The sequence below is a fragment of the Salvelinus namaycush genome, chromosome 5, assembly GCF_016432855.1.
Source record: "Salvelinus namaycush isolate Seneca chromosome 5, SaNama_1.0, whole genome shotgun sequence".
NCBI classification, from domain to species: domain Eukaryota; kingdom Metazoa; phylum Chordata; class Actinopteri; order Salmoniformes; family Salmonidae; genus Salvelinus; species Salvelinus namaycush.
In genome coordinates, this window is record NC_052311.1 from 47,938,024 (window position 1) to 48,009,937 (window position 71,914).

General features: G+C 43.8%; 3 protein-coding genes across 5 annotated transcripts; 1 reads left to right on the top strand and 2 right to left on the bottom strand.

The window, feature by feature from the left end:
* Positions 1–11,210: 11,210 nt before the first annotated feature.
* LOC120047148 (von Willebrand factor D and EGF domain-containing protein-like) lies at positions 11,211–37,503 on the top strand. The gene is made up of 31 exons (XM_038992682.1): positions 11,211–11,265; positions 12,537–12,727; positions 19,814–20,045; positions 20,501–20,566; positions 21,299–21,531; positions 21,957–22,046; positions 22,225–22,375; positions 22,585–22,802; positions 23,536–23,609; positions 23,754–24,027; positions 24,361–24,563; positions 24,922–25,790; positions 26,018–26,154; positions 26,288–26,452; positions 26,806–26,910; positions 27,764–27,878; positions 28,429–28,691; positions 29,091–29,310; positions 29,629–29,763; positions 29,895–30,149; positions 30,427–30,858; positions 34,232–34,327; positions 34,491–34,586; positions 34,834–34,929; positions 35,083–35,178; positions 35,292–35,387; positions 35,559–35,654; positions 35,850–35,945; positions 36,068–36,163; positions 36,284–36,381; positions 36,457–37,503. The coding sequence occupies exons 1-31, from the start codon at positions 11,211–11,213 to the stop codon at positions 36,469–36,471; spliced, it is 5,364 nt and encodes a 1,787-aa protein (XP_038848610.1). The 3' UTR covers positions 36,472–37,503.
* A 204-nt stretch (positions 37,504–37,707) lies between these two features.
* Positions 37,708–39,996, bottom strand: LOC120047591 (von Willebrand factor D and EGF domain-containing protein-like). The gene is made up of 5 exons (XM_038993130.1): positions 39,717–39,996; positions 39,428–39,523; positions 39,064–39,168; positions 38,681–38,776; positions 37,708–38,039 (listed from the first exon to the last, which is right to left on the bottom strand). Exons 1-5 carry the CDS (start codon positions 39,955–39,957, stop codon positions 37,930–37,932), a joined length of 648 nt encoding a protein of 215 aa, XP_038849058.1. The 5' UTR covers positions 39,958–39,996; the 3' UTR covers positions 37,708–37,929.
* Positions 39,997–51,564: 11,568 nt separating this feature from the next.
* LOC120048370 (transmembrane protein 106B-like) lies at positions 51,565–60,007 on the bottom strand. 3 transcript variants are annotated; one of them, XM_038994289.1, is made up of 8 exons: positions 59,821–60,007; positions 57,936–58,146; positions 57,639–57,702; positions 57,343–57,502; positions 55,376–55,516; positions 54,933–54,982; positions 54,793–54,846; positions 51,565–53,118 (listed from the first exon to the last, which is right to left on the bottom strand). In XM_038994289.1, the coding sequence occupies exons 2-8, from the start codon at positions 58,138–58,140 to the stop codon at positions 52,998–53,000; spliced, it is 795 nt and encodes a 264-aa protein (XP_038850217.1). In that variant the 5' UTR covers positions 58,141–58,146; positions 59,821–60,007; the 3' UTR covers positions 51,565–52,997. The 3 variants fall into 3 exon arrangements, with proteins under 3 accessions (XP_038850217.1, XP_038850216.1, XP_038850218.1); XM_038994288.1 differs by lacking the exon at positions 59,821–60,007 and adding an exon at positions 58,950–59,094; XM_038994290.1 differs by lacking the exons at positions 54,933–54,982; positions 59,821–60,007 and adding an exon at positions 58,950–59,097.
* Between the last annotated feature and the right edge of the window lie 11,907 nt (positions 60,008–71,914).

Genomic DNA, 71,914 nt, shown 5'->3' on the forward strand with positions numbered 1-71,914 from the left:
AGGCTTGTGTGTGGCTGCTCGGCCATGGAAACCCATTTCATGAAGCTCCCGATGAACAGTTATTGTGCTGACATTGCTTCCAGGGGAAGTTTGGAACTCGGTAGTGAGTGTTGCAACTGAGGACAGACGATTTTTAGCAACTCGCTTCAGCAGTCAGCAGTCCCGTTCTGTGAGCTTGTGTGACCTAACACTTAACGGCTGAGCCGTTGTTGCTCCTAGACGTTTCCACTTCACAATAACAGCACTTACAGTTGACCGGGGCAACTCTAGCAGGGCAGAAATTTGACGAACTGACTTGTTGGAAAGGTGGCATCCTATGACGGTGCAACGTTGAAAGTCACTGAGCTTTTCAGTAAGGTGTTTATACTGCCAATGTTTGTCTATGGAGATTGCATGGCGGTGTGCTCAATTTTATACACCTGTCAGCAACGGGTGTGGCTAAAATAGTCTAATTCACTAGTTTGAAAGGATGTCCACATAGTGTATCATATGATTTGCAAATTCGTAACATATTGCACGAATTGTAATTCGTAACATATCATACAAAATGAATGATGGACATCCACAAATGAATACATACCAATACAAAACCTAACATATCATACTAATTGGAGTGTCCCTGATTTACCTTTACTATGTTACGTCTACCCTTGAGTCCAGGTTGACAGGGAATTTCTAATTATTTCTGAATTATTAATTTGGTCTCCAATAGTTTACCTCTTGTCAGGTGGGGTGAGGAAAATAAGAAACCACTAGATGGCACTACATACTCTAAGTGAAAAGTATGTAGTATGTGTTGATAACATCAGTTGAGGAGGCTCTACAGTGTGTGTGTGAGAGAGAAAGAGGAGTCTGCATAGGTGTAGAGAGGGAATGTCTCTTGTTATACGTAATGTATGTAAAAAAAAAGGGAAACGTCCCTTTTTCAGGACCCTGTCAAAGATAATTTGTAAAAATCCAAATAACTTAACAGATCTTCATTGTAAAGGGTTTAAACCCTGTTTCCTATGCTTGTTCAATGAACCATAAACAATTAATGAACATGCACCTGTGGAACGGTCGTTAAGACACTAACAGCTTACAGACGGTAGGCAATTAAGGTCACAGTTATGAAAACTTAGGACACTAAAGAGGCCTTTCTACTGACTGAAAAACACCAAAAGAAAGATGCCTGGGGTCCCTGCTCATCTGCGTGAACATCCCTTAGGCATGCTGCAAGGAGGCATGAGGACTGCAGATGTGTCCAGGGCAAAAAATTGCAATGTCCGTACTGTGAGACGCCTAAGACAGCGGTACAGGGAGACAGGACAGACAGCTGATCATCCTCGCAGTGGCAGATCACGTGTAATGACACCTGCACAAGATCGGTACATCCAAACATCACACCTGCGGGACAGGTAAATGATGGCAACAACAACTGCCCGAGTTACACCAGGAACGCACAATCCCTCCATCAGTGCTCAGACTGTCCGCAATAGGCTGAGAGAGGCTGGACTGAGGGTTTGTAGGCATGTTGTAAGGCAGGTCCTCACCAGACATCACTGGCAACAACGTCGCCTATGGGCACAAACCCACCGTCGCTGGACCAGACAGGTCTGGCAAAATGTGCTCTTCTCTGACGAGTCACGTTTTTGTCTCACCAGGGGTGATGGTCAGATTCGTGTTTATCGTCAAAGGAATGATCGTTACACCGAGCGAGGCATGTACTCTGGAGCGGGATCGATTTGGAGGTGAAGGGTCCGTCATGGTCTGGGGCGGTGTGTCACAGCATCATCGGACTGAGCTTGTTGTCATTGCAGGCGATCAAAAACGCTCATCCTGACATGACCCTCCAGCATGACAATGCCACCAGCCATACTGCTTGTTCTGTGCGTGATTTCCTGCAAGACAGGAATGTCCGTGTTCTACCATGGCCAGCGAAGAACCCGGATCTCAATCCCATTGAGCACATCTGGGACCTGTTGGATCGGAGGGTGAGGGCTAGGGCCATTCCTCACAGAAATGTCCGGGAACTTGCAGGTGCCTTGGTGGAAGAGTGGGGTAACATTTCACAGCAAGAACTGGCAAATCTGGTGCAGTCCACGAGGAGGAGATGCACTGCAGGACTTAATGCAGCTGGTGGCCACACCAGATACTGTCTGTTACTTTTGAATTTGACCCCCCCTTTGTTCAGGGACACATTATTCCATTTTTGTCAGTCAAATGTCTGTGGAACTTGTTCAGTGTATGTCTCAGTTGTTGAATCTTGTGTAAATATTTGTATGAACATAACATGTTAAGTTTGCTGAAAATAAACACAGTTGACAATGAGAGGACGTTTCTTTTTTTGCTGAGTTTATTTCAGCAGTTCTCTCACTATTTCAGTTAAATTCTGAGGCATATTTCCATCAGCAAGACACAGTGTAGCCTACCTGGTAAGCAAACAGTTTATAATGAATGCTTCATCAGAAACCCTCTAGAGACATGCCATGCAGAGATTATGCCTCTTCCAGACCCTGACTTGCTATCATTTTCTGAATCAGTCTACTATAGCTACATGGAGATACTTTTACAGACTAAACCTCCCAGACAAATCAGACTGTCAGCAGCAAGTTCTGTCCTGCACAATACATTTCCATCTTTAATTATGTCTTTGTAACAACTGTCCCAATAGTAAAATGAGTAGCCCCCTCATCAATATTTTGTGGTCATTGTGAAATGGATCTAGTCACATCTCAGTGTTTTTTGTCAGCTTTATCCCCAAGCAACAATGAAGTTGTTGGACATTACGTTGTATAGAATAGTATGATGAGTTATCTTCAAGACTGTTTCCTCCTTTCAGGTCAGCGTTCTCAAGGCAACTAAGAGAAACATGCACAAACCATAACTGCATTCATTGTATTCAGTTGCCATTGTGCTATGCTAAGTCAGCCATCTATAATGGTCAATTGTGCTATGAGTAAAACTATTTTGGACATGCTGAAAGAAACCTTTGTCTATTTTTTTCATGATAGATTCCCAATATCCTGTGGTCGAATGAGGATGGAACCTCAGGTCTAGACACAGACAGAGGAGGTCAGAGGTCACAGCTGCAATATATTGGGGTCAGACATAAAGCGGAGGGTATCCCCTTACACAAATACATATCTGCATGTGGGAGAGTTTACCCACGCAGTTGTTGTGGTGGCCTTTTTATTTGGGCCCATCATGGCAGCTGAACAGAGAGGCTAAAGGCAACAGGAAACCTGATACAGGCCATACAGCCCCTGTAAAGGAGTTGACCCTAATGCCCCTATAAAGCTGAGATAGAGCGCTGGGTTCAACCTTTGCCTTTTCAGCTGTGTCTTAGAATAGTTATTGCCATTGTATCCGGTGCCATTTACAGCTACCAAGCCCTCAAGGTTCGGTTGTACCAATTATTGTGGGTTTTTGTCAAAGCTGTCAACCTGGCCACTGATGACCCTCTGTATAAGTGCACTTAAACACATCCCACTTAACCCCACAGTAAGTGTAGTGGAGAGTGCCAAAGCAGAGAACTGTCAGCGGTGCCTAATTGCTATATTGTCTGAACACAAACAAGTGAATAGCCCAGACAAATCACACTGTGAAACAGAGAGATATCTCTGGTAGCTGTAGGTGTATTGAAAGAAAGAAACACACAAAGCTAAATACAGATGGAGAATACAAAGAACAAATGGCAGCCAATAGTATATGTGTGGACTGTGGAGGTGGGCTGTGGAAATGGTTCTTCCATTAACTGCTTGGGTTCATTACTATGCTGCATGTCTCCTATTTCCTCCCCAGCCATTCTCCTTCAGCTCAACGCCCCCGTCTGCCTGGGCCACAGCCCATCTCTGACCACGTTCCAGGACCCAACGTCTGTTTTTACCGTTGTTTAAGCTCGGTCACGAAAGCGACTGTGGGTCCTAGATCCAGCCATTCCCCCCCATCCTGTCAACTGTCTACCCTTTCACCCCTCCTCCCTTAGGTAGGCCTACTTTTATCTTTGTCTGGAAACAGGATGTTTGGTTTTAGAAAGAAAAAAGTGAACCGATTGCAGTGTAAATCAGGGTGCTGGGTCAATGTCATATTTAGATGTCATGTCAGAAAGGGTGGAACACTGAATGCATATCTAAAAAGGTCGGAGGTCAGCAACTGACTCGAGACTTGATGAAGACCTCATATTTTAGGTTGTTTCTGGAGCACAACAAGCAGTGTGTGGGTTATTTTTTATTTCCTGTACAGCTAGGCCACCAGAAGCAAGGTCATGTATACCGACAGCTTTAATACTGCATGTTACCATGTTATCTAATAGCCTCCCATCCTTTCGTCTGTGTAACAATTGACCATGTCAATATGCCAATCTGCTCAGCAGTACCTCCTCCTTGGCAACTGATTATAATGAACATCACTTTCTCCATAGTGCCATCTTTCTATCAATAAGCAGAAGTGGGCTGGGCATGTGAGCACATGTCTGGACACTTGTATGGCTTTGGCCTCTGGAGTGGTTCCCTGTTGCAACGCCACTGGGCTACATGGACAAGGTCAGTCCGGTAATGGCCCTGTAAGGCCTGTCACTAGAGCTATCAATTACTTTTCCTACTGACATAAATCATGTAGCCTGTTCTGTCTTTATCTTTTGTATTTTGCTTCTTTTGTTTTGTTATGTTGGTGATTATAGTTAAAACTGTGTGTGCTTTAGTGGTAGGCTTTACACTGTTTTGTAAATATTGTTTGTGAGAGGGCCGCGTTTTGTGTTGTACAAATTAGGGGCTAAAAGTATAAATACCAAACCATGTTGTGTGTACATGAAGTTGTGCAGTTAGGGTTTGTAAATGGAGGTCAAAGTAATTACACACCAGTATTCCATTAGCTGATATTAGATTTCCCACAGGAGGTATAGGAAGTAGTATTTTCTCCTCACTCCATCCATGCATAACTGATTGTAATAGGGAAAATTGCACAAAATGAGGTCAATTGTTTAGATTAAACTATGAAATTGTCAATTACCTGTATTTGTTAATGGGTCAGATCACTTATTCTTTCCCAAGAATAGATTTATACATGATTGTATATAGTGTTTACATGGTTGAAAAACTAAGTGATTAGGAATGCACGATCGAGATTTGACCTAATTACTTGTTATGGGAAAGAAACTGCATGAGGGGAATATCTGTGTTTTACCTGATAGATTTTCCAGACTCTCACAGGTTGATGGTCCAGGAGATTTACGAGCGAGAGGTTGTGCCTCCCTCTGCCTGAGAGTCAAAAGGAGAAAGTCTTGGACAAGATGGTTAGGGAACCTTTATCCAGCAGAATATAAAGGTCATCATGTGAAAACCATTCTATGACTTTCAGAAAAAATGATCACTCATCTGATTGGTTTGTTAGTTTTTCAAGAGCTCTTTGAGCCCACTGAAAATCATCCCCATTAAGATATCAGTCCTGTCTTTATAGCGTAATTCTGTGTTATGTAATTCTAACAGGATGTCAATGTGTTATTGAATGATGTCCACAGCTATAGTAAAATTTCAGTCTTTATAAACACAATTCAACAGCTGGTTTCTGGTGATCTGACTGCTTTTTATATCTCACACACATCACTGAACAGATTTGCCTTTATATCATAGGTTAAACTGCGGCTCAGCAATGAATAGCATTTCACATTTTTCCCTATGTAGGATCTTATTTTGATCACTATTGTTGATGAGAATTTCCCCATACATCAGGAAAAGCAAACGTAGTGTATTCGAAGGTTTAAAAAAATCTTCTAACATCATAATAAACATAGTAATTTCCACTTTAAAATGTCAGACTTGATTTGCCATAACAAATGTATCAGCCCCTACAAAACATTTCCATATTACAATCAACATGTTGCTGCAGGATTATTTTCCTGCTGTAGCAAACTGGCTCAAATTAAGATCCTACATCTGTGTATAAACAATTCAAACTGAGCGATCATTTTCGGTTCAAATCCAAACCATGAAAGAGATCTTGGAATGCAGTAAGCAAGGTATACGGTTGCACAATACACTTTCAAATTAAATGACGGTATCTGTTTAGACGGTATCTATCCATTCTCATTTAATTTGAAAGTGTATTGTGCAACCGTATAGTGTTTGGATTTGAACCGACAATGATCGCTCAGTTTGAATTGTTTGGCCTACGTGATATCTGGCCTATCCAAAATCTCACTCTTTGGCTGAGTCATTTTCCTGAAAGATACAGTATGACCATCTGGTTTAGTGGATTGGAGTAGTGACTAAACCATGACTGCATAGTGAATGGAAATCATTATCGCCTAGATTGTCGCTGGATAAATAGAGAGAAATCAACACATTTTTAAGATGACTAGGGAGAGAGAGAAAAAATCATAGACTGTACACATCTTTGCCTGTGGTAAATTCAGTTTAACCTTACTGTTCTGGTCCTGCATGGGTGTATGGAATGTATAATTATTGTATACTGCAGAATAATTAGAAGGCGAATAACCTGCCAAGCTCGGTCAATGATAGTCAGGTTCAATCAACTAATGGTATTGTCATACATTTTAGTGTGAATATTAATTTCCATAGTTGTTTTTGTTTATTATGCATTTGTAAATATGATAGTATTCAACGTCATCCACTCAGCAGCAACAACGGTGACAAAATTATGATGTGTTTTGGGTAGAGTTCACAGTTTGTTGGGTGGCAATTATAGTCCAGAGGAAAAATCAATCATGACTAATAACATTGTACCAAGAACAAACATTGTAATAACAGTCCATTATTTTTAAACAACAAAAAAACATAAATTCTACCTTTATTTCATAATTGATTTAGGCCTACCATTTTTACATTTGCTCAAAATTGAAAGCTGCATCAGTTCTAAGCGAATGAATGACCACAATCATGATGACGACCACTTTCCTGTTGATGCAACTGGATGGTCCCCGACTTTAATCCTTTTGTCACTTGTCCTTGTCCAAACAGTCGTCGCTGTAGATTCGGTCGAGATAAGGTTCGTGGACGCTCCTCCTAATATGTTGCTGCTTTTGCTTTTGGAGTTTGTGGTCACGCGCCGCAGTCCGGTGTGCCGGGGAAGTGCTTTTATCAGCTCTTGCGAACCTCTTAGAAACGGACTTTCTTTGACTCTCGGCGGTGTCGTTGATTGTCGTTTATTTCTGCCTATCCCTACTCTTTTTTTAGGCTACTGGAAAACCGAAGGCAGCTGAACTGAGCGTACCTTTTGAGGAGCCAAGGACCTTTGTAAAACCGTGGTCTGTCAGTGGTCATTTTGGAAGGCTTCACATTGGCTCGTGAACGATGAAACGTAACATAGTTTTGGAGCATTTGTATTTCCTCATTTTACTCCCTAATACAATGTTTTGTCAAACAGGTAAGTGATATGCCAATGTTATTAATTGATAATGCCAAATTGGGACTAAATTGTATGTAGACCGTAAAATGATGTGCGAAAATTACCTGTAGCCTACTAATGGGTTTCAACCGTCTTTTTTCAACGGACATGGTTTACGATGAATATTATGAACACAGTAAGCCTACTATTATGAACTGGGGGATAAATGTAGCATAGCTATGGAAGAAAAGGTGACAATACCGTTTTTAATGCTGAAAATATATAATTTATTAGAGCCAGATAAACATTTTGTATCTGCTCTCTCCGTTAGTCCTGTCCATCTGGTAAGAATGGTGTAAATCTGTGGCGTGCATACTGATAGTAAAGTTCATCAATCAAGGTGCTGTCATCCAAGGGCACATACCTACGACTCTCATTGCTATGGCAGTCTGTTGACCTGTCATTGGAGACAGTAGGGGCCAAGCCTGTCTCTGTGTCTTCTCCAACCACACAAGCATTTGACCCCTGCGGCCAAGTTGGGAAGAGACGCGTGTCCATGAGGGCCGCCCACTCGGACAGAGATATGGTGCTGAAGGGTATCTCAGGACATTGACTATGAGAGTTCCCGTCTTGGCGGAAGAGAGATGGACTGACCAGGTGCTGCTGAGAGTGAACGATGATAGGGTAGCTCTGAAAGATCCTGTCGTCACCTGCAACAACTTGTCCGACTGTCGTCACTGTGTCATAGTTAGTTGGGCTATGACTTTTCACTTGGCTGTGAAACCTCTGCCTCATGCTCATCTCATGTTGGCTTTTAAGTCCCACAGCTCTCACTTTTGGAGTTTTCTCTCCATCTTTCTCTCTATTCATCTTGTCTTCGTCTTTATTTTCCCTCATGCTGTTCTGCTCTTCATTAACCATTAGCATATATAAGTCTCTGTCAGAGGTACCCACCTCTTCTGTTTTGGCCTCAGTTGCCTGACTTGGAAGATTCAACATATCAGTAGCGTTCCATCTCTGACAGTTTGTATAAGAGGTGTCGTCAATTTTGGTTCCAGTCTTGCCCATCACCGTCATCAGTCTCCTATATTTCTGAGTGAAACTGTTAGGGTCTCTTTTTGCCCTCGACCTAACAGCTCGTTGCCTTTTATCCTTCTCTCCTTTCATCACCGTAGAGGGGATGCTGGCATCAACCACTGACACGGGAGGTATAGCAGCACCCACCATGGTTGGAACACAGTGGTATGGCTGTGAGGGCCAGGCTGGTCCAATAGGCATCATCGGAAGGTGCTGAAGGTGTGGAGTGTAGACATAATCAATCAATGGAGTAGATGGCTGGATGATACCTCCAGAGGTGTAGGCCTCTGTGGAAAGGTTTGCAAGAACAGCAAAATCTAGGCCCATTTTTGAATGGTGTCCTGAATATAGAAGACAATCAAATTAGTTTTATATTAAATATTTGATAAATCATGACCATCTATTTTTGTTAGGCTTGCAATTAATAGTAATCATATTTGATGCTAGTACAACCTAAGTACACTTTTTCTTTGTGAAGCAATTTCTGATTGTTTCAACATTTTTGGTTTTGTGGTTATGCTATTAAAAGATGTTCAAACAACACACTTACCATGATCTTGTTGTAATAAGTGTTGTTGGTAATTGTACTGAAAGTTCATTTTCATCCTCTGCTCTTATGCCAGATACATTATAACGGACACACCTACATAAAATCAAGAGCATCAGTAGCACATTTTAGAATGTTTTTAGAATGTTGCTCCACCATTACCTGACTGTGATGTCAGAATTGTTACTCAGGTGAACACAGCTGGTGTTACTGTGGCAACTACCAAACATTCCTGCTTCAGAACAGCTGTATTTGCAGTAGGCCTACTTTCCCTCTCAGCAAAGTTTCAAGAGGATGTCTTTCATTTAGATTCTGTCCAACACCCGAGGGTCTTGCTTCGGTATGCTCCAAATAAATACTTTCCCTCCTGTTTCAATTACACATTTCACCCTAAACTGAGAAGTCGGACTGTCTTTGAAGCGGCTTTAAACATGCTTAAGCAACATTCTGATCACATCAGTTTTTTACCACATGCCATTGAATAGCAAGTACCTCATATTCCTTCCCCCTTTTATGATACCTCTCATGTGAAGGCATATATTAAAATGGACCATATGGACATTAGCAGTCACATCCTGCCAAGGCTGAAGTGTCTCTACTTGACTTGGAAGCCTATAAATAATAAGGCTGTTAGCTTTGGCTACGGCTTAGTTCCGTAGCCAAAGAGACGCCATGTTTGGGGATGCCATGTTTGGTAACGGATCCTTTCATACTAAACACTTCCACTCTAACTGCTCACAGCTGGGACTGTCATTGGATACATTAAATTACAACATAGATGTAGGGGAAGTAGATGACAATCACATACAAAGTGGATCTCCTCACTGTGCATAGTGGATTTGACAATCACACTTCCCTGTAAATCACATTCAATTAGTGAAACACGACTGTCCGTAACTTGCATACAGTACAGTGACAGTCAGTGTAGAAAACATAGAAGTGAACCGTCTTTACCACCTTTTGTAGTATACCCCGTGCATCACTATAGTTTCCGAAAAGATACACTAAACACATGCAAACCCCAAAAAATGCCATTCATTTATTCCAGATCTCCATTAGCTTTTTCCAGGCGCTCATGGTGCCCTTCAGCATGGGTACTGTGGGACTACTCAGGTATTTCTCCAGAGTGTACTGGTCCCTGTTGATGAACACGTTGTGGTCCCAGCCTTGTTTGGTGATCCGGGACACCCTTTCTCTCTGCTGCTGGGTCTTCCACTTCATGTCCTCCCTCTCCTCCCTCTGCCACAGAGAGATGGGCACCGAGGCCTGCCACGGGCTGGGAAAGTAGAGGGAATCAGGAGGGGGTAACCTCCCGTACTGCCCAGGAGGGGTTGGGTGATGACACGTGTTGGGAAACTGATGGCGAGAACCACGGTACCTTCTCCTTGGGTGAGGGTTGGGGGCTTTGAACGGGGGGTGGTTTTGGGTAATGGGTGGTGCGAAGGGTTGGGAGTGTGTGGGGTCGCTGCGGATTGTTCCCCCTGCTGAAGTTGGTTGCCTACTCTGACGGGATGGGGAGACAGACTTGGTTGTGGAGCTAGCAGACTTCTGTGAAAGGTTGTCAAGTGTTATTGGGTTGTCAAAGACAGTTGGTTTTTCAGACGAAGGATGTTCAGCTTGGGATGCTCCAATGGTATCTACATCATCTCGTATTCTTATTTCCACCACTGCGGAGTTACTGTTTGCTATGGTAACATGAATCGTCTCAAAGTCTAGCAGGTCCTGGTCCATCAAAATGACTTGTTCTTCTGTCATTTGTTCATTGGGAATGGACTGGTTGGACTGATTGGATGTCTGGGCTTTTACCCCAAGTTTGTGGAAAACCTGAACAGACTGCATCATCTGATGACCCAGACGGCTCCTTGAAGGTTGGGGAGCGTTTGGGGTAGGCCGCGCCCCTAACTTAGCCCCCTTAACGGTACCTTTCTGCTTCCTGGATGAGGAAATGTCTGAACCTGTTCTGTCCCCACCTCCATCTGCAGCACCGCTCCTTGCACATTGGACCACCTCCTTCACAGGACTAGGGTTACTCTCCTCTACACTTCTTTCTCCATCCCTCTTTTCACCTTCTATCTTTTCACTGTTCACGCCATCACTACTGTCACCAACCTCTCCAATGATGGCCGTTTTCTTTGTCGTCTCCCCTCTTCCCTGCTCTGCATCCTCCTCTTTCTTTTTAGTAGCTTCCATCACATGGCTTTCTGCAGCTTCCTCCAATGGGACAACTGGATTGCCAGTGTTCATTGTTGTGTCAATAGGTGCCATGGTAATGTTGGTTGCAGCTGCTGGTGCTGGTGCAGCCACACAGATGTACCCTGGTGGGGGGCATACTGCCCAGATTTGTGGCACTGGTGGTGGCTGAGCGGGCTGATCTTTGGTAGACAACAATGTGCCATAGATCGCATGTTGATTGGTTTGAGGATGAGAAAGAAGGGGTTGATGGTGATGATGAAGATGGTGATGAAGGAGATTGGGATGATTAGGAGGCTGCTGGAAATGGGCTGTTACAACCGGAGGGTTTGTGCTGTGATCTATGACCAGAGTTATCTGTCCTGCCAGTAAACTGTTTCCTGAAAGGAAACCAAATTATAATTTTTTGATTCACAAAATATTTTGTACAGTATGTTATGAATAAATGCATTTGTAAAGTCATTATGCCTTTGCCTTGTTAATTTTTGTAAATCAAAACGATAATTTCATGCTAACTTTAGAATAAAGCATAACGCATAGATAGTTAGAGAGCTGAAAAGCTAACAGACATTTTTGAGAGGTTTGAATTGTAATTGAACATAAAATGCTTACCTTGTGTTGAGTCAGGTGTGCAGGCATTACTCTGGAAAGGGTTATGATCCTCCATAGTTATAAACAGTTATTTTAACTACTTTAACACAATATTTTTTGAAAGTACTTTGTTGTTTAGTCAAGGAATTGTTTGATTGATGCACCTAGAATGTCAGTGTCTCTCTATGATGTCACCATTTTTTACTTGGTTCAGACTAGAGGGTGTACAACTACGACCGGAAGGTACTTTTTCGTAGCAGGTTAGGATAATTTACGCAGCAGGTTAGGATAATTAATGTGGCAGGTTAGGAGACTTAGGTTAAGGTTAGAAAAAGTTTAGGGTTAGCTAAAATGCTCTCCTAACCTGCTGCGAAAAGTAACTTCCAGTCGTAGTTGTACTCCCTCTAGTCACAACTCCTAGACGTTCCAACTCAAGAAAATTGTTGTTTTGTTAAGAGTTTCATTTCTCCAAATAAATGTTTTTTTTAATGCACAAAAGTACAAACAAGATCACCAAGATCAACATATTTTCAACATTAATTTGTCTCATAATTCCATAACTCCTATTTTACAATTGTTATTATCAGGTTAGGCCTAGTTATTACATGGTTGCAACATAGTATTGACAGTGTGTCATTGCTAACTCAGTTGATTTTGTGTGTGTGTGTGTGTTGGGGGGGTAACTTGGGATCGGTAACTTCAAATCAAATTGTGTGCATATGCGTGCGTGTGCTTTGAGTGAAAACACAGCAGCACCTTATTGACTCATGTTTGTGCTACATGTTTGACTGCTTGTGTCTATCCTCAGTGCTGCCCCCAGAATGTGCTCCGGGGGGTCACTCTCTCCTCCAGAACCCATACCGCAGCACCAGTTTCAGCTCCCGCAGCCTGCAGCAGTCAGCCCTCCAGGACTTCATCTGTGACCATTCCCTCATACCAGGCTGGTACCAGTTCCAGATCTTTGACAAGCCTGCCAGCATGCCCACACAATGTGTGGAGGTAAATACTGATGATACATTTTATTTTATAGTACTTTTTCTCTCTAGGTCTCAAAGCATGTTACAATGTATGGAGTTCACCCCATCCCCCTACGTGTCGCTATTGTTTCTTGACTGTGTCCAGCTCGCTAATAATCACCGAAATGGAAGTTAGACAGTCAGGAAGCATTGAAAATTTCCAAAACGATGGATACAGGACTATTTTTATTTTATTTTGACGCCGAGAAAATATTTTTTTAAATATCAGTGCTGAACTCCGTTGAAGACCGAATGTGGCCCCAAGAGAAAAATGTGTTTTACACCCCTGGTTTAGGTGGTCTTTCATATCAAATGCCATGCCTCAGTCAGAACAGTATAGAAAAATAGTGTCCCCATGATATAAGATCTTACAATGGTGCCGGAGTGAATGGCTGCCGTTTTACGGGCTCCTAACCAACTGTGCTATTTTGTGTGTTTTTTTTGCATTGTTTGTAACTTATTTTATACATAATATTGCTGCTTCCGTCTCTTATGACTGAAAAGAGCTTCTGGAAATCAGAACAGCGATTACTCACCTCGAACTGGATGAAGATTTTTTTTAATGTAATGAGTCCGACGCGAAGGATATACTGCTTCTCTGAGACCAGGCCCAAATCCCATCATTCGCGTGAAGAAAATATGGAAATACAGGGGGCGGAGATCGGGGTGCCTTGAGAGAATTAGTCGGCGAGTGGGTAACCCGTCTCTACCATCCGTTCTATTGGCCAACGTGCAATCACTGGAAAATATACTGGATGATCTCCGTTCGAGACTATCTTACCAACGGGACATTAAAAACTGTAATATCTTATGTTTCACCTAGTTGTGGTTAAACGACGAAACTAATAATATACATTTTTCGTAGCCGTCTATTTACCACCACAAACCAATGCTGGCACTAAGACCACTAAGGCCATCAGCAAACAAGAAAATATTCATCCAGAAGCGGCGCTCCTAGTGGCCAGGGACTTTAATGCAGGCAAACTTAAATCCATTTAACCTAATTTCTACCAGCATGTCACATGTGCATCCAGAGGGAAAAAAACTCTAGACCACCTTTACTCCACACACAGAGACGCATACAAAGCTCTCCCACGCCCTCCATTTGGCAAATCTGACCATAATTCTATCTCCTGATTCCTGCTTACAAGTAAAAACTAAAGTGGTCAGATGACGCGGATGCTACGCTACAGGACTGTTTTGCTAGCACAGACTAGAATATGTTACGGGATTCATCCAATGGCATTGAGGAGTATACCACCTCAGTCACCTGCTTCATCAATAAGTGCATCGACGACTTCATCCCCACAGTGACCGTACATACTGTACTTTTGAAGTCGGAAGTTTACATATCAGTGCCTCTTTGCTTGACGTCATGGAAAAATCAAAAGAAATCAGCCAAGAAAGATTGTAGACCTCCACAAGTATGGTTCATCCTTGGGAGCAATTTCCAAATGCCTGAAGGTACCACGTTCATCTGTACAAATAATAGTATGCATGTATAAACATCATGGGACCACGCAGCTGTCATACCGCTCAGGAAGGAGATGCATTCCGTCTCCTAGAGACGAACGTACTTTGGTGTGAAAAGTGAAAATCAATCCCAGAACAACAGCAAAGGACCATGTGAAGATGCTGGAGGCAACAGGTACAAAGCATCTATATCCACAGTAAAACGAGTCCTATATCAACATAACTTGAAAGGCTGCTCAGCAAGGAAGAAGCCACTGCTCCAAAACCGCCATAAAAAAGCCAGACTACGGTTTGCAACTGCACATGGGGACAAAGATCGTACTTTTTGGAGAAATGTCCTCTGGTCTGATGAAACAAAAATAGAACTGTTTGGCCATTATGACCATCCCAACCGTGAAGCCTGGAGGTGGCAGCATCATGTTGTGGGGGTGCTTTGCTGCAGGAGGGACTGGTGCACTTCACAAAATTGATGGCATCATGAGGTAGGAAAATTATGTGGATATATTGAAGCAACATCTCAAGACATCAGTCAGGAAGTTAAAGCTTGGTCGCAAATGGGTCTTCCAAATGGACAATGACCCCAAGCATACTTCCAAAGTTGTGGCAAAATGGCTTAAGGACAACAAAGTCACGGTATTCGAGTGGCCATCACAAAGCCCTGACCCCAATCCCATAGAAAATTTGTGGGCAGAACTGAAAAAGCGTGTGCGAGCAAGGAGGCCTACAAACCTGACTCAGTTACACCAGCTCTGTCAGGAGGAATGGGCCAAAATTCACCCAACTTATTGTGGAAGGCTACCCGAAACATTTGACAATTTAAAGGCAATGCTACCAAATACTAATTTAGTGTATGTTAACTTCTGACCCACTGGGAATGTGATGAAATAAATAAAAGATGAAATAAATAATTCTCTCTACTATTATTCTGACATTTCACATTCTTTAAATAAATTGGTGATCCTAACTGACGTAAGACAGGGAATTTAACTAGGATTATTTATTATTTGGCTAAGGTGTATGTAAACTTTCGACTTCAACTGTACATATCCCAACCAGAAGCCATGGATTACAGGCAACATCCACACCGAGCTAAAGGCTAGAGCTGCCGCTTTCAAGGAGCGGGACACTAATCCCGCTATGCCCTTAGACGAACCATCAAACAGGCAACGCGTCAATACTGGACTAAGATTGAATCCTACTACACCGGCTCTGATGCTCGTCAGATGTGGCAGGGCTTGCAAACTATTACAGACTACAAAGGGAAACCCAACCGTGACCTGCCCAGTGACGCGAGCCTACCAGACGAGCTAAATGCCTTTTATGCTCGCTTTGAGGCAAGCAACACTGAAATCAAATCAAATTTATTTATATAGCCCTTCGTACATCAGCTGATATCTCAAAGTGCTGTACAGAAACCCAGCCTAAAACCCCAAACAGCAGGCAATGCAGGTAGAAGCACGGTGGCTAGGAAAAACTCCCTAGAAAGGCCAAAACCTAGGAAGAAACCTAGAAAGGAACCAGGCTATGAGGGGTGGCCAGTCCTCTTCTGGCTGTGCCGGGTGGAGATTATAACAGAACATGGCCAAGATGTTCAAATGTTCATAGATGACCAGCATGGTCAAATAATTATAATCACAGTAGTTGTCGAGGGTGCAGCACCTCAGGAGTAAATGTCAGTTGGCTTTTCATAGCCGATCATTAAGAGTATCTCTACCGCTCCTGCGGTCTCTAGAGAGTTGAAAACAGCAGGTCTGGGACAGGTAGCACGTCCGGTGAACAGGTCAGGGTTCCATAGCCGCAGGCAGAACAGTTGAAACTGAAGCAGCAGCAATGCCAGGTGGACTGGAGACAGCAAGGAGTCATCATGTCAGGTCGTCCTGAGGCATGGTCCTAGGGCACAGGTCCTCCGAGAGAGAGAAAGAAAGAGAGAATTAGAGAGAGCATACTTAAATTCACACAGGACACCGGATAAGACAGGACAAGTACTCCAGATATAACAAACTGACCCTAGCCCCCCGACACATAAACTAATGCAGCATAAATACTGGAGGCTGAGACAGGAGGGGTCAGGAGACACTGTGGCCCCATCCGATGATACCCCCGGACAGGGCCAAACAGGAAGGATATAACCCCACCCACTTTGCCAAGGCACAGCCCCCACACCACTAGAGGGATATCTTCAACCACCAACTTACCATCCTGAGACAAGGCCGAGTATAGCCCACAAAGATCTCCGCCACGGCACAACCCAAGGGGGGGCGCCAACCCAGACAGGAAGATCACGTCAGTGACTCAACCCACTCAAGTGACGCACCCCTCCTAGGGATGGCATGAAAAAGCACCAGTAAGCCAGTGACTCAGCCCCTGTAATAGGGTTAGAGGCAGAGAATCCCAGTGGAGAGAGGGGAACCGGCCAGGCAGAGACAGCAAGGGCGGTTCGTTGCTCCAGAGCCTTTCCGTTCACCTTCACACTCCTGGGCAAGATTACACTCAATCATATGACCCACTGAAGAGATGAGTCTTCAGTAAAGACTTAAAAGTTGAGACCGAGTCTGCGTCTCTCACATGGGTAGGCAGACCATTCCATAAAAATCATTTTTGGACAGACAATTTCAGATTTTTGCAATGTTACGTAGATGCAAGCTGTCCTTGAAACAGTCTTGATATGTTCGTCAAAAGAGAGATCAGGGTCCAGAGTAACGCCGAGGTCCTTCACAGTTTTATTTGAGACGACTTTACAACCATCAAGATTAATTGTCAGATTTAACAGAAGATCTCTTTGTTTCTTGGGACCTAGAACAAGCATCTCTGTTTTGTCCGAGTTTAAAAGTAGAACGTTTTCAGGCTTCTAGCGAGGGCAATTTTGGGGCTTCACCATGTTTCATTGAAATGTACAGCTGTGTGTCATCTGCATAGCAGTGAAAGTTAACATTATGTTTTCAAATGACATCCCCAAGAGGTAAAATATATAGTGAAAACAATAGTGGTCCTAAAACGGAACCTTGAGGAACACCGAAATGTACAGTTGATTTGTCAGAGGACAAACCATTCACAGAGACAAACTGATATCTTTCCGACAGATAAGATCTAAACCAGGCCAGAACTTGTCCGTGTAGACCAATTTGGGTTTCCAATCTCTCCAAAAGAATGTGGTGATCGATGGTATCAAAGGCAGCACTAAGGTCTAGTAGCATGAGGACAGATGCAGAGCCTCGGTCTGACGCCATTAAAAGGTAATTTACCACCTTCACAAGTGCAGTCTCAGTGCTATGATGGGGTCTAAAACCAGACTGAAGCATTTCGTATATATTATATACTGAAGCATGCATGAGAGCACCAGCTGTTCCGGACTACTGTGTGATCACGCTCTCCATAGCCGATGTGAGCAAGACCTTTTAACAGGTCAACATTCACAAGACTGCAGGGACAGACGGATTACCAGGACATGTACTCAGAGCATGCGCGGACCAACTGGCAAGTGTCTTCACTGACATTTTCAACCTCTCCCTGACCAAGACTTTAATACCTACATGTTTCAAGCAGACCACATAATCCCTGTGCCCAAGAAAGTGAAGGTAACCTGCCTAAATGACTACCACCCAGTAGCTCTCATGTCTGTAGCCATGAAGTGCATCATCCCGGAAACTCCCACTCCAATTCGCATACGGGCCCAACAGACCCACAGATGACGCAATCTTAATCGCACTCTACACTGCCCTTTCCCACCTGGACAAAAGGAACATCTATGTGAGAATGCGGTTCATTGACTACAGCTCAGCGTTCAACACCATAGTGCCCACAATGCCCATCTCTAAGCTAAGGACCCTGGGACTAAACACCTCGTTCTGCAATTGGATCCTGGACTTCCTGACGGGCCACCCTATGTGCTAACAGTAGGCAACAACACGTCTGCCACGCTGATCCTCAGGCACGCACCCCTGAGGCCCCTCAGGGGTGCGTGCTTAGTTCCCTCCTGTACTCCCTGTTCACCCACGACTGCGTGGCCAAGCATAACTCCAACACCATCATTAAGTTTGCTGACAACACAACAGTGGTAGGCCTGATCACCGACAACGATGAGACAGCCTATAGGGAGGAGGTCAGAGGTCTGGCAGTGTGGTGCCAGGACAACAACCTTGAGCAAGACAAAGGAGCTGATCGTGGACTACAGGAAAAGGAGGGCAGAACACGCCCCTATTCACATCGACGGGGCTTTAGTGGAGCAGGTCCACATCACCAACAAACTATCATGGTCCAAACACACCAAGAAGGTCATGAAGAGGGCATGACAACAACTTTTCCCCCTCAGGAGACCGAAAAGATTTGGCATGGGTCCCCAGATCCTAAAAAAGTTATACAGCTGCACCATCGAGAGCATCCTGACCGGTTGCATCACCGCCTTGTATGGCAACTGCTCGGCATCCGACAGTAAGGTGCTACAGAGGGTAGCAAGTACCGTCCAGTACATTACTGGGATCAAGCTTCCTGCCATCCAGGACCTATAAACTAGGCAGGGTGTCAGAGGAAGGCCCAAAAATTGTCAAAGACTCTATTCACCCAAGTCATAGACTGTTCTCTCTGCTATCGCACGGCAAGCGGTACCACAGTGCCAAATCTAGGTACAAAAGGCTCCTTAACAGCTTCTACCCCCAAGCCATAAGACTGCTGAACAATTAATCAAATGCACCCCCTTGTTTTTACACTGCTGCTACTCAATGTTTATTGTTCATGCTTAGTCACTTTAATAACTCTACCTACATGTACAAATTACCTTAACTAACCTGTATCCCTGCACATTGACTCGGTACTGGTACCCCCTGTATATAGCCTCATTATTGTTATTTTATTGTGTTACTTTTTATAAAACAATTTACCATCGTTTTTTTAGTACATTTTTTCTTAAGCAGCTCTTCTTGCACTTGAGTACTTTTCAGTGAGTAGCCAAGTCATTGCAATGGTAACATGAGTGCTAGTCTTGCCCTTTGAAGTGAACATAGGCTCTTTGTTCCGAGGACCCTGGGATGGTATCAGCATTAAGCACAGGACCAAAGAGAGCGAGAGACAGGAGAGAGATATTAGAGACACAGGAGAGAGACAAGAGAGACAGAAGAGATACAGACGAGAGACAAGAGAGACAGGAGAGAGACGGGGAGACAGGAGAGAGACGGGGAGACAGAGTTACAGAGAGAGAGAGACAAGTTTAGAAAGAGAGAGAGACAGGGTTAGAGAGAGACATGGTTAGACAGAGAGAGAGAGAGAGAGATCGAGAGAGAAAGATGTTCCTCATTTTCCCTGGGCTGCCCGCTGTGCTGCAGACTGAAGGATCCATCAGAGGTGTCAGGTTCCTCTTCTTCCCAGGGCATTGTCATGTGTCATATTGCAGTTGTTGCCTGCAAAGTGTCGCCCTACCAATCATTACCCATGTGGTTGTATTATTACCACCCAGTATAAACTAGCCTGGTCCCAGACATATTTGTGCTGTCTTGCTTATTATCACATTGAGTGACTAGAAGTTTGCAAGACAGCGCAAACAGATCTGGAACCAGGCTAAAGTAGTCTTATTCTGTTCTCCATTGTCTTTATCTGTGTCCACCAGGTGAACCACTGTGGGACCCAGGCCCCAGTCTGGCTGTCTCTGGGGGAGGGCGAGAGCCTTCCGCGGCCCCTGGAGGTGACGCATCTGACGGCCTGTGCCACCTGGCAGTTCTTCCTCAGCAGCAGTAAGGACTGCTGCCTGTTCCGCATCCCTGTCACCGTGCGCAACTGTGGAGACTTCTACGTCTACCTGCTCCAGCCCACCCAGGGTTGCATGGGCTACTGCGCACAGGGTACAGCAGCTGTTTACGATAGTCTGTTTAGGTGGAGGCAATGAGGAGCTCCATATGCTATGAAATTGAGGCTGCATTGTTTTTTTCTTCTTCAACGGGCAAAAACGTAGCGCAATGGTCTTCACCGCCAAAATGTCATAAAAGGCAATTCATCCACAAACACAAATATAATTGTATAAATGAACGTGTTTTCATTAATTTTATGATATAATCGTCAAGCCCATTCAAAAGATTAGGGCTGACCTCGGAAGTACAGTACGATGTAGTGCTGCATCACTTTCATAGCGTAAAGGTGACATGATACAACTGTAAAAACGCTAAAGAATTAGCACTAACCACATGTAACTCATTAAACTGTTATTTATGTGCTTGTGACTCAGACCTCTGTAGTGTTAACTGTTAAGACCACCACTGTTAATTGTCTGTTAATTGTCCTGCTATCATTCACCATGTAGAGATGTCAGACTCTGCGGCGGTGGTGTGTGGTCCTGACGAGGTGGAGGTTGATGGAGCGTGTAAAGGTGAGTGAGCTCTCTGCCTCCTGACTGTGTGTTGTCTGGCTCTATAGGAGGCCCTTGTTAAAGTCAGACACCACAACAATCCGCGTCAGAATTGCCATGCGGTGTGGAATGCAGCGCAACAGGCCCCTCACAGGTCCTCTTAATGAGCTAAGCATGTGTCCTGCCTCCCTCGCCCCGTCTCCATGACGACATCTCTCGGCGAGGTCGTGAATTATCCCCCTGCCGGTTTTAGCGCGAAGGAGGAGGGGGGCTGGGGACATAGGTGGATGGTTTAATTAACTTTTATTCACACAAGAGACTTTATCAAGTTGGAAGGGATACTATAAATAGGAGAAGGTACCTACCATTTAGGTACCTACTCTTTTGGTTTGTTATGGTTGACCCCTTTCCCTGATTAGAGTTACAGAAATAGACCAAAATGTTGGGACCCACCAGAAAGCAGTAGCTGATGACTGGATCTTTGCCTGAAATATAGATTTTGATTACTTGATGGGTCACAGGACAAAAACATTCAGCCAAGCTTCTATTATAACACAATCATCTCATATCACCCAAATACTGTATACATTATTACCTGCTTTGTTCATGTTACATGTTCAGTAGGAAGAAAACTGGGTGAAACTACCCATTTTGTCCAATAAGACATTTTGTCTAATTTTGTCCAATAAAATATGTTGCTAAACATTTTGCTTCGGTGTACCCTACTGAACACGACTCCGTTATCCCTTCCAGCCAAACAGCCTCCTTCTCCAGCAGTACCTGTGATAGTAGCAGAGCTCTCTGGGAGCATCGTCTACCTGAAGTGCAGCTTCGAGGGCCATAGCGTGAACAGCTCCCTAGGCTATGTGGTTGCCTGGTCTCGCCTCTCCCCCCAAGGCATCAAAGAAGAACTGAAACAAGAGACTACTGTCCAAACCGTTGCCTTCATCGAGCTGGACGGGATCAACCTCCGACTGGGGGACAAGGTGGGTAGAAGTTACCCCTAACCACTGACGCAGGGTCAGATATTTTTTCTCTAATGGTTAAGGTTAAGATCGGGGGTGGTGTCATTTGATCCGAGACTTGTGGTTACGGGTAGCTTCTACTTCACTTGTAAAACAGTCAAACGCCCAAAATAATGCTAGCTTCCGAGCTCTCTCTCAAAACTGAAGTGAATTTCTTTTACAAGTGAGGATATAGAGCAATCGAGCTGACCGTGTTGAAAACCATCAAAGTTATACAGTATATTGTCGTGTCATCCTTTTATGAAACTCTTGTCAGACATGTTGTTTTGTTTTCCTGTGGTATCATGTATATTACCTGGCTTCAACTATAAAGGCTTTTCTACATCCTGAACTGTAGCCTCTCTCTTCCTCTTGATCGGCTGTGGCTGTCCTTCCCTCTCTGTCAGATTTACTGCAGTTGCTCCAGTTTTTTTCTGGACTCGCCGGACATCCAGGGAACCCCAGCGGAGAGCGAAGAGTTCTTCGCCGGGATCAGGGTAAGTCAAAGAGATAGAGAACACTATTTCAAGGATTTGGTGTTTGAGTGTGTGTAAGTTGTGTGTGCGTGCATGCCTGTCTGTCTGTCTCTCTCTCTGGGTCTGGGTTTGTATGTCTCCTTTTTGTTTTAAATAGTCACTGGTTAATCAGAATTTCTCTTGTGATTTGTCTCTGCAGTTGAGACCAGAGGTGACTACTGTGTCTGAGGATGGGAAGGACTATGAGTTGACTGTGGAGAGTACCATCCCTGTCCCCTGCCCTGACAGTGCCTCCTCCTCCACCAAAGAGCAGTGTACTCTCTCCTTACACCTGAGTACAAGCAATCAAGGTAAAGGCTTCGTAAGTAATCCTGCATACTCACAGTATCACCACAGTAAAGTTTTATTCTTCAAAATGTATTCCTAATTGGCAATACGTTTGATTTCCATAGCGTCTTGATTCTCCAGTGACAACGCATATTGACATGTTGGTATCCCTACGAAATAGACAAAAACAAAGCCAATGACAACAACCATTAAATTATCTATTACTCCGTAGGAGACGATCTGCTGGGTCCAGACGTGGTGTTGTCGTCGTGCCGGGTGGATCTCTCCCAGAGCCTGGGGTGTCGTAACGGGGTGTGTAGCCAGGCCCTGGTTCACCTCAGCGCGGTCACAGACTTCCTCAGGGACGGGGACAGGACAACACAGATCTTTGTCAAACCCATCGTCACATCCAACTTCCTCTGGAGCGGCTACACACCACAGAGTGTGCAGGTACTGGAACTGGAAAAAATACCCTTGTGATGGGTTGGGAGGAGAGTGACGGTTGTCATTAGCCTGGTCCCAGATCTGTTTGTGCTGTCTTGCCAACTCCTATGGTCATTGTCACACTGTTTGCCATAAAACTTTGCAAGACAGCATTAACAGATCTGGGACCAGTCTAGGTTGTTAACAGATCTGGGTGTAACGTATATGCTGGGAGTCAGGAAACAGGTGCAGAAGGTGAGTTTAATAAAGAACCGATACAGATGAACAAACATGAGGCGCGTACTGAACGTTAGAGAAAACAATAACACCTAGTGTCTGAAGACAACTGAGGGCTAAATAAAGAGGGAGTAATCAAGGAGGGAATGACGACCAGGTGTGCGTATTGATGGGGAACAGGTGTGCGTAATAATGAAGCCAGGACCGGAGGTTAGTAAACTGACAAAGTCGAGCACCGGAGGGAGGGAGCAGGATTAGGCGAGACACCAGCCTATGTTGTTAACAGATCTGGGACCAGTCTAGGTTGTTACACTTAACTCACTCAATGCACAATATACGATGATGCTGTATACACTGTATAGTGTACATTTGCTCACTGCAACAGTGCCCATACACAAACTGTAAGTTGCCAACACACTCATATAAGCCTGCACTGTATATACTTTATTTTCTCATCTAGATAGCTGAATGTGAAAATGAAATAAATAATATCTGATATGTGATATTTTCTCTGTGTTTTCAGATCACAGTGACAGATGTTCCCTCTGCATACTGCTACTCTTTCACTGATCCTCACATCATCACGTTTGATGGCAGGTACTTCAGTCACTCCTTTATAGTCAGCATAAATGATAGATGCAGTCAAGGCAATGTTAGCCTGCAAATATGATAACAATCACAAGAATACACATTACCGTAACTGATACTGTAGTGTAATGCATTTCATGCATTTCCTTTCAGGCAGTATGACAACTATCAGATCGGGACGTTTGTGTTGTACAAGAGCACAAGGCAGCCGTTCGAGGTCCATGTGCGCCAGTGGGAGTGTGGGAGCGTTGTCCACGGCGCCTCGTGCATGTGCGGCTTCGTGGCGAGAGACGGCAGTGACGTCATAGCCTTCGACATGTGCAACGGAGAGCTGGGGCACACCAGGCCGCACCTGTCGGTGAAGAACAGGGACGTGGGCAAGAGCGGCATCCGCATCGCTGAGTCTTACCAAGGACGCAAAGTCACAGTGAGTGAATAAATAAATAAAGTAACATTAAAAATTGAATTCAATTAAAGTTGTCTTCCGATGAGTTGGTGGTGGCAGGAAAAAGAAAAGGTCACAGAGTTGAAGCCCACGCCCACAGGTAGTAGTCATTAGCTAATAGGGTGTTGAGAAAGGCAGTGTAAACTTACAGTGCAAAGTCGGTATTCAATTGTTTATGCTAATTATGATATGACACAGACTGTGATGATATAGCGACGCACTGGATAGCAGAAAATAATTTAGTTGTAATGGAATAGAGCAAAATCAAATGAAATACAACAGAATACATTAGGATCTAATCCCCTTTCTGTCTAGATGACCTTCTCGTCTGGGGCGTTTGTGCGTGCCGATGTGTCTGACTGGGGCATGAGTCTGACCCTGAGGGCCCCCAGCTCCGACTGGAGCCAAACCCAGGGCCTGTGTGGGACGTATGACGGACAGACCCACAATGACCTCCACACAGCAGGGGGCGCAGCGCTGGACAACGAAGACGTAGCAGCCTTCATCTCTGAATGGAAGTTAGTCTGATGCCAAGTCTCAAATCAACCTCTAGCCCCTAACGCTATGGAGTTTGCAGATCTGAAGAAGATATGTGGTGATGGTTCTAACCAGCCTATCAGTGATTGCACTGCAGCTTTCATTGTAATTCCTATGCCTATACAGTTTCTTTAGATCTGCAAAGCGGGAGCGGGCTTTTGTCCCATTCCAAGTGCAACAACCAAGTCTGGACCTGAGACTGTTCTTTTAAACGATGGATATTAATCATTTTGAACATTTTACATGAGCTCTTTCAGCTGTGGTTGTGTTACGTTATTATTTGTTGAATGTATTTCCGTCGAGATCCTAACTGATAAGGATGTATTTCTCTTCTGGCAGACTCCCTCCTGGTGGCAGCTTGTTTGACACCGTTCCATCCTATCAGAGCACCTCAAACCCTCGCAGGTACTGTAACTGTGAAGAGGAGTCCCGCCCCACGTCCCCGCGAACCAGGTCTCAGCCAATCCCTGGCTCCGACTCCTCCTGTTCTCACCACGTCAACGTGAGACTCCACAGTATCATCCCCACTCTGGATGTCACTGCCGAATACATCAACTCAGTAGAGCTGTTCAAAGGCCACCACGACCACCTCTCAGGAAACTCCAAAGAGCACGGCCGGGCCGAGGACACCGCCGCCCAGCCTGTAGAGAGAGGCTCTACCCTAACAGGCTCCAGCCATGGAGCCAACAACCAGAGGAGCCGTGGAAGGCGCCAGTCCTACCAGTTCCTCCCCGACACGCCCTACCAGAGCCTGAGCCAGTCCGACCTGGAGGGCTTCACCTACTTCTTCCCAGAGGACCACGAGCTAACGGCCCGGCCCGAGTCCTCCCCTCCCCCCACCTGGCCCACCCTGTCTGGGCTAACACAGCTCCAGGCCAGGGTTCAGTGCCAGCGGGCCGTGGCTAACTCCAGCGTGGCTCTGGGCTGCGGCCAGCTCTTAGGCTCGGCCATAGTGAGCCAGGCGGTGGCTATGTGCGTCAGCGACCTCCAGCTAAAGGACGACCAGGCCTGGGTGGGCGCCACTCTGCCTCTGCTTGAGAACGAGTGTGAGAGGAGGCTTGTGGAGGAGAGGGGGAGAGAGGAAGAGCACCAGGACATGCTGTCCTTCCTCAAGTGTCCTAATCTATGCAATGGGAATGGGCAGTGCTCCGAGTGGGGGTGTGTGTGCTTCCCCGGGTTCGGCTCCTACGACTGCAGCGTTATCTCTGGTAAGAAGAGGGTAGGGTTGGATCTGTAACACACATCTATACTCTAAGTCAATCATACATATTGTAAGTCAACACTAGACCAGGATTTGGCTCATAGTTAGTTCATCAAAATGAAAGACATATCACAGTAATTTACTAATCCTAGTGAAATTATATATTTTAAACCTGCTGACATTTTTTTTGCTTCTCATTTCTGTCTGTTTTTGGTGTCGTTTGGGATGGTGAAGACCAGACTCCAGAGATCACAGAGCTGGAGAACGAGGGACTGTGTGATGTCAGACAGAGTGACTGCTCCACTGTACAGGTCTTTGGACAAGGCTTCAAAGACTCCTATGAACTCAAGTGTGAATTTTTGAAGGAAAAGGTACCATACTACATCACACACACATACACACTGACACACACACACACACACCTCCATATTTGTGATATTAATTTCTGTAGCACAGTACTTCTGACCCAAGTGTCCCCACCTGTCTCTGTCTGCGTGTGTCCAGTTTGTGGATGGTGAGTGGACCCTGGACGAACCTCAGTTTACCCTGGCTACCTTCCTGGATGTGTCAGGTCTGGAGTGTCAGCTCCCCCTGGAGTACAGACAAGCCATTGCAGGCCTGGACCTGGATACGGCCACCGACAGACCCCTCGCTCGCTGGCAGATCAAAGTTAGTGGAACAACACTATGCAGCACATCGCAGTAATGTTTATACCGTTTCTAACCAGGAGCCAGTCTTAAGCTGTTACCCAAAAGGTCCCAACCCACCAATGGGTCCAGACTCATTTGTGAATGGGCAAATCCCCCATAAAATACAGCTGGGTAAGAGAGCCCTAAACAATAGTACTGTTGGCATCAGGGCAAGGTTCTGGCCTAGTGTTGTAATATGGTTTGTTTGCACACCTACCAGATGTTTTCAAGATGGTGCAACCTGGACAAGATACCCGTACTTATTGTAGTAGCTTCTGTAAATGTTTATTACCAGTAGTCACTGATAATAAGTCATTAATGTTGTCTTGGCAGGTGTCCAACGACGGCTACGGCTACAGCAACGCCAAGATCCTGACCCTGTTCGATGGAGCCTGTCAGATCTGCACACTCAATGCTGACGTTCTCTGTACCTCCAGGGTGGGTTTCTCTTGGGTTTTTTCTCAGGGTTTTAATTGTATCAACGTTTCTGGTAGCATGATCAGAATGTGTTGTTTAATGATTTGAATCTGACTTTAAATGATTCAATACTTGTAACTAAGGTAACTTTCCCCCCCTTTTTTCATGTCCTTGTTCCTTGTGTTTTCCAAGTTGATTGAGAACATGTTCTCAGCCTGAGGATGCATGAATCAGCTTTTTGTAGTTTGGGTTCTTTTTCAGCCACTAACATTCAACAGATACTGTACATTATGTTGTGGGACATTCAACAGATGTTCAAGCTAGCTCAAATTTCAGGCCCCTTTCCCACCAGGAAAAACCAGCACATGGGCTCTTAAAACTAACTGTGAGTGTAGCACATGGGGATGTGTGAAACGTACTCCTCAGCCCGAAGCGTCTTACCAGTCTGCGCCACACAAAAAGCTAGCTATGTGGCGCAAGTGGAGACGCTTCATGCTGACGAGTACGTTTCACACATCCCCATGTGCTAAATGAGCACCACTCCTCCTAGTTATGCGTGCCAAACAGTTTCTTCTGAAGAACTCAAACAGAACATTTATCACCCAAACGAAAAGTGGCCAATGCTCTGATTGATTATCTCTCTGGCATCTCTTAACACAGGAAACAATTAGGTGTTTTAGCCCAATCCACATGTACAGTGTGATTGTCAAGGTTCACTTGTGTGTATATGCAGTAAGACATTGCCAGCCCTTGTTCTCTTGTTGGCCCGAAAAGTGTTCCTGGTTCCTATTTCAATGGCAAGAACAGATGTTTTTATCTTTTCTAAAAGGCAGACAGATACATGCCAATTTTGTTACTGTGTATCAATCCCCAGGAGAAAACATGCAACATTGACAGTGTGTGTTATGGAGAGGGAGACCTCAATCCCAGCAGCCCTTGCCTGATATGCCGACCAGACTCCTCCAAATACACATGGTCCATCGCTGAGAGTAAGTACAATGTCCTCTTACTTATAACGTACTTTTACTCTACAACTGCTGTTTACATTATACAACAGCATCTCTATACAAATTCACACCACGCAAACTGAAAGGTGTTTGCTGCCACCCACTACTGACGACAGCACACAGTCACAGAGAACACATATGGCTGCATGGTCTTTGCAATATGTCTACAGCTCAGCGTTGGCCATGCTATAGAGAACAAGGTGTTATTGGGGTCAGACTCATTATAGTAACATCAGGACTCTGGGTACTGTAATTGTGGTTGACTCAATGTGTTCTTTGTGCTGTGTTTTGATTTGAGTGCTTATACAAAATGAGGCCAAATCACTCCAGATCAATCAGAGTAAATTATAGAAATGAATACAACTGGTTCAAATTAGGAATAGAACAATTTACAAAGATAGATAAACATATCAATAAACAAGTTGAAATAAAGGGAAAATGATTGTATATTTTGTACCTCAGATAATGATATGGACGTTAATGATGAAATGATTAACGTTATTACTAAATATTACTATTCTGCTCCTGGAAGAGAATGAGCCACCAGTGTTTCAGTCAGCCCAGGGGCGTCTGCAGACGTTCCAGGGAGAGAACTTTGTGTACCAGCTGCAGGCTCAGGACCCAGAAGGCTCTGTGGTGCTGTTCACTCTGGAGTCAGGCCCCAGTGACGCCTCCCTCTCCCCCACTGGCCTGCTCATCTGGAAGGCTACTGACACTGCTGCCGCCTCCTCCAAGCAGACGTTTCAGTTCACTATCAAAGACGATTGTAGTGCTGAGACGCTTGCCTCTGTACAGGTAGGTTTCAGAAGATGAGAACATTGTTGAATAAGGATGTTCCCAAAATAAGAAACTTGGGATGCGAATTCCTTGACTTGATTCTGTTAACTCTGTGAATGGGGATTCCTAGAGATTTCCCTTGATTGTCAGCTTTTCTACCGCAAGAGGGAGCTCTAGATGTACAATCCTTATTGTCCAGCCTGCCGCTGTACTAGTCTTTCTGCGTCTGTTGCTTTGGTATGTCTGTTAGCAAGACATTCAAAACTAAAATGCAGTAATTACTCACGGATTGTCAATCATTCTTCCTCATGCTTATATGTCCATTTCAAAGTGCTTGCGAATTGAACTAAAGGTCTACTAACACTTCCCACTCCTTTGTGTATGCGTGTTTGTGTGTGTGTGTGTGTGTGTGTCCAGGTCTCTCTGCGGCCCTGTGACTGTCTGAACGGAGCTTCCTGTGTTACAAACATCAACCTCCCCTCTAGCAGCGGGGAGTACCTATGTGTCTGTCCCGCTGGCTTCACAGGGGACCGGTGTGAGGAGGACATAGACGACTGTAAACCCAACCCCTGCCGTCTGGTCAAGTGTATAGACGGACCCAACTCTTTCTCCTGCATCTGTCCCCCCGGAATGACAGGTACTGTACATGACAGCAATAGAATTACAACACACACTGTACGTTGTACATGCTGTCCATGCTAATACTGCAGCTCATTTGTGGGTCTTGCATGCTTTTATGACTCTGAGAACTTACTTTGAATCATTCAGTTAGGAAGCTGTGCTTTGACATTCTATGAACCATACTCCTTATGACCACTCTTTTAGTGTTTGGATACAAGCATTGCCAGATTTCCTTATCTGGTTCAGTGAATTTAGATTTTGATGTTTTGTTAGTAGATTACAATCTGTGTGTGTGGAAGGCTGAGTTTTCATTCATGTTGTTTTTGTGTTCCAGGTCATACCTGTAGAGAAGATGTGGATGAATGTGCCGCAGAGCCGTGCTTCCCTGGGGTGGGCTGCAAAAACACACTGGGCTCATTCACCTGTGGCTCCTGTCCAGAGGGTTACACTGGGGACGGGAAGAGCTGCAGTGGGTCCCACTCTCCCTGTCTCTGTTTCTCTCTCTTTCTCTACCCATATCCTCTCACCTCCACCCCTCATTATTTTATCAATATATTTCTATTGACTGTAAATAATTATATTCTACCTCTTCTCCTGTAGTTAAATCGGAGCCGTCCAGTGGTAAGGGTGATGACTATGAGCCTATTCATAGAGTGACCGTGCCTGTACCCACAGGAGGTCACCAGGGTTCTGGCACGGTTAAACCATCAAGCCAGGCCCCCTGCTCCAGACAACCATGCTACCCAGGGGTGCAGTGCTTCGAGAGCAAACACGTGTCAGTAGGGTTCATCTGTGGACCCTGTCCACCTGGGCTCCATGGCAACGGACACACCTGTAGTAGAAGCACCACAACAGGTGAGAAGGGTCGCCTGATCACTTAGCTGATGATTCACGGTGTTCGTGTGTTTGGGTGTTTATTATAAGGTTATTAAATATCTGGGCTTATATGGGCTTATTTCATAGTTTTATAGCTGGCTCATAGCTGGCTCCTAGCAAAGATAACTGTATGCCAGTATTATTTAGCTAGGTCTTCAGGGTTAGTTGATAGAGGCGATTGAGTTATAATAGCTCTATACAAATCCCAGTTGAGTTCCTTTTCAAGCTCTATCCTCTAACTTCCAGTGTTTTACAGGACATAGGCCAGTTACCACCAACAGAGAAGATGGACGTCCCCAAGTGACGGAAGACTCCAGTAGGGAAATCAATGGCACCACCTCCTCCTCTTCTTCCTCCACCTCCTCCTCCCAGAATAGGAGAAAAACTGAGGGGCCTTCATTGGGTAGCAAGAGAGTCCCCTCCGTGGAGAGAAAGACATCTATTAGCCCCCAGGACCAAACTATCACCAGAGTCCCCACCCCCACCAATCACAACCGAGGTCAGAGCAGCAAGGTGGACCTGACTCCTGACCTCAGCCACGGAGTCAGGTGGGGGTCATCGTCTCCCATAGTGACCTGTGCGGACTCGCCCTGCTTCTCCGGTGTGCCCTGCGAGCCCACTGTCTCAGGCTCCTTCAAGTGTGGCCGCTGCCCGTATGGTTACACTGGAGATGGGGTCACCTGCAAAGGTTAGCGGTTAGCACTCTTGTTGTCTGTTTTTCATTCATATGGTCTTCGTTCTTTTTTCATATCTTTTTAACATTCAAATCCTTACATGAACGTACAGTGCCTTGTAAAAGTATTCATCCCCCTTGGTGTTTTTCCTATTTTGTTGCATTACAACCTGTAATTTAAATTGATTTTTATTTGGATTTCATGTAATGGACATACACAAAATAGTCCATATTGGTGAAGTGAAATGAAAAATATAACATGTTTCAAAAAATTATACAAAATAAAAAACGGAAAAGTGGTGCGTGCATATGTATTCACCCCCTTTCCTATGAAGCCCCTAAATAAGATCTGGTGCAACCAAATACCTTCAGAAGTCACATAATTAGTTAAATAAAGTCCATGTGTGTGTAATCTAAGTGTCACATGATCTGTCACATGATCTCAGTATATACAGTTGAAGTCGGAAGTTTACATACACTTTAGCCAAACACATTTAAACTCAGTTTTTCACGTTTCCTGACATTTAATCCAAGTAAAAATTCCCTGTTTTAGGTCAGTTAGGATCACCACTGTGTTTAAAGAATGTGAAATGTCAGAATATTAGTAGAGAGAATGATTTATTTCAGCTTTTATTTCTTTCGTCACATTCCCAGTGGGTCAGAAGTTTACATACACTCAATTAGTATTTTGTTGCATTGCCTTTAAATTGTTTAACTTGGGTCAAACGTTTCGGGTAGCCTTCCACAAGCTTCCCACAATAAATTGGGTGAATTTTGGCCCATTCCTCCTGACAGAGCTGGTGTAACTGAGTCAGGTTTGTAGGCCTTTCTAAAGGATTGAGGTCAGGGCTTTGTGATGATCACTCCAATACCTTGACTTTGTTGTCCTTAAGCCATTTTGCCACAACATTGGAAGTATGCTTGGGGTCATTTTCCATTTGGAAGACCCATTTGTGACCAAGCTTTAACTTCCTGACTGATGTCTTGAGATGTTGCTTCAATATATCCACATCATTTTCCGCCTCATGATGCCATCTATTTTGTGAAGTGCACCAGTCCCTCCTGCAACAAAACACCCCCACAACATGATGCTGCCACCCCCGTTCTTCACGGTTGGGATGGTGTTCTTCGGCTTGCAAGCATCCCCCTTTTTCCTCCTAACATAACGATGGTCATTATGGCCAAACAGTTCTATTTTTGTTTCATCAGACCAGAGGACATTTCTCCAAAAAGTACGATCTTTGTCCCCATGTGCAGTTGCAAACCGTAGTCTGGCTTTTTTTATGGCGGTTTTGGAGCAGTGGCTTCTTCCTTGCTGAGCGACCTTTCAGGTTATGTCAATATAGGACTCGTTATACTGTGGATATAGATACATTTGTACCTGTTTCCTCCAGCATCTTCACAAGGTCCTTTGCTGTTGTTCTGGGATTGATTTTCACTTTTCGCACCAAAGTACGTTCGTCTCTAGGAGACAGAACACGTCTCTTTCCTGAGCGGTGTGACAGCTGCGTGGTCCCATGGTGTTTATACTTGTGTACTATTGTTTGTACAGATGAACGTGGTGCCTTCAGGCGTTTGGAAATTGCTCCCAAGGATGAACCAGACTTGTGGAGGTCTACAATTTTTTTCTGAGGTCTTGGCTGATTTCTTTTGATTTTCCCACGATGTCAAGCAAAGATGCACTGAGTTTGAAGGTAGGCCTTGAAATACATCCACAGGTACACCTCCAATTGACTCAAATGATGTAAATTAGCCTATCAGAAGCTTCTAAAGCCATGACATAATTTTCTGGAATTTTCCAAGCTGTTTAAAGGCACAGTCAACTTAGTGTATGTAAACTTCTGACCCACTGGAATTGTGATATAAGTGAAGTAATCTGTCTGTTAACAATTGTTGGGAAAATTACTTGTGTCATGCACAAAGTAGATGTTCTAACCGACTTGCCAAACTATAGTTTGTTAACAACAAATGTGTGGAGTGGTTGAAAAACGAGTTTTAATGACTCCAACCTAAGTGTATGTAAACGTCCGACTTCAACTGTATATACCTGTTCTGAAATGTCCCAGAGTCTGCAACACCACTAAGCAAGGGGCACCACCAAGCAAGCAGCACCATGAAGACCAAGGAGCTCTCGAAACAGGTCAGGGACGAAGTTGAGGAGAAGTACAGATCAGGGTTGAGTTATAAAAAAATATCAGAAACTTTGAACATCCCACGGAACACCATTAAATCCATTATTCAAAAATGGAAAGAATATGGCACCACAACAAACCTGCCAAGAGAGGGCCGCCCATCAAAACTCACAGACCAGGCAAGGAGGGCATTAATCAGAGAGGCAACAAAGAGACCAAAGATAACCCTGAAGCAGCTGCAAAGCTCCACAGCGGAGATTGGAGTATCTGTTCATAGGACCACTTTAAGCCCTACACTCCACAGAGCTGGGCTTTACGGAAGAGTGGCCAGGAAAAAAAACATTGCTTAAAGAAAAAAATAAGCAAACACGTTATGGTGTTTCGCCAAAAGGCATGTGGGAGACTCCCCAAACATATGGAAGAAGGTACTCTGTTCAGATGAGACTAAAATGTTGCTTTTTGACTATCAAGGAAAATGTCTGGCGCAAACCCAACACCTCTCATTACCCCGAGAACACCATTCCCACAGTGAAGGATGGTGGTGGCAGCATCATGCTGTGGGGATGTTTTTCTTCGGCAGGGACTGGGAAACTGGTCAGAATTGAAGGAATGATTGATGACGCTAAATACAGGGAAATTCTTGAGGGAAACCTGTTTCAGTCTTCCAGAGATTTAAGACTGGGACGGCGGTTCACCTTCCAGCAGGACAATGACCCTAAGCATACTGCTAAAGCAACACTCGAGTGGTTTAAGGGGAAACATTTAAATGTCTTGGAATGGCCTAGTCAAAGCCAAGACCTCAATCCAATTGAGAATCTGTGGTATGACTTAAAGATTGCTGTACACCAGTGGAACCCATCCTACTTGAAGGAGCTGGAGCAGTTTTGCCTTGAAGAATGGGCAAAAATCACAGTGGCTAGATGTGCCACGCTTATAGAGACATACCCCAAGAGACTTGCAGCTGTAATTGCTGCCAAAGGTGGCTCTACAAAGTATTGACTTTGGGGGGATGAATAGTTATGCATGCTCAAGTTTTCCGTTTGTTTGTCTTACTTCGTTTGTTTCGCAAGAAAAAATATTTTACATCTTCAAAGTGGTAGGCATGTTGTGTAAATCAAATGATACAAACCCCCCAAAAATCTATTTTAACTCCAGGTTGTAAGGCAATAAAATAGGAAAAATGCCAAGGGGGTGAATACTTTCGCAAGCCACTGTATACTGTAGGTTCCATTGAAACTGTTTGTGGTGTTTTCCAGCTGTGTGCCGGTATCCATGTGGAAGGAATATGGAGTGCTCTCTACCCAATACCTGCACTTGTAAAGAAGGCTATACCGGATATAACTGCCACATAGGTGGGGACAACAGTCAGGGTTGGACGAGACAGCTGAGTTTCTATTATTATGGCTCTTTATGAGAGTTACAAAGTAACTTCTGCAAAAATGTCTGTAAATTAGAATAAGTTGTTTTCAGTTACACATAGAAGTTGTAAATTCTATTAACCTTCTACCTTCTCAGCTGTCTGCCGACCGGACTGCAAGAACCAGGGGAAGTGTGTCAACCCAGATGTGTGTGTCTGTCCCATGGGCTACAGCGGGCCAACATGTGAGGAAGGTAAACATATCATCCCACACATATTTGAACTCTAACTATGTACTCTATATCCTGGCCCCAAATCTGTTTGTGCTAACTTGCCAGCTCATTGTCACGCATTGTGTGGCTTGACAATGACGTAATATGAGTTGGTAAGATAGCACAAACAGATCTGGGTACAGGCTATATGTTCTCCATTGTAAATATTGTATATATTCTCCTTTTCTTACTGGATGCTCTGTACACCCCTTGGTTGCTGTGTTTGTAGCTAACTGTGAGCCATCTTGCCAGCATGGAGGAACCTGTCTGGTCAGGAATCTCTGCACCTGTCCTTACGGTTACGTGGGACCAAGATGTGAAATCAGTGAGAGATAATTCAATCCATATGACCCTTTCTGGCATATATCATGTTTCCCTACAATTATCGAAACCAGTCTGATTCCTAAAAAAATGGAATGTGTGTATAGGGGTTAGGAGTTGTCGTGTGTTAACTGTATCTATGTGTGTCTCTGTTCAGTGGTGTGCAACAGGCACTGTGAAAACGGAGGGGAGTGTATTTCTCCCGATGTGTGTAAGTGCAAGTCTGGCTGGTACGGACCAACATGTAACTCAGGTAACGCCAATCAACACCACATGTTTCTACTTAGAAGCCCATGACGAATATATCTCTTTTCGACAACAGTATGTTTAGCTATGGGCTAAATATTCCATTGTCTTCACCTCTAGCTGTCTGCAATCCAGTGTGTTTGAATGGTGGGACTTGTATCAAACCCCACATCTGCGCCTGTCCCAGTGGCTTCTATGGCTCCCAATGTCAGATTGGTAAGAATAGGTGTCACACTGACAATCAATAACCTCAATTGATTATGACACATTCTACTGTTCCCCTATTAGCGATTGATCTGTCAATTTGCACAGAAGTCCATTGCATGGTGGTACTGTGGTTTAGTGAGGTATAACTGTAGCTGTGTCACTGTGTGCCGTGCACTCCAGCTGTGTGCAGTCATCCCTGTAAGAATGGAGGTCAGTGTATGAGGAACAACGTGTGCTCCTGCCCCGGGGGCTACACAGGGAAGCGGTGTCAGAAGAGTAAGAGCCACTGCCACCCAACACAACCAAACACCCCACATCACTGTCTATCCATGTAGTATTAAATGGTTATAGGCCCTATACCAACGTAAATACATGTGAAATTACCTAATTGTAATAACCCTGTAGCAAGCTAGTATGTACATGCAGTTATGTTAATTGAGCCAAAAATGCATGTTGCATTGTGTCTTTCAGGTGTGTGCGACCCCATGTGCATGAACAAGGGGAAGTGTGTGGGGCCCAACTCCTGCTCCTGTGCTTCAGGGTGGAGGGGAAAGAGGTGTAACATTCGTGAGTGACAACATAATGTGCAACCACTGTTAACCTGAACCTGTCACCATGTAAAGATGCCTTTACAATGCTAAGCAACTCTGTGTGTGTGCGTGTGTTTGTGTGCGTGTGTGTGTATTTAGCCGTGTGCCTGCAGAAGTGTAAGAACGGTGGTGAGTGTGTGGGACCCAACACCTGCCACTGTTCCACAGGATGGGAAGGCCTACAGTGTCAGTCTGGTGAGTCTTTCTCTCATTCAATATGATATATTGCTGCCAAGTTTCAATACATAGCTATATACTTTTATCCTGTACTTATATTGAGTTCTATACTATTTCCTCCTTCTGCCTGACGGACAGCCATCTGTAAGCAGAGATGCCTCAATGGGGGAAGGTGTGTCCTGCCCAACTTCTGCCACTGCCGCAACGGGTACACTGGCGTCACCTGTGGGTTAAAGGTGAGCAATGGGCCACAGTTGTTATTTTTATTGTTGGGGGATTATGTACTGTAAAATCTCTTTGCTCTTTTGTAGGCCGCTCTTGCATAAGGGAAATGACTGAAGATGCAGAAGTTTTACAAAATACACAACGCAAGTGGAGAGTCCTTATTAGGCAGTGTGTGATTGTGGAGTGTGTGTGCCTGTATGTGTGTGTGTGCTTGTGTGTGTGTGTATCTTTGTACATTAACAGGGGGACTGGATATATTGCACGTATCTAATTGTTCCTGTTTTGTTACTACCTCAATGCTCAAGGTAGCACATTGATGTAAAGCCCTTGCATAAGAAATGCATAACATATTCATAAACAATGCATAATACTGTCTTAAACACTGCATAGCAATTCAGAAATGTTTATGCCAATCGTGTTGATGTCTCAAAAGCTACGTTTACACAGGCAGCCCAAGTCTGATCTTTTTCCACGAATTGGTCTTTTGACCAATCAGATCAGCTCGTTTGACAATAATTGGGCAAAATATCAGAAATGTGCTGCCTGTGTAAATGCAGCCAAACTATGTCATCTAACATAGACATTAATTCATGTATTTTAATGCATACAAATGTGTTTTATAGTCCTTATCCAAGGCTTTTATACAAAAGTGTTACTGCACACAGTATTATGTTGGAGTAAGAGAAGAGAATCAGATGAAAAACTAGTTGATGGTTTATTGAAAAACAATCTGGCTTTATAAGATATTAATACCCACTTTTCTTTTTGTTTTGTTGTTCCTTGTTATTGATTTGACCAAAGTTTTTTCAGCTCTGGTTTATTGTGGTACAGAAAGTTTTTTTGTTTGTTGCCTAAGCTGTTGTGCACTGTTTCATACTTAATATGTATTGAGAAATAACACCATTCTTCTTTATACATCACACCTGCCTTGGAAATGTTATTAGCTTGTTTGATATTTATGGCAACTTGTCTGCAATTGTTTTGTAACTGTTGACGAGATCTGTTGTAAGTATCAATTCAGATATACTTGATCAATTTTGTACATTATACTGTACATAGGTCAAAACATTTGTTATTTTAACATTTACACTGCATTGTTGTAAATCACGCATATGGAAACAAAATAAAAAGTTATTGTGTCATTTGCTTTAAGTAACACGTTGAATGGTTGAAATGCAATTCAGTAAGGGATGGAAGTACACTTTTGTAACAGTTTAGTTATACTATTAATTGGCTACAGTATATTGTTAGTAAAAGCAGTTCGCTGAGTGTTGTTTTACTGTAAATCATCTGACTGCATGATAAGAAATGATTTCAAAAGAAAATAACAATAAACCTTTTATCCACATTTTATTCATTATATAGCACAAACCCAAAATTGTATAGTAGATATTAAGTTAACAGTCAAATGTTATTGTTAACACAAAAATCTGTGGTTCTTTATAAAAAAACATTTTTACCAAAGGCAGAGAGACGATATCTAAAGCACCAGATTTGGAATGAATACGGTTCTACATGGCCTCTGACTGGTCCTCTTTGACCTCTGACCTCTAAAGGGTTTAAAACACCTTCCTCTCCTCACAGTGTGGTCCAGAGTAAGGAGGGCGACAGCGGCACGAATCGGGAGACAAACACTTGCCTCCATTCAGACAGGGCCGGTGACACACAGCTGCAAGATAGAGAGAGAGGGAAGAGAGACGGAGGGAGGGGGAAATGAGAAAAAGAGATGTTACATTAAGAAAGAGAGGAAGGAGGGCTCACTATGTAGTCTCGTGGCCTCTTCACATCTGGGGAAAGACAGCTCTGAGAACAAAATCTCAAAACAGTAATTTTCAACAGGTATCTCATATTGACATGTTTCTCATTCAGTAGATTCTTTCAGGATAAAGGACAGTCAGATTTATACTTGTTATTATTTAGCATGCCTGATTAATTTCTCTGCTATCTATTGTTTGACCCAAGTGTGTCAGTGTGTTAAAAATTAACACACTTAACACACATCCAGAACAGATCAGTGATTAGGCTCCAGTTATGGGTTATACATTTATTTGGCCTGTTGCCTGTATCTGTGTAAGTGTGTCTGCAAGTGTGTGCATAATTTACCGTGGTTGTGTGTCTGTTGGGGTCAGAGTAAGAAAGTGCATGTCTGAAAATGTGTATAGTGTATGTTGGTTGTGTGCCAAATATATGAGAGCGTATAAGAGTGAACTGTGTATGATTCTCACGTTTTACATTACATTTTGTAATTTAGCAGACGTTCGTATCCAGAGCGACTCACAGTTAGTGCATTCATCTTAAGATCTCACTCACCAGTGTGGCAGGCTCCACCCAGCCAGCCCTCTGGACAGCTGCAGATTCCTGGGGCCACACAGCTGCCCCCGTTCCTGCACCCCTGGGGACAGATCGCTGGGGAAACATCGCAACAACGCATTCTCAACATTCTGGGAACCAATAAATCGCCATTATACCTTTGGCCATGTGAAGCGTTTTCTTTGTCCCATTCGGTCGTAATTGAATCAACTATTCTTTATTGTTTTAGTATGTGTGAAGGCATCTTAGCATTTCAATGAAGTTGTCAGAGGGTTCCGGAGAGGATTAATATGCTACTGTTGATTAATAGGCCAGCTGAGCAACCAGTCTCACTGCTGGTTTCACCTCTGTGTGGATTAGGCTAATTAAGGAGGTAAACAAACCCTCTTGGCATTTGGAGCCAGTCCAGCTGGAGGGGCAGATGCACTTGGCCACTCCGTTCACAGCGATGCAGTCGCCACCGTTCCAGCATCCACTATCACATTTCACTGGAAAAGATAGACATAAAATCAAATCATCCACTTAGCTCTCCATGTCCATGTTCATAACCTATACTATAGTACTAAGACTTAACTCCCCACCCTTTTCAAACCACACTATCTCTAAATAAAACATATTAGGTTACTTTTACTAGCCTACTGTAGTTACCAATGAATAAATATTATTACAATATTTAATCAGATTTTTAACATTAACCAAGAACCAACATACTGTATATCTAAAAGGTTAACAGAATTAGATAAGTACCTTTATGACAATATTTTCCTCCAAATCCAGAAGGACATCTGCATTTTCCAGGGCGAAGGCACTCTCCTCCATTCTTACATTTGGGATAGCAGTTAGCTGTTCAAAACAACAGACAATATATTCATCAGCACTCACCCAGTAAGTCATGCAACTTTTGCATCACATGTTGTGATGAAAAAATATATGATATACATATTTCATATACTCTCCAATGCATCACTTTTCTTTTCTAGTTTGGCTATTTTGTTTACTGTCTCCTTTCTAGGTAAATATAAAGTTGTAACATCACCATACTGGCAGGTCTCTCCCTCATAGCCGCGAGAACAGAAGCAGGTGTTGTTTCGGATGCAGATGCCAGCATGTTGGCACGGAGGGTCGCACGTCGCTTTGAGGTCAAAAACAAAGGGCACCGCCACCCCTCGCGGAGCGTCCGAGCGCGCAAAGCAGATGCCCACAAGCGCAACCAAGCAGGCCAGCAGCCCGACGTTCATCTTTATCGACGCAGGAAAGCAGCAGCGAGCGAGCACCATCCTCTTCACTTAGTGGACAATGGGAACTGGGGTTGAAACGAAGTTCTTCGAACAATGACACCTCAAGGTTTCTCTCCACGTCGCCCCCACTGATGGACAGAGATACTACAGCAGATGTTAGTCAGTAGAGAGAAAGGATACGGAGAGGACGGGACCTATGTGAAGCTTGCCACAATGTCGATTAACAACAATAGTGGAATTTGCGGTTTGGCTTTCAAATAAAAGTCCCTCATTGAAAGTGACGCAAACGGATAGAAATAGTGGTTTTCGTGACATATTTGAACTAGCTAATGCTAATAAAAGGTTGGATTATAAAATTATTGCATTGGGGGCATACATACACAACATGGCCAAAAGTATGTGGACACCTGTCCGTCCGACATCTCATTCCAAGATCATGGGCATTAATATGGAGTTGGTCCCATTTTGCTGCTATAGATGGACAATTCCAATGGACGAAAGTGGGCATCCGCCAAACCCAGATTCATCCGCCAAACCCAGATTCGTCCTGTGAAGATAGTGAAGCATGATTCATCATTCCAGGGAATGCATTTCCACTGCTCCAGAGTCCAGTGGTGGCGAGCTTTATACCACTCTAGCCGACGTGTGGCATTGCGCATGGTGATCTTGCGGCTGTTCGGCTATGGAAACCCATTTCATGAAGCTCCCGACGAACAGTTATTGTGCTGACTTTGCTTCCAGATACAGTTTGGAACTCGGTAGGTAGTGAGAACAGACGATTTTTACGTTCTACGCGCTTCAGCACTCAGTGGTCCCGTTCTGTGAGTTTGTGTGGCCTACAACTTTGTGGCCGAGCCGTTGTTGCTCCTAGACATTTCCACTTCACAATAACATCACTTACAGTTGATCGAGGCAGCTCTAGCAGGGCAGAAATTGGACAAACTGACTTGTTGGAAAGGTGGCATCCTGTGACGGTGACACGTTGAAAGTCACTGAGCTCTTCAGTATGGGCCATTCTACTGCCAATGTTTGTCTATGGAGACTGCATGGCTGAGTACTCGATTTTATACACCTGGCAGCAACGGGTGTGGCTGAAATAGCCAAATCCACTCATTTGAAAGGGTGTCCAAATTCTTTTGGCCAGGTATTGTATATGCACTGTACAGCCTTACCTATGGTGTGCACCTATGAAATGGGGTGTCTGCCTACTCAGTGACACGCGCAGAACAAAACTGTGTAGAGTTGGCAAATATTAGCTTCATAGCTCTCATCGCAGGACTTTGACTGTGGCAAATCCCCTCCCCATTTCATGGGTGCACACTTCATAGGTAAGACTATACAGTTCAATATGAATGTTCAATACGCACAATAGATTGGCTGGGGAGGGGATTTGCCATGGTCAAAGTCCTGCAATAAGAGCTATGACGCTAATATGTTTGACTCCAACACCATCATCAAGTTTGCTGATGACACAACGGTGGCAGGACTGATCACCGATGGCAATGAAGCAGCCTGTAGGGACGAGATCAGAGACCTGGTAGTGTGGTGCCAGGACAACAACCTCTCCCTCAACATCAGCAAGACAAAGGAGCTGATCGTGGACTACAGGAAATGGAGGGGCGAGCACACGCCCATCCACATCGATGGGGCTGTAGTGGAGCGGGTCAAGAGCTTCAAGTTCCTCTGCGTCCACGTCACTAAGGAATTAACATGATCCACACACACCCACACATTTGTGAAGAGGGCACAACAAGAGGCTGAAAAGATTTGGTATGGGCCCTCAGATCCTCAAAAAGTTGTACAGCTGCACCATTGAGAGAATCTTGATTGGCTGCATCACCACTTGGTACGTCAACTGCAATGCAAGGCACTACAGAGGGTGGTGAGTACGGACCTCTATACCAGGTGGTGTCAGGAGAAGGCCCAAAGAATTGTCAAAGACTCCAGCCACTAAAGTAATAAAGGCTCTGGAGCAACGAACCGCCCTTGCTGTCTCTGCCTGGCCGGTTCCCCTCTCTCCACTGGGATTCTCTGCCTCTAACCCTATTATAGGGGCTGAGTCACTGGCTTACTGGTGCTCTTCCATGCCGTCCCTAGGAGGGGTGCGTCACTTGAATGGGTTGAGTTGCTGACGTGGTCTTCCTGTCTGGGTTGGTGCCCCCCCCCCCTTGGGTTGTGCCGTGGCGGAGATCTTTGTGGGCTATACTCGGCCTTGTCTCAGGATGGTAAGTTGGTGGTTAAAGATATCCCTCTAGTGGTGTGGGGGCTGTGCTTTGGCAAAGTGGGTGGGGTTATATCCTGCCTGTTTGGCCCTGTCCGGGGGTATCATCGGACGGGGCCACAGTGTCTCCCGACCCCTCCTGTCTCAGCCTCCAGTATTTATGCTGCAATAGTTTGTGTCGGGGGGCTAGGGTCAGTCTGTTATATCTGGAGTACTTCTCCTGTCTTATCCGGTGTCCTGTGTGAATTTAAGAATGCTCTCTCTAATTCTCTCTTTCTCTCTTTCTTTCTCTCTCTCGGAGGACCTGAGCCCTAGGACCATGCCTCAGGACTACCTGGCATGATGACTCCTTGCTGTCCCCAGTCCACCTGGCCATGCTGCTGCTCCAGTTTCAACTGTTCTGCCTGCGGCTATGGAACCCTGACCTGTTCACCGGATGTGCTACCTGTCCCAGACCTGCTGTTTTCAACTCTCTAGAGACAGCAGGAGCGGTAGAGATACTCTCAATGATCGGCTATGAAAAGCCAACTGACATTTACTCCTGAGGTGCTGACTTGTTGCACCCTCGACAACTACTGTGATTATAATTATTTGACCATGCTGGTCATCTATGAACATTTGAACATCTTGGCCATGTTCTGTTATAATCTCCACCCGGCACAGCCAGAAGAGGACTGGCCACCCCTCATAGCCTGGTTCCTCTCTAGGGTTCTTCCAGGGTTTTAGCCTTTCTATGGAGTTTTTCCTAGCCACCGTGCTTCTACACCTGCATTTCTTGCTGTTTGGGGTTTTAGGCTGGGTTTCTGTACAGCACTTTGATATATCAGCTGATGTAAGAAGGGCTATATAAATACATTTGATAGACTGTTCTCTCTGCCACCACATGGCAAGCAGTAAGTCTGAAACATTTTACATTTACATTTTAATAATTTAGCCAACGCTCATATCCAGAGCGACTTACAATTAGTGCATTCATCTTAAGATAGCTAGGTGGGACAACCACATATCACATAGCTACTTTATTGGGGAAAAATGTATTATTAGAAAAGTCAGAGCTAGTAAGGGGGAAGAAAGTCAAGTGCAAGTGTTAGTTCACAAAGTGCTTTTTGTGTTGGGGGGTGAGGAGGGGTTCTGCTGTGGGATTATTTAAGAAACTCTTCGAATAGGTAGGGTTTCAGATGTTTCGGAAGATGGGCAGGGACTCTGCTATCCTAGCTTCAAGGTGAAGCTGGTTTCCACCATTCTGGTGCCAGCACAGAAAAGAGCTTGGACTGGGGTGAGCGGAAGCTGCCCTCTCGTAGGGGTGGGAGGGCCAAGAGACTTGAGGTGGCAAGAACGGGGTACTCGGGTTGGGGTGTAGGAGTTGAGCATAGCCTGAAGGTAGGGAGGGGCAGTTCCTCTTGCTGCTCCGTAGGTAAGTACCATGGTCTTTTAGTGGATGCGAGCTTCAACTGGAAGCCAGTGGGGTATGCAGAGGACCAAGGTGTCATGGTGGACTTGAGAAGGTTGAACACCAGGTCTGTTGCAGCGTTCTGGATAAGTTGCAGGGGTTTCATGGCGAAAGCGGGGACCCCAGCCAACAGCGAGTTGCAGTAGTCCAGACGGAAGATGACAAGTGCCTGGATTAGGACCTGCGCCGCATTCCTGTATGAGGTAGGATCATACTCAACGGATGTTGTTGAGCATGATCCTGCAGGAGTGTATCACTGCTTTGATGTTTGCAGAGAAGGACAGGGTGTTGTCCTAGGTCACGCCAAGGTTCTTTGAACTCTAGGAGGGGGACCGTGGAGTTGTCAACCATGATGGAGAAGTCTTGGAGCGGGCAGGCCTTCCCCTGGAGGACAGAGCTTGAGGGGGTGGATCGACATCCAAGCTGAGATATCTGATCTTCATCTAAGTCACAACAATAGACAAACACAGTCTGCTTAAACTAATAACACACAATCAATTATACGTTGTCATGTCTTTATTGAACACACGGTGTAAACATTCACAGTGCAGGGTGGAAAAAGTATGTGAACCTTTGGATTTAATAACTGGTTGACCCTCCTTTTTGCAGCAATAACCTCAACCAAACATTTTCTGTGGTTGCGGATCAGACCTGCACAACGGTCAGGAGGAATTTTGGACCATTCCTCTTTACAAAACTGTATCAGTTCAACAATATTCTTGGGATGTCTGATGTGAACCGCTCTCTTGAGGTCATGCCACAGCATCTCAATCGGGTTGAGGTCAGGACTGACTGGGCCACTCCAGAAGACGTATTTTCTTCTGTTGAAGCCATTCTGTTGTTGATTTACTTCTGTGTTTTGGGTTGTTGTCCTGTTGCATAACCCAACTTCTGTTGAGCTTCAATTGGCGGACAAATAGCCTAACATTCTCCTGCAAAATGTCTTGATTAACTTGGGAATTCATTTTTCCGTCGATGATAGCAACCTGTCCAGGCCCTGAGGCAGCAAAGCATCCCAAACCATGATGCTCCCTCCACCATGCTTTACAGTTGGGATGAGGTTTTGATGTTGGAGTGTTGATGTGCTGTGTCTTTTTTCTCCACACGTAGTGTTGTGTGTTCCTTCCAAACAACTCAACTTTAGTTTGATCTGTCCACAGAATATTTTGCCAGTAGCGCTGTGGAACATCCAGCTGCTCTTTTGCAAACCTCAGACGTGCAGCAATGTTTTTTTTGAACAGCAGTGGCTTCTTCCGTGGTGTCCTCCCATGAACACCATTCTTGTTTAGTGTTTTACGTATCGTAGACTCGTCAACAGAGATGGTAGCATGTTCCAGACATTTCTGTAAGTCTTTAGCTGACACTCTAGGATTCTTCTTAACCTGATTGAGCATTTTGCGCTGTGCTCTTGCAGTCATCTTTGCAGGACGGCCACTACTAGGGAGAGTAGCAACTTTCTCCATTTATAGACAATTTGTCTTACCGTGGACATCAAGGCTTTTAGAGATACATTTGTAACCATTTCCAGCTTTATGCAAGTCAACAATTCTTAATCTTAGGTCTTTTGATATCTCTATTGTTCAAGGCATGATTCACATCAGACAATGCTTCTTGTGAATAGCAAACTCAAATTTTGTGAGTGTTTTTTATAGGGCAGGGCAGCTCTAACCAACATCTCCAATCTCGTCTCATTGATTGGACTCAAAGGTAGATGACTCCTGACTACAATTAGCTTTTGGAGAAGTCATTAGCTTAGGGGTTCACATTTTTTTTACAGCCTACACTGTGTAAGTTTAAATTATGCATTCAATATAGACAAGAAAAATACAATCATTTGTGTGTTATTAGTTTAGATATACTGTGTTTGTCTATTGTTGGGATTTAGACAAAGATCAGATCACATTTTATGACCAATTTATGCAGAAATCCAGGTAATTCCAAAGGGTTCAACATACTTTTTCTTGCCACTGTAGCCTATCAAATGGTTACCCACTGCTGCTACTGTTTGTTATCTATACTGTTGCCTAGTCACTTTACAGTAACCCTACTTATATATACGTACATAGCTACCTCAATTACCTCGTACCCCTGCACATCGACTCGGTACTGGTACTTCCTGTATATAGCCATGTTATTTTTACTTGTCATTGTTATTGTTATTCACTCTGTATTTATTCCTCATGTCACTATTTATATTTTTTATTTTGTCTAGTATCTTTAACTCTGCATTGCACTGTTAGTCTACACGTGTTGTTTACGAAGCATGTGACAAATAACATTTGATTCGATTTTTAAAATATGTGTAAACTCTACAGTTGTAATTTGCGGGTGTCACTGAATAGGCTGAGACCCCATTCCATGGGTTCACAGACAGTGGTGTAAAGCTGTACAGTGCATATACTGTATGTATGACCCAAATGCAATTATGCAGTCAAATACATCCACAGTGGGATTAAAACATTTGTTTTACTATTTATTTTCAAATTAATGAAATATTGTATTTATTTAGAATTATAGAACCACAAGCAGGGCTTGTTTAGCATTATCTAGTCCAAATATGGCATAGTTCCACTATTTGTATCCGTTTGCATCACTTTCAATGTGGAACTTTGATTTTGAAGGCAACTTGCAAATTCCATTATTGTGGCTAATAGTTATTGTGGCTAGCTTCACATCGGTGAGGACAGGGTGGGATTGGGGAATTTGAAGGTGGCCTCAATTTCCTCTCGGGACCTCTCTGTTAAGTGGTTCTGCAGAGAGGAATGCCTGCCATTCAGAAGACTTCTTGATTTAGAGAATTGAGATAGCCTGAACATTTACAACATATTTACCATTGCACTAAATCAAATCAAATCAAGTTTATTTTATATAGCCCTTCGTACATCAGCTAATATCTCGAAGTGCTGTACAGAAACCCAGCCTAAAACCCCAAACAGCAAGCAATGCAGGTGTAGAAGCACGGCGGCTAGGAAAAACTCCCTAGAAAGGCCAAAACCTAGGAAGAAACCTAGAGAGGAACCAGGCTATGAGGGGGGGCCAGTCCTCTTCTGGCTGTGCTGGGTGGAGATTATAACAGAACATGGCCAAGATGTTCAAATGTTCATAAATGTTCACAAATAATAATCAGGAGTAAATGTCAGTTGGCTTTTCATAGCCGATCATTAAGAGTATCTCTACCGCTCCTGCGGTCTCTAGAGAGTTGAAAACAGCAGGTCTGGGACAGGTAGCACGTCTGGTGGACAGGTCAGGGTTCCATAGCCGCAGGCAGAACAGTTGAAACTGGAACAGCAGCAAGGCCAGGTGGACTGGGGACAGCAAGGAGTCATCATGCCCGGTAGTTCTGACGCATGGTCCTAGGGCTCAGGTCCTCCGAGAGAGAGAAAGAGAGAGAGAAGGAGAGAATTAGAGAGAGCATACTTAAATTCACACAGGACACCGGATAAGACAGGAGAAGTACTCCAGATATAACCAACTGACCCTAGCCCCCCGACACATAAACTACTGCAGCATAGATACTGGAGGCTGAGACAGGAGCGGTCAGGAGACACTGTCGCCCCGTCCGATGATACCCCCGGACAGGGCCAAACAGGAAGGATATAACCCCACCCACTTTGCCAAAGCACAGCCCCCACACCACTAGAGGGATATCTTCAACCACCAACTTACCATCCTGAGACAAGGCCGAGTATAGCCCACAAAGATCTCCACCACAGCACAAACCAAGGGGGGCGCCAACCCAGACAGGAAGATCACGTCAGTAACTCAACCCACTCATCTCTCATGGGTGGGCAGCAGACAAATTACTTGACTTTAGTTCTGGGTTAAACGAAATTACTATTGCACAGAAGTCACTCACTGTTTTGAAGGGATTTATTGACAGCTGTCTCTGAACTCTGTCGAGACTTTTCCAGCTAATGTGAAAGGTCAACAAGGGACTCCCTTGATGTTAGAGAAACCCAATTGTGGTCCTTTTCCAGTTCACACAAACATTTGAATACTTATAGCTACTATGTCACGTGTTCATAGTCTGTGTACCAGTCTTTTTAGCTTACATTCCACTCCCTGACACTCCTGTCAGTTGCCTACATAAACAGCCAGGGTTTAATTAAATAGGCCTAGGCATTATACTTTTTTATTGCACATTTAATTAAACTGACGCATTTGGTGATGTTCAACTTCAGTTCATTGGCACAAAACGTGCGTCAGACAAAATATATTGTGCAATTCATGCATCTCCGCTGGCCTCTCTTACATCCATCCTCTCTCTATTCCTCTTATAACTCTTGAACCAGTAGTCTAGCACAATGTGTGTCCCAATGCACTGTGTACAAAACATTAGGAACACCTTCCTAATATTGAGTTGCCCCTTTCTATTGTCATACCCCTTTCAAAGGCACTTACATATTTTGTCTTGCCCATTCACCCTCTGAATTGCACACATACACAAACCATGTCTCAATTGTCTCAAGGCATAAAAATCCTCTGTTTGGAAAAAGCTGTTCAAAAGAGGGCATTGTATTATAATTCCTTTGTACTCCCTGACGAAGGCCATGCAGCCGAAACGCGTCGGATATTTAAAACTTTGTTTCCATTGAACATGCCATACAAATAAAGGCATTTTAATTAATTATATGAAGAGTGTGTCACGGCTGTCGAAAGAAGTGGACCAAAGTGCAGCGTGGTGAGCATACATTCTCTTTTATTTAGTAAAATGTCGCCAACAAAACAAGAAATAACAAAAACGACCGTGAGGCTTACAAGGGCTATTGTGCCCCTAACAAAGACAACTTCCCACAAACACCAAAGGAAAAAAGGCTGCCTAAGTATGATTCCCAATCAGAGACAACGATAGACAGCTGTCCCTGATTGAGAACCATACCCGGCCAACACATAGAACCGTGTTGCGCAGGCATAGGACGCACTGAGCAGTCACATCGCAGGAGACACACAGTGCGCAGAGCCGGCGCAGGATACCCTGGGCCGAAACGGCGCACCGGAGACCAAGCGCGCTGAGCTGCCACGATCTGCCCTGGCTGGATGCCCACTCTAGCGTGGCACTTGCGGAGAGCTGGCATATAGCGCACCGGGCTATGAGAGCGCACTGGAGACACCTTGCGCACTGGGCTATGAGAGCGCACTGGAGACACCTTGCGCACTGGGCTATGAGAGTGCACTGGAGACACCGTGCGCTTTACCGCATAACACGGTGCCTGACCATGTTAGAATGCTTCCAATCAAATGTATGAATTAAGTTTTTTTAAATGCTATCTAATTTGCATGAACATTGTGATTGGATAGCTGTGAGGGTTATCGAATCAGGATCAAATCCTCTGATCTCTTCGAGCTCATTAATGATAGAATGTTCATATTTGAAGATTGCCGAAAGGCCAGTCTCTTTGGAAAATGACAAGTGGCAAGGAATGGAATGTAGTGGCTAAACAGAGACGGCAACCTGGCTAACGTGTTCACATGATAGACTTCAATAGAAGTTTAAAAATGATCAAGGCTTCATTATTACGTTCTATGCATGATGTGATGGTTATTAGTCAGAATGTAGGCCTAATGTAGGCTATAGCCTGTAAAGTATAGTCTGCTGAGTTTGAAGTAGACCTAATTCACAATGATAGGTACACTCTTAGAAAAATCGGTTCCCCATAGGAGAACCCTTTTGGTTCCAGGTAGAACCCTTTTTTAGTTCCAGGTAGAACTATTTTGGGTTCCATTTAGAACCCTCTGGAAAAAGGGTTCTACATGGAACGCAATAGGGTTATACCTGGAACCAAAAAGGGTTATTTGGGAACAATTTTAGGTTGTACTAGGCAACTCTATTTCTCCATCATGGAAGGGAGAATAGGGTAGTGGTAGAACATAAATGTTCAGTTGGTTTTCTCTGTAATGGAAGTCCATCAACAGCGCATCTGGAAAAGTAATTTCCTTACATCTGGAAAAGGGAAAGTATATATGATCTATGGGGAAGGAAATGACATTTACACAACCAAACTAGTCTAGTCTGCTCCCATTTCTAACTTCCTAGTCTACCTTACACTGATATCTAAATGTATTTTTCGGTGTGCTATGATATTTTGTGTTGTTTGTAGAAACACAATTGGATTTAGATCATTATTTCACACACTTGTTTGTCTAGGCTACATCCCTGAAACATGAACCCATACACTGGCATCCATACATCCCTGGGTTAATGTACTTCCTCAATAGCTGTAAAAACATCATGTTACTTTCACCATTTGTACCTTTTCTCCCTGAAGAACAACCATATTTCCGCAAGAACTCAATTTTGTGAACATTGCATGAACTGCTTAACCCAGAAGTCTGAAACCAAATTCACATCCTCACTCAGTCTACTTTATTTTCCAGATGTCTTGTATCATGCTGAGGAAGCACAGTAGACTGCACACCATTACAAATAGTTCAGGATCTTGACCATTAGTTTCAATACACTCTGAATACAGGAAAACTCAATCTCCCTCAGAGTTGGTGGTCATAAATGGTGCCAGTGAGCACAGCATGTGACTGCATTTTGTCTGTGTCTGGACCCGGTTTCCCAAGAGATGGAACTTAAGCTTACAAGTCGCGAACATGTTACACAATATGATTGAAATACATAGGCCTATGTAGCCTATACTGTATTTACATTTTAATGCAGTCATCTCGGTTTTCATTTGAAGCATATTTGTATCCTTTGCTTGTTTGTAACAATTGCAAAGCCATTGGCAACTTTGTATTTCTATTGAACTTTGTGGTCACAGAGGTGTATAAACATCCTTATTGTATGTTTAGTAGAGATCTTCTGTGTATAAAGTGACGCGGAAGGGCAAAAAAGCCTCTAACAACGCACTTAGCTGTGTTTTCAAGTGAAACTTCAGTAACAATGGTTTTGGGAAACCAATGAGGCACGAATCCCATTCAAGTCATTGGACCGATATTAGCATTTTTTGTGCATCATGTTCAAAACATCTATAACTGACTTTGTTGAGCTTTACAATCAATTTTAGATACTTTCAGATGATTGGGACATGGTGCGTGAAAAATGCTAATATTGGTCCCATGACTTGAATAGGATTTGTGCCACAAATGCTAGAACGTTAGCATGTGGAAACAGTGCCAGGGAAACTAAACCAAATCATGGATTGCTGTCTTACCTTTTCCATAGACTGCTTACAGGGCAAGGAAACCAATGTGTAATTTTGTAATTTGGGTGAACTATCGCTTTAAGATGCTTTTGGGAAACTGGGCCCTGGTTAATTGGGAACCGCTCCAAGTCCCCTGACCTGAATCCTGGAGAGGAAGTCAACTGCCGTTTAAACGACAGCAACAGATGTGAGGTAAGCATACCGTTACACACTGGAGACCTGAAGCACCGGTGAGCATCTGGAAGCAAACAAAGTAACACACTGACACACATCCAGAACAGTCTACAAATACAATCAAAGGTCATACAGGACTAGCAGATGCATTACAATACACATGCATTACAATACAGCATACAAACCTGTTTAGGATCTTGTAGAACAGAGTACCACATTGACACAATACTGTATGACAGAAAACACATGCTGTATACTGTCCATTTAGAATAACAGTACCACATTTGTTCACTAGAGCACCCTGTCAAATATACCTAAGCCTGTCTATTCTGTGTGACTTTAAATGTAACGTCATGCTATTTTTAAGATGCTAAATATTGGACTTGGTGTGTTTTACACATGAATGGCATGCATTGTGTTGTTAATTACTTGGACTTCAATAGTGAGTAAAGTAAGCTTTTTATGCAAACCTGTGCATATGGCCATTGGTCATTATAGAAACCATATTTTCATCCAAACACTTACTTATTTCGAAGTTAATTTTGTTAAATTAGGCGCCACCCTGTGATAGTGATTGGTATTGCACATTTCTCCAACCTTTGAATTGTCCCCCAACAACAAACTATTAATGAATGCACCAAACAAAAACCTCAAAATCAACCACTTTTATTCCCAGTTTCATGCAAGGAAAAAACAATGTTAGATGTGCTGTATGATTGGCAGTGGCTTACATGGACATTATCCACATTTACACAGTAGTACACAGTCAACGCACCCCAGTGAGGATTCAGAACTGACTTTAAACTGATGAACATTTTCTTCTTGGATGATTTGGTACATAATATGGCACATTGACATATACAACAGTACATTGGTGTGATTGTTCCTCCATAGAGTATATCAGATAATATAAACAATGTACACATTTTATCTTGGGCATTTTTATTGTCCTCGGTTCACTATTCTGTGCACGCACAACAGACGTTAAAAGCTATAACAAATGTTTAAGGAAAATAACAAATGGATAGTTACTGTATCCTGACATTTAATCATCTCAGGAGAAACACAAAGTCGAAAAGCACAACTTACTTGCATGTTTCAGTGATCAATCATGACAAATTAAAAAAGGGGCAAAGGGCATGAAATAAAAAATGTAAAGACAAAATTACCTCCTAAATTCGATTCCCAAAGAGAAAATAAAAACCTAATTTTACAACACCATTGAGGGTATTTATGTAATATCATATTTCGAAATAGGTAGTCGTCTACTACCCAAGTCAGAAAAAAACCCTGTAACATTCCCATTACAACAAACAATTCAGAGGTTTACAATTAAAGAGTCATTCACATCATAAAACAACACATCTAATAGTTATAGGTACTGTATTTGAATGCTATAAAAATACAAGATTCTTCTCATTAGATACCTAAATGTTGCAATCTAATTAAGGTCCGTAGTCATCCTAATTACGCTGACTTCACCCCGACATGATATGCCACCTCAGAATTAGATGTAAATCTAACTATCATTACAATGAAAATGTAAGAGTAACGACACACATCAGGAAGTACTATTTTGATCAAAATACATCCTTGAAGAAAACAAAATGGCTGCTATAAAAAAAAGAATGGAATAAAATGCCATCAAAAAGTGGACTGGGGTGATTAGTGGTGCTGATAATCAAAATGAGGATGCTGTCCTATTACTTTATTTGTATTGCATGTCCCATACCTAGTGGTCTGGGAAGGTTAGTGGTACAGATTACATTACATCAACAACTCTGCCGTATAAATACTTTCTTATGATTGCATTTCCCATACAAAGCTAAAGTGCATCTTTATCTCAAATGCCTGTACACATTGGATTGGATCATTCTATTAGGAAGAATTTGCACAAGAGATTTTCTACCTGCGACATCATCAAACCCTCATTAAACTGTACATTGGCACCTTGCTAACTTCACTTTCTCTGAGACATGGTTCCTCCTATTCTACAGTAGACGTGTGCCCAAAGGAACTCCGTAAAACTCTTTCGTCTGCCTTTAGATCGATGGGCTTCCATTATGGCTGTGTTTTCACTGCCTTACTGATACATCTTCACATGTCCATGCAGTGAGGTGGTGTTGCCCCCACAGTCCACATACTGGTATATCTCCTGGGAGACCTGCTCCGAGTGCCCAAAGTAGGATGTGGTCACAGTCACCCTGAAAACCAGTCAATAGACAGTAGTCAGTTTCCCCAAAATGGCTGCCCACATGGGCGTGTGTGGTTTGACAAAATAAATAGAGTAGGTACAGTAACATGTGTAAACTCAATGTATTAGTAGATATTTGAAAAGATACACTGCATTCAGACCCCTTGACTTTTTCCACATTTTGTTATGTTACAGCCTTATACTAAAATGGATTAAATTGTGTTTTTCCCTCATCAATCTACACACAATAGCCCATAATGACAAAGCAAAAAAGGGCTTTAAGAAATTTCTGCAAAAAAAGAATATAATACTTATGAAAAATCACATTTACATGAAGTATTCAGACCCTTTACTCAGTACTTTGAAGCACCTTTGTCAGCGAATACAGACTTGAGTCTTCTTGGGTATGACGCTACAAGTTTGGCACACCTGTATTTGGGGAGTTTCTGCGTTACTGCACAGCTATTTTTCAGGTCTCTCCAGAGATGTTTGATTGGATTCAAGTCCGGGCTCTGGCTGGACATTCAGAGACTTGTCCCGAAGCCACTCCTGCGTTGTCTTGGCTGTGTGCTTAGGGTCGTTGTCCTGTTGGACGTTGAACCTTTGCCCCAGTCTGAGGTCCTGAGCGCTCTGAAGCAGGTTTTCATCAAGGATCTCTCTGTACTTTGCTCCCTCCCTCTTTCCCTCAATCCTGACTAGTCTCCCAGTCCCTGCCTCTGAAAAACATCCCCACAGCATGATGCTGCCACCACCATGCTTCACCGTAGGGATGGTGCCAGGTTTCCTCCAGACGTGATGCTTGGCATTTAGGCCAAAGAGAACAATCTGGGTTTCATCAGACCAGAGAATCTTGTTTCTCATTGTCTGAGAGTCATTTAGGTGCCTTTTGGCAAACTCCAAGCGGGCTGTCATGTGTCTTTTACTGAGGAGTGGCTTCTGTCTGGCCACTCTACAATAAAAGGCCTGATTGGTGGAGTGCTGCAGAGATGGTTGTCCTTCTGGAAGGTTCTCCCATCTCCACAGAGGAACTCTGGAGCTCTGTCAGAGTGACCATCGGGTTCTTGGTCACCTCCCTGACCAAGGCCCTTCTCCCGATTGCTCAGTTTGGCCGGGCGGCCAGCTCTAGGAAGAGTCTTGGTGGTTCCAAACTTCTTCCATTTAAGAATGGTGGAGGCCACTGTGTTCTTGGAGAACTTCAATGCTGCGGAAATCTTTTGGTACCCTTCCCAGATCTGTGCCTCGACACAATCCTGTCTTGGAGCTCTACAGACAATTCCTTCGACCTCATGGCTTGGTTTTTGCTCTGACATGCACTGTCAACTGTGGGACCTTATATAGACAGGTGTGTGCCTTTCCAAATCATGTCCAATCAATTGTATTTACCACAGGTGGACTCCAATCAAGTTGTAGAAACATCTCAAGGCTGATCAATGGAAACAGGATGCACCTGAGCTCAATTTTGAGTCCCATAGCAAAGGGTATGAATACCAATGTAAATAAGATTTTTCTGGTTTTTTATTTTTAATACATTTCCAAAAATGTCTAAAAACCTGTTTTCACCTTGTCATTATGGGGTATTGTGTGTAGATTTATGAGCAAACATTTTTAGAATAAGGCTGTAATGTAACAAAATGTGGAAAAAGGGAAGGGGTCTGAATACTTTCCGAAAGCACTGTATACTTACTGCATCATGACCACAATGTTGTGAACCTTTATGGACTGCAGGGTGCAATAGTCGCTGCAACACAAAACATTTATTAAAGAAATGTCACGATTTGTGCTGTCAACCACACAATAAAATGCAATTACTTGTGAAATACTTACAACATATAACTCATCTCATCAGCAATTACTGTGGGAACCATGTAGTCAATCTGAAATAAACAATATGTTGTAATGTAGCCGTTATCTATCTCCCATATTGAACAGGGCGGTTGAGTGCTGACTGAGTAAGTAATGAGTAACTTTTGAGGGCAACAGTCCAAAAATGCCATCTTTATTCCATCCTTGCTGCTACTGATGCCCTCAGAACAGGGACAGATGTGGATTCATCAACAACAAGGTTCATTATCAATGTTGCCTGATTTTGTTGCTAGATTTTGCAGCAAAGCGGGGGGAAACAATGAGCTGCTGTGTTGAGCGATAGAAAAGCACTTCAGGACAGTTGAAAGTTCAACTTTGATTCAAGCTATGCTCATGTCATACACTTTATAACAAGCAGTTATACCAAGGCATGTTATTCTAAAATTCACATGGTAAAGACCCACCTGCTGCTTATCTAGTGGTATGATGGTCGTCACATTGCTAATACGGGCCTTCCCAATCACCGTCTTAGAGAACTGCACTTGGGCTGTGATGTTGGTCAGGGATACAGTGTAGTAGTTGTTATTGGTGATGTTCAGAGTGTTCTAGAAGAAAAGACATACGGCACAACAGTTGTTGGAAAGAGTCATTACGTAGGACCGATTTGCATACCGCCCCAACAGAACCACAGATGATGCCATCTCTATTGCACTCCACACTGCCCTCTCCCACCTGGACAAGAAGAACACCATACTCTTCATCGACTACAGCTCAACGTTCAACACCATAGTACCCTCCAGGCTCATCACTAAGCTCAGGACCCTGGGACTGAACACCTCACTATATAACTGGATCCTGGACTTCCTTACGGGCTGCCCCTAGGTTTAAAAAAATATATATATATTTCCCAGGTGGTGAAGGTAAGCAACAACACATCTACCACTATGACCCTCAACATGGGGCCCCTCAGGGGTGCGTGTTAATTTCCCCCCTGTTCACCCATGACATCGTGACCGAACACGACTCCAACACCATCATTAAGTTTGCTAACAACACAATGGTGGTAGGCCTGATCACCGGCAACTGCTTGGCATCCGACCGGAATGGCCGATTAATTAGGGCCGATTTCAAGTTTTCATAACAATCGGATATCGGTATTTTTTTTACACCTTTATTTAATCTTTATTTAACTAGGAAAGTCAGTTAAGAACACATTCTTATTTTCAATGACGGCCTAGGAACGGTGGGTTAACTGCCTCGTTCAGGGGCAGAATGACAGATTTCGGGGGATCCAATCGTGCAACCTTACAGTTAACTAGTCCAAAGCAATAACGACCTGCACTCCACAAGGAGACTGATTGCCTGTTACGCGAATGCAGTAAGCCAAGGTAAGTTGCTAGCTAGCATTAAACTTATCTTATAAAAAACAATCAATCAATCATAATCACTAGTTAACTACACATGGTTGATGATATTACTAGATATTATCTAGCGTGTCCTGCGTTGCATATAATCTGACTGAGCATACAAGTATCTAAGTATCTGATTGAGCAGTGGTAGGCAGAAGCAGGCGCGTAAACATTCATTCAAACAGCACTTTCGTGCGTTTTGCCAGCAGCTCTTCGTTATGCGTCAAGCATTGCACTGTTTATGACTTCAAGCCTATCAACTCCCGAGATGAGGCTGGTGTAACTGAAGTAAAATGGGTAGCTAGTTAGCGCGCGCTAATAGCGTTTCAAACGTCACTCGCTCTGAGCCTTGGAGTGGTTGTTCCCCTTGCTCTGCATGGGTAACGCTGCTTCGAGGGTGGCTGTTGTCGTTGTGTTCCTGGTTCGAGCCCAGGGAGGAGCGAGGAGAGGGACGGAAGCTATACTGTTACACTGGCAATACTAAAGTGCCTATAAGAACATCCAATAGTCAAAGGTTAATGAAATACAAATGGTATAGAGGGAAATAGTCCTATAATTCCTATAATAACTACAACCTAAAACTTCTTACCTGGGAATATTGAAGACTCATGTTAAAAGGAACCACCATATGTTCTCATGTTCTGAGCAAGGAACTTAAACATTAGCTTTCTTACATGGCACATATTGCACTTTTACTTTCTTCTCCAGCACTTTGTTTTTGCATTATTTAAACCAAATTGAACATGTTTCATTATTTATTTGAGGCTAAATTGATTTTATTGATGTATTATATTAAGTTAAAATAAGTGTTCATTCAGTACTGTTGTAATTGTCATTATTACAAATAAATAAAATAAATAAATAAAATTATCAGATTAATCGGTATCGGCTTTTTTGGTCCTCCAACTGTTAGTCTACACCCGTTGTTTTACGAAACATGTGACCAATACAATTTGATTTGAATCCATGTCAACCCTTAGATGGAAACACAAAGGCAACTAACACCACAGAGAGGATCTTACCGTGATATTGAGATAGACAATCCGTTTGTCCTGGTCATAGGAGACGAATGCAGACTTCACGCCCACATAGCAGACGTCGATAGAACGAGGGAACATGAAAAACACAGCCAGGCCAACCAGCAGAAGGCAAAGAAACACGGACACAGTGACATACAGCTTTCTGGAAGAAAAAGGGAGGAAGCGCCATTAAAAAAAAGACAGAAGTTGGATATAGACCACAATCAACCACAGTTGAATCATTCAATTGCACAGCTTTCAAAAAAGAGACATCTGGCTGAGTGAGATGAGAGACTTACGTTCTCCTTGGCTGGAGCCTCTGGTCACTGTATGGTATCAGAGCCACAAGCTGGTTCTCTTGGCCTGCATTAGAGATGTGATGACAAAGCCATTTACAGAGGAAACTGATATTGGTTCAACTTATGTCTTTTTCATTTTCAGTGAATGTTGTGAAGTCAGTGTTTCTAAGTGGCCTATCTGATTAGCAGCTCATGAGTTGGAGTTTTAGAACAGATGTAGGTGTATTGTGTCAGTGAGTGAGAGTTCATGTTTATTACTGTGTAGGAATGTATTTGTTTTTATGTTTATCCCCTTACCCCGTGGTATTCTGCCAGTGCCCTGGCATGTGGGGCATGTGACACTGTCTCTGCCAGTAAATTCCACATAGGGGAACTGAGACACATCTCCATTCTTTCTATCCTCTTCACTCTGTGTATCTATGTACTCTGGACCAGTCGTCAGGCCACTCTGACTGCCACGGTCGTCTTTCCCCTTTGACAAGAGGGAGTGTGACTTCCCCATCACTTTCTGTGAATAAAACATTTAAGATCTAATAAGTAGGTGTGGTTGGTAGTGTAAACTCATGCCACATATTCATTTGATATTTACATGGTAGTTATGGTCAGTTTACACAAATTGTTTTATACTACTTCTGTACTATAACAATGTACCTGCCTATGTCAGGACCATGTAAATACAGGTTTTAAAGCCAATTTACACTGTACACAGGCTTCTCCTATTCCATTCTCCTATTCCATTTTTGCATAGATTATTTTGGTTTTGTTTAGACCAGTTTACACACTAATTCCCCAAAAGCTCTTATCAAGTGCGCACCATCTATGTAATTCAGGCGTGCTTGAAACAATTATTGTCCAACAAAAGACACTTGTTCTGACCAAAGTTTCGTATGGACCAAATATATGTAACCTAGTCAGCAAAACACATCGCATCTTGTCTTCTGCTCCTACTATACATTGTGCGCCAATGGTCGAGGTACTGTGATTACGTGCAGACGACCATTATACTACACAGTACACCATGTTCCTTCCAGACAAACTCGTCTGCCATTTTAATCCGAAACTCACGAATACATTGTTGCGTATTTGCTCCGATATTCTGTTGTATTTCTATTTGGTGTCAAGTTATTGATGTGAATGTTTGCGTAGAATACTTGCAGAGCATAGGGCATTGTTAGCATGGATAAAATGTTTCCATATTGCAAAATGTTGCCCGGTTCCTCTGACAATGTCAAAGCATCACTGTGCGGTATTACACACGCACTACGGATATGATCAAAATGGCAACATTCGATATTGGATTCGTCTGCTTACCTTTGCATATATTCACGCAGAATTGCTTTACATATGCTTGGTCACGAACAGCCGCTGTTTATGTCATTATAGTACTGACATAAATACACGCACTAATATTCTGCCAGCAGCTCCAACGATGACGTCACTTTCGTATGGTAATGTGGAAACCTTCAAAATAAAATCCCGCATTTCAAAAAATCTATGTCAATGTGTATAACTAATTCCAATTGTATTGAATTTTAATCTATGGCCACTTTTATTGTGCCAACAAGAAATTGCAATAAGCAATTTATGAAAACAAATGTAAAAAAAAAAAAATGTAAGACCAATAATGAAAATACAATGTTGACACTAGTATGTTGAGAATATTGGGCTGTAAAGAGAAAACATTAAACGTTTCCACCTGTCTCAGCTAAAGTGGGGTAGAAAATACTCAATAGGATCTCTACTAACCAAATATGGTTAGTTTTGGAGGGGGACTGTGTCATACATATGTGTGTCATACAGCACTTCGTTCTCCACCCCCTCCATAGCCCCCAATGCAATAGACTGTACATGGCATACATATTGGCTTGTAGAAAGAAAACTGCCTTGTTTGTTTCCGGTGTGAAATAAAATTTAAACAAAGACAAAGACACAATGTAAGCAATGATGGACTGGCATACCTGTTAAAGACCTAGATGAACCTAATGCGATGGTAATGGCTGCAATTTCACACATTTAAATCAGCCCAAGACCAACCTTGACATGTGCCAAAACATGCATCAGCTCAATCGCTTGGCCTGACAAATAAAACTATTTTTTAGGTAGTATCCTAATAAAATCATGTTGCTATAGGTTTATATCACCCCAATTATGCATAGCCTTCCAACGATTTTCTTGAACCCACCTCGGTCGCAATCAATCCAAAGGCTGGCCTCTTGGATTTGGGTTTTGGACTGATTCATGGATCACAGCACATCTCTCCTTATTAGAAACTTCACTTCCAAACATAAAAAGGCACGCTTGGCATTCTTTTCAAGCAAATGATTGCAAAGGGAGAAGCCTCACGCACATGCAGTAAATGTGCAGCCGTACTCAGTAGACAAACTATTTGGACCAGCACTACAGATATTCTTGTACTTTATGTTTCTCGTGTAAGGTCAAAAGTCATCCACAGTAATGTGAAACCTTGTGTCCCTATCTCGCTTTATTGATCTTTCAGCAGTTCGCAATGAGAGGTTGACCTACATATTGAGCTCAGCAATCTGTCATTCAGGGATAAATACCAAAAAAGGACACTACAAGGCGCATTTTATATTTGACTCTTTTTAGATTAAGATTATCTCTATAGAGATAATCTCTATAGACTCTACAAACATGCAGGACACAGCAGGAGTTATCTAGGGGGGCGGCAGGTAGTCTAGTGGTTAGAGCATTGGGCCAGTAACCGAAAGGTTGCAAGATTGAATCTCCGACCTGACAAGGTAAAAATCTGTCATTCTGCCCCTGAACAAGGCAGTTAACCCACTGTTCCTAGGCTGTCATTGTAAATAAGAATTAGTTCTTAACTGACTTTCCTCGTAAAATAATTTTATAATATATATTTTTATGAATTATTATCCTCAGAATGTTCTACAGCTGCAACATCGAGAGCCTCCTGACTGGTTGCATCACTGCCTGGTAAGGCAACTACTCGGCCTCCGACTGCAAGGTACGCACAGGATGTACTTCGAACACCCGACAAGGCCAACATCCCCGTCATTGGCAAGAGAAAGGGACGCAGGTACAGAGGACACAGAGCGGGGTGCCTCGCAAGGATCCACAGAAGGCGAGTGGGAAAGCTGCCGTTAACGTCAATATATTACTTGACTGGAACATGTTTGCCACAGTGACTGTACGTACATACCCCAACCAGAAGCCATGGATTACAGGGAACATTTGCACTGAGCTAAAGGGTAGAGCTGCCACTTTCAAGGTGCGGGACTCTAACCCGGAAGCTTATAAGAAATCCTGCTATGCCCTCCTACGAACCATCAAACAGGCAAAGCGCCAATACAGGGCTAAGATTGAATCGTACTACACCGGCTCCGACACTCGTCTTATGTGGCAGGGCTTGCAAACTATTACAGACTACTAAGGGAATCACAGCCGCGAGCTGCCCAGTGACACGAGCCTACTAGACGAGCTAAATCACTTCTATGCTCGCTTCAAAGCAAGCAACACAGGCATGCATGAGAGCATCAGCTGTTCCGGACGACTGTGTGATCACGCTCTCCACAGCCGACGTGAGTAAGACCTTTAAACAGGTCAAAATTCACAAGGCCGCGGGGCCAGACGGATTACCAGGACGTGTGCTCCGAGCATGTGCTGACCAACTGGCATTCACTGACATTTTCAACATGTCCCTGATTGAGTCTGTAATACCAACATGTTTCAAGCAGACCACGATAGTGTCTGTGCCCAAGAACACTAAGGCAACCTGCCTTAATGACTACAGACCCGTAGCACTCACGTCCATAGCCATGAAGTGCTTTGAAAGGCTGGTATGGCTCACATTAACACTATTATCCCGGAATCCCTAGACCCACTCCAATTTGCATACCGCCCAAACAGATCCACAGATGATGCAATCTCTATTGCACTCCACACTGCCCTTTCACACCTGGATAATAGGAACACCTACGTGAGAATGCTATTCATTGACTACAGCTTAGCGTTCAACACCATAGTACCCTCAAAGCTCATCACTAAGCTAAGGATCCTGGGACTAAACACCTCCCTCTGCAACTGGATCCTGGACTTCCTGACGGGCCGCCCCCAGATGGCGAGGGTAGGTAGCAACACATCCGCCACGCTGATCCTCAACACTGGAGTCCCTCAGGGGTGCATGCTCAGTCCCCTCCTGTACTCCCTGTTCACCCACGACTGCGTGGCCAGGCACAAGTCTAACTCCAAGAGTTTGCAGATGACACAACAGTGGTAGGCCTGATCACCAACAATGACGAGACAGCCTATAGGGAGGAGTTCAGAGACCTGGCCGGGTGGTGCCAGAATAACAACCTCTCCCTCAACATAATCAAGACAAAGGAGATGATTGTGGACTACAGGAAAAGGAGGACCGAGCACGCCCCCATTCTCATCGACAGGGCTGCAGTGGAGCAGGTTGAGAGCTTCAAGTTCCTTGGTGTCCACATCACCAACAAACTAGAATGGTCCAAACACATCAAGACAGTCGTGAAGAGGGCACGACAAAGCCTAATCCTCCTCAGGAAACTAAAAAGATTTGGCATGGGTCCTCAGATCCTCTAAAGGTTCTACATCGAGAGCATCCTGACCGGTTGCATCACTGCCTGGCACCACAACTGCTCGGCCTCCGACCGTAAGGCACTACAGAGAGAAATGTGTACATTCATGTATAGTTAAAGTGACTATGCATATACAGAGATGCTACCAGGACTATCTGCATTGTGTCCCGCCACCACCACCTGCCAACCCCTCTTTTACGCTACTGCAACTCTCTGTTTATAATATATGCAGTCACTTTAACCATACCCACATGTACATACTACCTCAATTAGACCAACCAACCAGTGCCTGTATATAGCCTCGCTACTGTATATAGCCTCGCTATTGTTATTTTTCACTGTCTTTTTACTGTTGTGTTTATTTCTTTACTTATCTATTGTTCCCCAAATACCTATTTTTTACTTCAAAATTGCACTATTGGTAAGTAAGCATTTTACTGTAAGGTACACCTGTTGCATTCGGCGCACGTGACAAATAAACTTTGATTTGATTTGATTATGTGATAGCGCCTGTGAACTTAATGTCACATTGGACAGTTATAGCCATAGATATGCAACATATAGTTAGTAGCAGTAATTGTTTTATATTACATATTCAAATGATGGATTCCTTCAGCCAGTATGAAAGAGAATTAAAGGATACACTACTTCCACTTCAGAAATACCTGGCATTACAGTATCTGGCAATGCATGGATTTGTGGTGGATGTGACACTAAACTATGAATTTTTCTTATCAGTGCCCCCATTTTAGAAGACAGTCAGATGGTAGTAGTTGTGGTGTTTATGTGTGCTTATTCTGTAATGCAGTCTTATTAGAGGGCAATGTGAATACGCTTTGTCACAAATGATTGAGGCAATTGAAACCAGGTGTGAGGAAAAACAAGACAAAACACATGGAAAATGAAAAGTGGATCGGTGATGGCTAGAAGACCGGCGACACCGACCGCCGAGTGCCGCCCGAACAAGGAGAGGACCGACTTCGGGGGAAGTCGTGACAGTACCCCTCACTTGACGCGCGGCTCCAGCAGCGAGCCGACACCTGCCTTGGGGACAACCCGAAGGGCGAGGCACAGGGCGATCGGGACGGAGAAGATGGAACTCCCACAGCATTGAAGGGTCCAACACGTCCTCCACCGTAACCCAGCACCTCACCTCCGGACCGTACCCCTCCCACTCCACAAGGTACTGAAGGCCTCTCGCCCGACGCCCCGAATCCAGGATAGAGCGGGAGTACACCGGGAACCTCCAGCTCCTCAGACTCCTGGAGCGGGCCAACCACCACCGGCCTGAGGAGAGACACATAGAACGAGAGGTTAATACGGTAATCAGGGGGAAGCTGTAACCTATAACAAACCTCGTTCACTCTCCTCAGGACTTTAAATGGCCCCACAAACTGCGGACCCAGCTTCCGGCAGGGCAGGCAGAGGGGCAGGTTCCGGGTCGAGAGCCAGACCCGGTCCCCCGGTGCGAACACCGGGGCCTCACTGCGGTGATGGTCTGCACTGGATCTGCACATGTCTCCTCCGCGCGCCTGAACCAGTCGTCCACCGCAGGAGCCTCGGTCTGACTCTGATGCGAAGGCACCAGAACCGGCTGGTACCCCAGTACGCACTGGAAGGGGGAGAGGTTAGTTAAGGAGTGGCGGAGCGAGTTCTGAGCCATCTCGGCCCAGGGCACGAACGCTGCCCACTCCCCCGGCTGATCCTGGCAATACGACCGCAGAAACCTGCCCACATCCTGGTTCACTCTCTCCACCTGCCCATTACTCTTGGGATGAAACCCTGAGGTAAGGTTGATCGAGACCCCCAGACGTTCCATGAACGCCTTCCAGACCCTCGAAGTTAACTGGGGACCTCGATCAGACACTATATCCTCAGGCACCCCGTAGTGCCGGAAGACAAGTGTAAACAAGGCCTCCGCAGTCTGTAGGGCCGTAGGGAGACCGGGCAGAGGGAGGAGACGGCAGGACTTAGAGAACTGATCCACAACGACCAGGATCGTGGTGTTTCCCTGTGAGGAGGGAGGTTGGTAAGAAAATCCACCGACAGGTGCGACCAAGGGCGCTGTGGAACGGGTAAGGTGTGTAGCTTCCCTCTGGGCAGGTGCCTAGGAGCCTTACACTGGGCGCACACCGAGCAGGAGGAAACATAAACCCTCACGTCCTTGGCCAAGGTAGGCCACCAGTACTTCCCAACCAAACAGCGCACCATCCGACCAATCCTAGGATGACCAGAGGAGGGTGACGTGTGGGCCCAATAGATCAACCAGTCACGGACAGCAGACGGAACGAACAGATGCCCAGAGGGACACTGGATGGGAGTGGGCTCTGCATGTAACGCCTGCTCAATGTCCGCGTCCAGCTCCCACACTACCGGCGCCACCAGGCAGGATGCCGGGAGTATGGGAGTGGGATCCATGGGCCGCTCCTCTGTGTCATACAGTCGGGACAATGCGTCTGCTTTCACATTTTGGGAACCTGGTCTGTAGGAAAGCGAAAAAACAAAACGGGTGAAAAACATGGCCCACCTTGCCTGGCGAGGGTTCAGTCTCCTCGCTGCCCGGATGTACTCCAGATTGCGGTGGTCAGTCCAGATGAGAAAAGGGTGTTTAGCCCCCTCAAGCCAATGTCTACACGCCTTCAGAGCCTTGACGACAGCCAACTGCTCCCGGTCCACGGGTGGCCGGCAGGTTATCCAGCCGAATGGACAGGTCCACCAGCTGGTCGAAAGTGAGGGTGGTGTCCCTGCAGGCCAACTCCCGACGGACGTCCTCGCGCAAACTGCAGCGATATTGGTCGATCAGGGCCCTATCGTTCCATCCCGCGCCGGCGGCCAGGGTCCGAATATCCGTGGCGAACTCCTGGGCACTCCTCATCCCCTGCCTCAGATGGAAGAGACGTTCACCCGCGGCTCTACCCTCAGGTGGATGGTCAAAGACTGCCCGGAAGCGGCGGGTGAAATCCTCGAAATGGTCCAGCGCCGCACATGGCGTTGGCCCACTCCAAGGCTTTCCCAGAGAGGCACGAGACGAGGGCGGACATCTTCTCACGACCTGAAGGAGCTGGGTGGATGGTTGCCAGGTAGAGGTCGAGCTGTAACAGGAAACCCTGGCAGCGTGCAGCCGTCTCGTCATACCCCCGGGGAAGGGCGAGATAAATCCCACTGGGACCGGGTGAAGTGGGGGCGAGTAGTAGAGACCCTGGTTGTGCTGGTGGAGGCGCTGGAGGAACTCCCTGTCTCTCCCAGCGGTCCATAGTTTGGACAACGCGGCCCATGGCGGCGCCGAGATGGTGGAGCATCGCCGCATGCTCCCGGACGCGCCACCCCTATTCCAGGGGCACCTGCTCCTGCTGACTCCATATAGTTGGTGTGGGATTCTGTAAAGGGTGCGTAATCGGTGGCAGGGAAGTCAGATGCAGGAGAGCAGAACTTGGTAATAGCCAGAGCAATTTAATAGCAAAACCCACGGCATAAAAATAACAAAAATAATTTGGTACAAAAACCCATCGCGCACCAAACAACACTTACAATAAAGCACTTACAATAAACAATCCCACACAAAGACATGGGGGGAACAGATGGTTAAATACACAACAAATGATTGAGGGAATTGAAACCAAGTGTGAGGAAAAACAAGACAAAACACATGGAAAATGAAAAGTGGATCCATGATGGCTAGAAGACCGGCGACGCCGACCACCGAGCGCCGCCCGAACAAGGAGAGGACCCGACTTCGGCGGAAGTCGTAACACATTGAGCATGTTGCTAAAAAAAAATGAAATAGGAAACAATTAAATATATATGTGAAATTTAATTAAACAATAATGTATGTTGATGCTAATATTATGTACAATATTTAATAATGTTTTCATAAGATAAAATCGCCTAATATATTCAATATGCTATAAACAAATGTTATTAAACAGTTTCACTCAATTAATTCTAATTAACTTAATAATTATGACACACCCCTCACTATTGTCATTGGTTGCACTAATTGCACTGTTTGTCTACATAACCTGGTTCAAGCATTCATGACATTACCCTGAAGACGGCACAGTGATGCCGAAACGTTGGTGATTTACCCAATAAATTACTGGGAGTTTATATATAGAGTGTGCGACTTTCTTTATTTTTATAGCTTATAGTTTATTTTCCGTTAGTCATCGCCTCTACACAAAACAATTTTCTCTTGTTGTGCGCCAGCTCATGTTTTTTATTCAACATACCAGATATCTAACAATAAAAATAATACAAAAGATACTAAGTCTTAACAGCATAGACAATTCCCCACTATGACATACTAACGTGCATCAGGAGAATGAAACATATCAAAATGCATAGCTCTTTATGAACTCTTGATACAATCCAAACATGACAATTTAATTCACACAGTAACATTAATTTCCTTGATTCAAATTGTTTGGGCACAGACCTGGCTAGTATGACAGAACTCTGCAGGCTATCTCTGCAGTAGATTGCAACTCCGCCCCCTTTGGCAGTTCTATCTTGTCGGAAAATGTTATAGTTGGGGATGGAAATTTCAGGATTTTTGGTGGCCTTCCTAAACCAGGATTCAGACATGGCTAGGACATCCGGGTTGGCGGAGTGTGCTAAAGCAGTGAATAAAACAAACTTATGGAGGCGGCTTCTTATGTTAACATGCATGAAACCTGTCATGCGAACAATGCTATAAATCGGGATTGAGTCATCACACTGTGCTCACGCTGTGCTCCCACGCCAGCCAGTCGCTAGTCGCGAGTATCACCTTCTCTCATTCTTCCGCTACACTATAACTTGTAAATGATGTTCTCCATTGTTGTTCTGAAAGCTTGATTAGACTGTGCACTGTTAGCCTTGTAACCTTGTTGTCTCTTGTACTACATTTTAATCTCTACAAAAGGTGCTTTTGCTGACCTTGATCAATAATCATGTAAATAATCTTGTCTTTGTTATAATGCTTTTAAACTAGGTAATAGGTCTTTACTGTGTACTGCAAACCTTGATAGATAAGAAGCACTTATCGGCCTACAACTTGTAAATAATTTTGTCCATTGCTGTTCAGAAAGTGTGATTATACTGTGTCCTAATAGCCTGGTAAATATTCATTACATTTAACTCGTAAATAAATTACATTTAGTTTTGATAAAAAACGTTTAGCTTTTGTATTACATTTTTGTTGTTGTTGAGTGTGTATTGATTTCAAGAGTATGGATAGTAGCAGGTGATTTAAAGCTGTGCTTGGTTAGTAGAGACCCTACTGAGTATTTCCCACTTCACTTTAGCTGAGAAAGCTGGAAAAGTTATCTCTACAAGCCAATATGTTTCCCATATACAGTTTATTACAGTGTATTGCATTAGGGACTACAGAGGGGACGGAGTGAAAATCAAGCAGCAGGCCGTGCAACACAGACCCCCTCCAAAAGTAACCATATTTGGTTCGTAGAGACAGTGGTGTAAAGTACTTAAGTAAAAATACTTTAAAGTACTACTTTTGGGGTATCTGTACACTACTTCACTACATTCCTAAAGAAAATAATGTGCTTTTTACTTCATACATTTTCCCTGACACCCAAAACTACTGGTTACATTTTGAATACTTAGCAGGACAGGAAAATGGTCCAATTCACACACTTATCAACAGAACATACCTCGTCATCCCTACTGCCTCTGATCTGGAGTACTCACTAATCATACATGTTTCATTTGAAAATGATGTCTGAGTGTTGGTGTACCCCCGGCTATCCGTACATTTTATAAACAAGAAAATGGTGCCGTCGTTAGCTTAATATAAAGAGTTAGAAATTTGATACTTAAGTATATTTTAGCAATTACATTTATTGTTGTTACTTAAGTATATTTAAAACCAAATACTTTTAGACTTTTACTCAAGTATTCTTTTACTTGGTGACTTTTACTTGAGTAATTTTACTTTAGTAATTTTCTCTTAAGGTATCTTACTTTTAATCAAGTATGACAATTGGGTACTTTTTCCACCACTGAGTAGAGACCCTACTGAGTATTTCCCACCCCACTTTAGCTGAGTCAGGTAGAAACGTTTTGGAGTGGAGTGGAGTACTCTGCACTACATCGGTTGCTCAGCACAAGAACCATTTCAGGTTTGCAGAGTCTTTTGAGTAATTCCAATAACATATATTTGTATTTTATTCAAAGTGTATTTAAAAAAAAAATCAAAGGTGGTTGCAATGCTGTGAAAAACAGTTGCACTGCACTAAAGTTCAAAAAAATTATATTCCCAAAGTTTAGTATGCATTTTGCAAGGGGACTCTTATTTTGAAAGAAACATTCCGCAATCGTGCTGCTAGAAAAATATCCTGCTGCTAGGAGAACGATATTCGTACGTGCCCCCTCATTATCTTCATTGGACTGACTTTGTTGTTATGTAATTGTGTGACAATTATAGGCCTAGATCTTACATGAAATGTGTTTATAATACTAGTGTGATAATCTAAATAATCTTACATCGATTTTGTATTTCAAATATGTTGGTTGCTGTGTCTCATATTGATTATGTAGTCTGTATACTGCATGTTTCTAGAACAAACAGGCAATTCAGATGGGAGTGGGACATTTAGAGCATACTTAGTATTCTAGCATGGCTTTAGGTTGTAGATGTCTGTCAGATTCCTGGTAGTTTATGTCACCTGATGGGAGAGATTAACCTACTGTAATTCTTGGCTTTCCAGGTGTTCTACAAATGCCAGCATTGTAACCGGACTACAAGTTTGTCACATGATTCCAATACTGACATAAGGTTACCGTGTGTGTACTCCTTGAAGGAGCCCATGTCCTACTGATGGTTAGATGGTTAAATTCTCTTGTTATGTCAGTCACTGACAGTCACTCAATTAGCCATGTCAGCTAACAATGTTTAGATTGGTAAATTAGTTTAGCCAGCTATCTAAACTTGTAGTAATCATGGCTGAATACCGACCGGTAACTTGCCCAGGAGCCCTGACCTCCAGGGGGCCCCCATTGATATTGTCAGTCACTTTCAGTCAGATGTCATTAACTTGGCATTAGTCTTGGCAAAATGTGTACAATTGTAGGGAAAATCAACATTAAAACTGAAAAAATGTATCTCCAACCCTTGGCAAAATGAGTAGAATTGAATTGAATTTGTTATAAAATTGCTAAATGTTCTCTCTGCCTCATGGCAAAATGTGTAGAACTGCAGAAAACTTGCTTTAAAACTGCAACATTTTTTTGTAAAAAAAAACAAACTCAGTCATGGTTTCAGGGCTCCCGAGTGGTGCAGCAGTCTAAGCCACTGCATCTCAGAGCTTGAGATGTGACTACAGACACCCTGGTTCGAAATCAAGGCTCTATCACAACCAGACATGATTGGGAGTCCCATAGGGCGGCGCACGTTTGACCGGTGTAGGACGTCATTGTAAATAAGAATTGTTTAAATAATAAAGCACTTAGGGGTAGAATATACAAGGTTCATGTTTGAAATTTGTTTGTGCATCAGCAATTTTTATCTTGTTATGTCAGTCACTAACAGTCATTCAATTAGCCATATCAGCGAAAAAAGGTTTATTGGTAAGTTAGTCTAGCCAGCTATCTAAACTTGTAGTTCTAAAGGCCAAAACCGACCAGGCCCAGGGACTCTGACCTCCAGGGGGCCCCCATTGATTTTGTTAGTCACTCTCACTCAGACATCATTAACATGGCAAAATGTGTAGAATTGCAGTAAATGCATGATTACTTGGGTGCGGCCAGCTGTGGGCATGTAGGCAGGATTTAAATACCCTTCATTCTGTGACATACAATTTTTTCCTATCATCTCGCAAAACTTACTTTTGGACGAGACTGACTTTATGACAAAAAATTTCCTATTTAAACTTTTTATCAAATTTTGACACTTGAATAAATGTTTCGGACTGATATCGATGCCTCATGGGCCGTTTTTCAAAACGAGAAGTTTATTTTTAGAGGCAGACGCTCTTGAAAATTAATTATGGAAATGATCTGAGACTCAAATAATTTGGTAGACAGTGCGCATTTATTTGTATTAGCTAGACTAGAGGATGATGATAGACATATAGATAACTCACTATTCCTTCAGATAAGAAGACACATGAGGTAATACACACTTTTTACATTTCTAGAATTGCCTGGCAGGAGGAGGAGTATTGTCTTTGATAACCACAGGAGGGCAGTATACTGTTAAGTATTGCAGATGACTGGATGGTTCCTCAGCACATAATTGGAACGATAGATTTATTCCAATCTCTGTACTTATTCCAATGAGCTATTCTAAATAATGTGGAAAAAATTGTGAATTAGGACAACTGTCAAGTAGAAACATTTCAAAATACTTTGCCCTAACAGTGTTTTAGCCGTGGCCTACTTGCTATTGCCACTAGTTTCGTCATTGTGCCCACACTAAGTAAATTAGAGGCAGCTCCAAGCATGACGAAATCCGTCAATGCTAATGATTATAATGTACAAAATGTTCCTGAAATCAGTCGATGCTAATGAGTATAATGTACAAAATGTTCCTAAAATGCAGACCAATGTAGAAGGAGTCTTGAGGTGCTCAAACATATTTACATGTACAGATTTAACAAGCCCAGAGAGACCCTTACAAAAAAAGATTGCCGTTTTGAAACTGCAGTAAAAGTGCAGTAACAGCAGTCAACTGTGGAATTTTGGGCGCAGTAATTGCAGAATAACTGCAGTGTACTGCAGTTGAAATGCAGTTATACTGCTCACAAACTGCAATTACACTGCAAAATTACTGTATTAAAAAAACTGTGTTATTTTGGATGCAGTATTTGCAGCTATACTGCACTCTGACTGCTGTCTTTTTTTGTAAGGGGAGCAAGCCCTACTTTCCTCCACCTCTTATTAGAGAGGTGGCTTCCTCTTACTAAGTCTGAGTTTCCTGTTACCGTACGACTACAGCATCCTAAGCACTCAGCTCCCACTACAAACACAATCATATTTGTACATAATTTACTCTGGATTACCATAAGGGGTATGGAAAACCCTTCAGTTCCAGTCTTAGGTGGAGAGTTAAGAGTCTTCTGGCACTGCAGTTCCAGACAGGCTACAGTCTGAGGCTGCCTGTGTGTCTCTGATAAGACCTTAGGGAGAGCCATGTAGACACATCCGCCCTCTCCCAGTGTCAGCAAACTATCAGCATCTATGCAGAGGGTGCGGATGAAATCCATATTGCAAAGGTGATTTTTGCATTCCCTTCAGTCCATTTGTTGCTAAGTTCATTTGCACCTGTCAATTTCAACTGTCAATCATAAATCAGTAACGGGGCATTAGGCAACCAATGTTAATTGAAATTATCAACCACATAATAAGAATGTGGAATTTAATCATGTAAATACCAAGCATGTGTTACGTCCGTCGTTAGAATGAGACCAAGGTGCAGCGCGGTAGGTGTACATTTTTCCTTTATTAAAATGACACCGAAAAACAACAAAATACAAAAACGAACGTAAAGCTATATGCAGTGCAGAAAGCAACTACACACAAACAAGATCCCACAACTGAAGGTGGGAAAAAGGGCTGCCTAAGTATAATTCCCAATCAGAGACATCGATAGACAGTTGCCTCTGATTAGGAACCATACCCAGCCAACAAAGAAATAGACAAACTAGAATGCCCACCCAAATCACACCCTGACCAAACCAAATAGAGAAATAAAAAGGC

Bases quoted from the DNA above. Each gene is read 5' to 3' on its own strand.
- LOC120047148 (XM_038992682.1), top strand. From the start codon at position 11,211: ATGGTAATGTTGGTTGCAGCTGCTGGTGCTGGTGCAGCCACACAGATG. The intron at 22,047-22,224 runs GTAAGTCAAAGA...TTGTCTCTGCAG, and splicing joins AGTTCTTCGCCGGGATCAGG to TTGAGACCAGAGGTGACTAC. The intron at 35,946-36,067 runs GTGAGTGACAAC...GTGTGTATTTAG, and splicing joins GGGAAAGAGGTGTAACATTC to CCGTGTGCCTGCAGAAGTGT.
- LOC120047591 (XM_038993130.1), bottom strand. From the start codon at position 39,957: ATGGTGCTCGCTCGCTGCTGCTTTCCTGCGTCGATAAAGATGAACGTC. The intron at 39,524-39,716 runs GTGATGTTACAA...TGTTTTGAACAG, and splicing joins GGGAGAGACCTGCCAGTATG to CTAACTGCTATCCCAAATGT. The intron at 38,777-39,063 runs GTTTGTTTACCT...ATGTTTCCCCAG, and splicing joins TGGCTCCAAATGCCAAGAGG to CGATCTGTCCCCAGGGGTGC.
- LOC120048370 (XM_038994289.1), bottom strand. From the start codon at position 58,140: ATGGGGAAGTCACACTCCCTCTTGTCAAAGGGGAAAGACGACCGTGGC. The intron at 57,703-57,935 runs GTAAGGGGATAA...TCTCTAATGCAG, and splicing joins CACTGGCAGAATACCACGGG to GCCAAGAGAACCAGCTTGTG. The intron at 53,119-54,792 runs GTAAGTATACAG...ACTGGTTTTCAG, and splicing joins AACATTGTGGTCATGATGCA to GGTGACTGTGACCACATCCT.